Source organism: Glycine soja, chromosome 2, assembly GCF_004193775.1.
Source record: "Glycine soja cultivar W05 chromosome 2, ASM419377v2, whole genome shotgun sequence".
In the NCBI taxonomy this organism is placed as follows: domain Eukaryota; kingdom Viridiplantae; phylum Streptophyta; class Magnoliopsida; order Fabales; family Fabaceae; genus Glycine; species Glycine soja.
In genome coordinates, this window is record NC_041003.1 from 13,505,543 (window position 1) to 13,577,631 (window position 72,089).

The window sequence follows — 72,089 nt, forward strand, 5'->3', positions numbered from 1 at the left end:
TATGTGATAGTACTTGAGTAGTACTGTTTCCTTGGTCCGGTATATGTTGGCAACCTGTCCTTGGACAAGTTATGAGTCTATGTAGCTTCGTAGCCACTTGGCTTCAACTTTTCTTGCTAACTTTAGACCTGCAATGAGTGCTTCGTGGTTTGCCTGGTTGTTTGAGGCTCTGAAGTTGAGCTTGAGGGCTTGCTCTAGAGTGATATTGTCAAGGCCTTCGAGGATAGTCCCTACCCCGCTTCCTTTTACGTTGGACACACCGTCAACAAAAAGGATCCACCAGTCTAGGGTGGTTTGTCGTTTCCGACGAATTCTACCAAAAATTCAGTCATGAATTGCGTCTTCATGGGGTCGCGTGGTTCGTACTGGATGTCAAACTCTGAAAGTTCGATGGAGCAAGCCACCATCTTTCTTACGAGTTCAGGATTTCTCAAAAACCTGCTTGATGGGGTAGTTCGTCTTGACTACCACTTGATGACTCGGGAAGTAAGGCTTGAGTCGTTGGGCCAAGGGAATGAGTGTTAGCGCAACCTTTTCAATCATTTTGTAGCGTTTCTCGATGTCATGGAGCATATGACTGGTGAAGTAGATAGGGAGTTAGTTCTTCCCTTCCTCTTGTACAGGGGCTGAGCTGATAACTTCGTCAATTACTGAGAGATACAAGAGCAAGGGTGCTCTTGGCCTTGATCGACTCAAAGATGGTAGTGTGGTTATGGTCTTCTTGAAAGCTAGAAAGGCTTGTTCACAAGTCTCGTTCCATTAAAAAGGCTTAATTTTCTTGAGCAGTTTGTAAAATGGTTTCGCCTTTTCGGTGAGCTTTGGGAAGAACCTAGACAGGGATGCTAGCCTACGTTGAGCTTCTGAACTTCTTGTATGTTGGTTGGGCTATGCATCACTCGTATGACAGTGCATTTGTCGGGGTTAGCTTCAATCCCCTGGTGGGTGATCATAAAACCAAGGAACTTGTCGCCGCCTACTCCGAAAGTACATATTTTAGGGTTAAGGCGCATTCATATTTTCGTAGTTCCCCGAAGACTTCTTCCTTGTCCGCCACATGTTGGGATATGCTTTGAGACTTGAAAACTATGTCGTCCACATATACCTCGACATTTCATATGATTTGTTGTTTGAAGACTCAGTCCATCAGTCGTTGGTATGTCGCGCCTATGTTTTTTAGGCCGAAAGGCATGACCCTTTAGTAAAATTTGGCATCTTCAATGATGAATATTGTTTTCTCCTCGCCTGGAAGATGCATTCTAATCTAGTTGTATCCGGAGTAGGCTTCTAGAAAGCTTAGCACCTAGAACCCGAATGATCTATCGACTAGCCTGTCGATGCTGGATATAGGGTATGCATCTTTGGGGCATGCCCTGTTCAGTTCAATGTAGTCGATGCACATGCGCCATTTGCCGTTGGCCTTTTTTATCATGACGACATTGGCGAGCTAGGTACATAACCTAACCTCTCTGATGAAGTTTGCGTGGAGTAGCTTGTCAACTTTTTCTTTGACAGCTTTATGCCACTTTTCTCTCGTCTTCCTTTTCTTCTATGATACTTGTTTGGCCTGGGGCCAGATAGCAAGTTGGTGGAAGATTATGTCAAGGTGGATTCTCGATATTTCAGATGGTTGCGAGGCAAAGAGATCAATGTTTTTGCGTAGCATGTCCGCAAGGCACCGGTATTCATGAGCGGAGAGGTCTCTATTAAGCCATGTGCACTACCCCAATTTAGGTCTAAGTTGCAACTGCGCAAGATCTTCAATGGGTTTCAGGCCTCTGTTGAAGGTGTCATATCGCGGATCTATGTCAAATTCACCGCCCAAGCTAGCTTGGTAGACAGTTAAGGCTCGAACATGAGACCCTTCATCCACTGTCATGACTTGTGTGCATTCAGCCACTATAGGGTGAGGCATGGCAGGCTCCTGAATGGGAGGATATGGTGCTACCTTCAGGCTCTCTGCATAGCACTGGCGTGCTTACTTTTGGTCAGCCTTAACTATTACAATCTCCCATGTCAGTGTAGGGAATTTCGTTGTCAAATGGGGCATGGAGGATATGGCTCCCAACTCCTTGAGTGTCTTTCTTCCTATTAAGGCAAAGTATGATGTGGTCGCGTCAACCAGTAGATATCTGATGGTGAAGCTCCTAGAGAGCTTGCCCTGACCGAAGGTGGTCATGAAGTCCACATAGCCTCGGGTTTCGACTCTCTCGCCTATAAAGCCGAGGAGTGGACTTGCGTAAGGGTGGACAATGTCGGGTGAAACCTCGAGTCTCTGGAATGTTTTTCAATACAGGATGTTAGGGAAATTGTCCTGGTCGATGAGGACCCTAGACACCATGAAATTCACTATGATGATGGAGACAACCACCGGGATTGTCTTGGTTGACGAGATTGATGCCCCTGAAGTCCTTGTGCCGTAAAGGTGATAGGAGGGACACTTCGCTATAGGAGGTGTCGACAAAATTAATGTTGATGTCCCAGATAGTGTGTAGGTGCTGCTTTCGGGACTGGTTGGACTGTCCTTCATAGGAAAATCCGCTAGCGATGGTGTTGATTACACCTCTGATGTGCTGGCGGATTCCTATTCTGGTTAAGGTGGTCGCTCGTGCCGCTGTGGTTGTTGTCTCTGTCTACCTCGGTCTTCCAGTCTTCTCTTGTCTACTTCTTGGTTCTTGTGTTGCTCCTCCTGATGTCCTTTAGGCCTTGCTCCTTCCTGGTAGTGGTCTGGTCTCTTAACAAACTGGGCTAAGTATCTAGCCTGTATAAGTTCTTCGATCTTGTCGTCCAAGGCCCAACAATCTTTGGTGTTGTGTTCAATACCGCGGTGAAACCTGCAGTACTTGGTTGCGTCTGACCCTGGCCTCAGAGATTTCATTTGGGGTAGCCGGACAGGTACCTCCAGGTCGAAGGCTTCCTCAAGAATCGTGGTACGATTGGCCGTCAATGGTATGTAACGCTCATACCGGGCCTTTTGGAGAGAGGTTGGCGCTTGTCTAGCTTGTGCCTCTTGTCCGACTTGTGCAAGTCGGTCTTGGTGTTTGCTTTGCACCTTTCACACTTTTGTTTGACTTGGTAGACTTCATTCCAGAATTTGGACATTTTTTCTATCTGGATGTAACCCTTGGCTCGTTCGTGCGGCTCATCCATGCTACCAGGTAGTTTTTTGCACAAACTATCTACGAACTTGCTAGGGTGTAGTGCGAGAAGCATGGAATGCAACTTTATCTCAGGGTTGAGATTTCGGATCTGGACGACTGTGCGCCCAAATTTGCCAATGAACTTTCTGAGGGATTCATCGTCTGCTTGTCGTAGACTGGCCAAGGCAGCCAAGGTCATGCAATGAGACCTACTGGTGGCGTACTGAACACTGAATCGTTCGATGAGGGTGTCGAAGCTATCTATGGATCTTGGTGGGAGTCCACCATACCATGTCAATGTTGCTCCCTCGAGGGATATAGGGAAGACACGACATAGAATTGCCTCGTCATTGGTGTAAAGGTTTGTCTATGTTAGGAAGGCATCCAAATGCTCGTCTGGATCTGTTGTCTCATCATACCGCTCGAGGTTAAGTGATTTCCACCCCAAGGGTATGTCTACCTCCATAATGTGGTCGATAAAAGGATGCCAATGGACAGTCTGTGTTGTTGGACGATGCATGAGAGAGAGACTCAGATCGTCTGCAGTGTTGCTTGAGCGTCGGGGGTGTGATTCCCCTATAAGACTTTTTATGTTATGTTCACTTAACCAAGTCGTGTGTGCCTCGTTTAAACGAGTTTATTAGAAATTCCTAATGCTATGAGCCCACTTGTAGTATAAAAAGGTGGCCTAAAACACAAAGCAACGGTTCCAAAGTATATGAATTCCAAGGCACAAAGGTAAGAGAGAGTTGTGTGCTGGTTTCCATGCTTAGAGATTCATCCCTAATTGTCTGTTTATCAATTTTTCTTTTCCCATGGTTATGAGTAGCTAAATCCTTTGTTTGTTGGGATTTAATGTAATTGGATACTGCTCACATGTAATTATTGTATTTTCCTTATTCAATAAAGTACTATTATTGTTTCTCTTCTATATTTATTATTTTTTCTTGGTCTGATCATCTTATTGCATGATTCTCTCTATTCAATTGCTTTGCAAAATTAAATTGGATTGAGAACAAAAGAGATCAACCAATGAACTTTATGCCTAGGGATAGGGTAACGATTATTGGTTATCATTTAAAACCCTAGTTCATATTGTTGGTCAATTGATTATATTACTCAAGGGATTGATAGTGCAATCAAAACACTTTGGTTTTCTCACTTAAAAGATTAAGGTTAGCAAAAATTGCAGGTTAATGATAATATATGCTTAATTGAATAGGAATAATTTGTAATGCATGTTACGTTAACCCAATGAAGTTATTCTTCAATGATTTCATCCATTGATACAAACCATATTTTCTGGGCACACCAAGTGTTTGAAAAAAATCAACAATCAACTTTATTCCTTTTTAACTCTTTACTCTTATGCAATTGTCTTTACTTTTTGTTATTGTTAAGTCAAAAGATATTTTAAGATGAATCAAGACCCTTAATTATTTTTATTAGATACAAATAAATACAACGGTTAAAAGTTTTTTCTTATGTGATATCAGATTATGCTTCATGATCTTCTGTTTGATATTTGAGACAGAAGTATGAATAAGTCATGATCTGATACAATATTAAAGATGACATTTAAGACTTCATTTAGTACTTTGTGTCTGAGGTTCATTTGGCAGAAATTGTCTCACAAGACATTCTTTCAGGATTTGTCGAATCCTATGAAGAATAAATGAAGTTTAAGTTCTAAAAGTTTCCAAACAACATCAAAAGATGTGTTTTACTGTGATAGATCTACTTTGACTAAAAGGAACTGATTTTTTGTTATAGTGATCAACACGAAAGTCAATCATAGTGGTTTTCCTGCATGAAGCAGGATATGCGTTTAATGCAAGCATTAAATGATCTAATAACCACAAGCTTCAGATGCAAGCTCAAAGGAAAATTATAATCGTTTAGAAACAACAAACACTTGAAAATGAAAACCTATAAATACTAGATGCTTTGAAGAAATGAGTAACGAACCTACACGCTATCATTCAAATTCTTTATGTAGAAAACTCTTTGTATATTCTTATAAAGTTTGAAAAGCTCTCAAAACATCTTGAATACTCTAAGACAAAAAACTAAATGCTTAGATTTCACATTTGTTTGTAAGATGATTAAGATTTAATCAGTTAGCAAATCAAACAACATATCTTCTGATTTGTATAGAACCAACAGTGGCTTGGAAGGACAAAGAATATTCGGTTGTTAAAGCTTGGCGATAAACTTTGTTGTGATAGCTAAAAGTAACAGTGACAAATACTTGTAACTTTTGTGAAATTAGTGAAACTTGATTGCTAACCAAAAACTGAACTTAGTCTGAATGGTAGAGACAAACCAATATAAATATGTGTCTTACTTTCTTTTTAGTTATCTTTTGTCTTAAACTGACATAGTGTTTGAATTTGATCTTGTTTGAAAAACATATTCTATTTTTTAAAATATGTTTCCATCGTCTAAACTTGTTTTTGCGCAAATTTGTTATCTCGTTTTATTAAGTTATACTTCAAATGATAACTTTAATTTTCACGAAAAAAGACTTAAGAAAATTCTAAAATTACAATTTAACCCCTTATGATATTTCTAATTGTAGTTACTTTTTTTAAGACTTTACTTTTGATCACTTAATAACATTGAAATTCATAGTCTATTAAATTTATTATTAAATAACCTAATTATTGCACAAGTTTTTGTTGAGATGACTCTATTTATCGCTATTGCTACCTGAAGGATTTAATACTCTTGCCAAAATTCCAATAACAAATTGGAAAAAAAATACATAAAGCCTTCGTTAAGTTTGGGCGAGAAACATTGGCTGAAGACTCAACTTGATTTGTATAAATATATATTAAGATTTCCTTTCAATTTTACTCTCATTCCTCAAGCTCTCAATCCATGGTTCCCTCCCATTTTAAATTCGAAACAAGCTCCTAGATTGGAATGGCAGCAGAAAAAAATGATTTAATCATGCTTTTTTTTTAACTATGACCATGATCTTAAATGTACCAAACAAATGTCCACAATGTCTTCTAATGAATTGACTTTAGAAGAAAACAATACTAGATTTTGTCCATCCATTTAGACGAAATGATTAGACACATGATATTTTGAAGATAAAAGATTTGGTGTTCATGAATATAGTGTGAGATATTTTTTAGAGTAAAATTTATGATCTAAAACTTTATATATATATAACCAAAATCCTGCTGTTTATATGTATAATAAAAACAACTTAACTACAATTATAAAAAATTAAAAATATTCATCAAATAATATAGTTATGTATAATGAAATGAATTTCTCCTCTTAATTTAATTTTTTTTAATGTTTTTTAACTTTACTAAAATATTCTTTCTTTGTCAAAAGTTAGACTTCAATGTTATTTAAATTTTTATATTTAAAATATTGAATTATTAATTATTTTTTATTTTTACATTAATTTGTAACATAAAATAATTGATTGTTTTTATTATTTAACTAAGGATCAGTTTGTTTAAACTTTAAAAAAATTGTGAAATAAGTGTTTTTTTAAGAAACATATAAAGTTAACTTCTCAAAAAGAAGTAGAAAATTAATATTTTTTAAACCAAAAGCAGTTTCAAACATATCAAAACATAAAAAAATCTGTTTATTTTATCTAAAAAATATTTTTTAATAAATAGGTTTGAATAAATGGACCCTAATTCAAACACTATCAATGTTGCTTCTGAATTAGACGTTTTACAAATTTACGTGCATCCTGAATGCCATTCAAACCATAATTGTTTTCATCACAATATGTTAAACTAAACAAAAAATTTCATACAAAAGCATATTAAACCTAGCCCAAACGTACGATTATCCAAGAATCCTCACAAAACAAAATCATACCAATTACCAGAATCAAATTGGAAATGGATCGAAAGCTCCTTTGACCATTTTCTCAAGAGGCCCAAACAGAGGGTGTGACAAATGATCCCACTCGTACCAATCCCAACCATCACACTTGATAGGTTCAAGATTTTGTGGAACTTGTTCTTTAACTACATCCACGTCCACCATTGCCCTCATGAAAATGGTCACATAGTGACACTTTTTTGGCTGCTCTAACATAGTTTGTTACGGTCAAAATCTGAGTTTCCTATGTCCAACTATGTTTCCTCTTTCACTTCTCTTGCTGCGCATTCCTCAAAACTCTCCTGAAAAATTAAAATTCCCCCAAATTAGTTAGATAAAATAAATTTAATTAACAATTTGTTATATTTATACTATCATTTAAGAGTTTACTATCTATGTACTAATAGAATAAATCAAACTTATCATACCTGATGAATTGCAATTAGATGATTCTATAAAATATATTACACTATCTATGCATAATTCTTCTCATCATTTAATTATTAAACAAAGTACTATATTTTTTTAGTTATCTACAATAACAGTAATGGAGTTTAAACATAAAATATCATACAAACTTAATAACTTTCCTTTCACCCAGCTAACCTTGGTGGGTTTTAATTATAAATGATAATTTTTAATTTTATTTTATAAAAATTACTTTAAAAATAATGCTTAGAGTAACTTTAATTAAAAAGTATTAGGAACATAATCATCTAATTCTAACACATTTTTTATTTAAAATTTATTAAAAATTTAAAAAGTAAAACTCTTTTAAAAAAATAGTTCATAATAAAGATTATGTTTAAAAGAATATTTAAAAATATATATTACTAACATGTTTTATTTAATTAATAATACAATTTTGTTTTACTAATAATAAAGCATCAAAATTAAACTAAACACAAATAAAATTTGCACTTAAAAAATATAAGCTGCACTAACTAAGGTCAGTTTAATAATAATAAAAATTCATAATTTATATAAAATTCTAAGTTATTTTTAAGCCCATATTAAGTTCAAATAATAATAATAATAATAATAATAATAATAATAATAATAATAATAATATAAAAACAAAACTAAGCATTACTTGATTATTTCGTTTTCAAAATGTTTGACGAAAAAAAAAAAACATAATATGAGAGAGAGTAAGGGAGTGACCGAATTCGAGGTGGCCGCCTAGAAGGGTGAAGGTGGCATTGCCGACAGCGGAGCGGCAGCGACCGAGGAGGATCGATCTGCCCTTCAAGAGGAAGATGACAACCACCACCCACAGCTCCGACTCGCCACTGTTGTTGTTTTTGTTCTCCATTTCTTTTAGGCTCTTGTTTCACCTCATTGTTACTATGTTGCTAGTCAACACTCAACTTCTGCAGTGTTGAATTATCCAATAAGTGAATGACATGTGGTCTAGTGGTTGTTTTTCTACGAACATGTGTAAACAAATTAATTGTTAGATCAAAATTAATTGTTACAAAATTTATTATCTAAACTTTCATGTGCATTAAATATTAAAAATTTTAGTGTTACATATAGTGACATTAATTATTTTATAATATAATTGATTTATTAATTCAGTTGGTTAGAGTGTTGTGCTAATAACACAAAACTCGAAGGTTTGATTCTTGTTTGGGTCATTAATTTTAAATTAATTTGTAAAACGTTTTTAAAAAAAAATAGAAAAAAAATATTTGGACCACTTATGGATTGGACAATCCTTGAGCTTCAACACTCGTTTGATGGGTGCACCATCTATTATGCTGGGTGCGTGTAACAAAACCCCATTATGGAATGGACATCCATCAACTACCATAGAATGGACTTAATTTAGTTTATTGGGACGGATAATAATAGTCGATTACAACACTTGTCATAAACTTGTAAAAACAAATGTAATAAAGTTTGTAGGGAGATAATTACATTATTTTAAAAAATTAATATATAAGTATATTTTCCTTCAATTATACATTGTCGTATATGATAAAATTGTTGATTTTAATAATAATTATTTTAAAATCATATTGATAATATTTTTTATTAATCAATAATGTTAATAAAAATATATATTTACTTAACTTACATTTAAAAGATTTTTTAAATGACCTATAGTTTTACCTTATAACCAAATAAGTTTTTTTTATAAAATTTTATGCATAAGGTTAACTTTTTTTATAAAAAAAAAAAAAGTTTGGCTTAACCTAGGCTCTATATAGGATAGGCCATAGGCTTGTATGGAGCGGTTTGATGTATTCTTTTTGCTACAAACTAGATCTTGATAAAAAAAAAATGTATATATTTAAAATTCAATAGTACCATCCATAAAAAAATTCAGTGGTACCTTAAACAATATTATTTTCTATAAAAGAATTGTCATTCTTGTGAAACCAGAAACAAAACACTCAGAATTCTTGTGAAACCAAAAAACAAAAAACTTAGATGAGTAGATACCCTTTTTTTAGTCTTGATGGAACTGGATATAATAATTGATTTGAAGGATTTCATTTAACCCCATTTTAAATAATATAAGAAAAAATAAAAAATCTTAGTCAATTCAATTGAAAAATTGAAAAACTGATTAAAACTATACTTTTGTTTTTTGGAAAACAGATGAATTGTCCATGTCATTGGTCAAGAAAACCCAAGAAGAAAAAATAGAAAAAGAAATTGATGATGAACAAGTCAAGTCGATTCAAAACAAATCAAATTGCCGGAAAAATGGTTACAAAAAATCGTTTTAAATAATTTTTCATTTTGTTTACTATTTTATTTTATTAAACAATAATTGACTAATATTTTTTAATTTGAAAAACCATCTTTAAAAGAAGGTGTTCAAGATGATTTTTATAGAATCTCCTTTGATTTGAAGTTTAACACAACGGTTTTTGCAAAACAATCTTTGATTTGAAGCTAAGCACGATGGTTTTATCAAAACAATCGTTCAGTTTACAACAATATCAATAAAATTTCCACTCTCGCGTCGTCACTCTCTATGAATCCTCACTTCTTAATATATATATATATATATATATATATATATATATATATATATATATATATATAATGAGAGGAAACATCTTATATGACCATTCATGTTTGATTAGACAGTCCAAATTTAATCTTCTCACACTCATGTAAGATACATTCCTCATATATGATATGCTAATTGGATAGAAGACTCCAAGTAGATTGGGCCAAAGATGCAAGAGAAGGCCCTAGAGTCTTATGAGTCTTAGGACAGATTTCGGACTCATGGGCTAAGTACGAGCCCACTTATCTTTGAACATATTAGAATAAAATTTCATTAATTTTGGGTCTTGTATTTAGGGCTCCATAATGTAGACAGGGTACCCTTAAAATATAGGAATTTTCAGTCCTTATATTTTAGGGCACCTAGACTAGTTTTTATATTAGGGGTAGTTTTGTAATTTCACATGCACTAAGTGAATATATGATGTATGTGGTTGGAAATAAATTTAATTAAATTGGTAGAAGCCCAATCCAATTAAATTTTAGAGGGGGAGGTGAGCATTTGCTTATTACACCCCATTGCCACATCATATAGTCACACTTCACGCTTTGTGCATGTCCTTCATGCTTTACATGTCTCATGACACCTAAGCACACTTAGTGGAGAATCTTGGAATTGATCTTGGATTAGTGGGCTGAACCATAACTAAAATTCACTAATCATAATTAGTGAAATTTTGGCTCCACAAATTCAATTTCAAATTCAAGTAAAATTTGAATTGAAATTCAAATTTTCCTCCAATTTTGTGTGACACTTAGGCTATAAATAGAGGTCATGTGTGTGCATTTTTTAGAACTTTGATCATTTGAATATGAACTTCATATTTCAGAGCTCTTTTAGAGCACAAAATTTTGTGCTCTTCTCTCCCTCTCCCTTCATTCATCTCCTTCTTCCTCCAAGCTCTTATCCATGGCCTCCTATGATGGTGAGCTTCTTCTAGACTCATCTTCTCCTTGAAGTGGCGTCTCCTCTCTCTCTTCCTTCTCCATTCCGCTACCATTCATCTTCCAAGAAGCAAATGAATCCATTGATGAAGAAGATCCTAGGCCTACAAGCTCCAATGGAGTTTACATCACTATCTATCTACCTATATATAGGGATGTTAACATAGACCCACCTAAAAATTAGAAGGTCTATATTAGCATCTAGCATCCTTTTGAACAAAAAAATCACTCTTAATTTAGATTAACATAAACTAAAGGACAATTATATATGTAAACTACTATATTCTTTAATGAGAAATGTTAGGGTCATACAATCTTTTAAACACACATTCTCTCATTTGTTAAAATTTATTGAAAATCACAAAATTCAGTGAGTCCCACATAGTATTCAATGACTTTCTCTCTCTTGATTTTGTAGTTTTCAATACATTTTAACACATAAGAGAAAGGTGTATGAATGAGTGTGTTAAAGAGTATGTTAGTAGCATTCCTCATTTTTAACAATAAAAATAAGACTAAAATATATTTTTCGTTCTTATAAATATAAAAATGTTTGGAATTTATCCCTGCAAAATTTTTGGTATGTTTTTCGTTCTCACAAAATAGAAATGTGTGGTAATTTATTTAATACCTGCTAAAATATATTTGATTTTTTTTGTAATTTATGATTATTTTTAATCCCCACCGAAGGTGGTCATCAAGTCCACATAGCCTCGGGTCTCGACTCTCTCGCCTACAAAGCCGAGGAGCGGACTTGCGTAAGGGTGGACAATGTCGGGTGAGACCTTGAGTCTCTGGAATGTTTTCCAATACAGGATGTCAGGGGAACTGTCCTGGTCGATAAGGACCCTAGACACCATGAAATTCACTATGATGATGGAGACAACCACCGAGGTTGTCTTGGTTGACAAGATTGATGGCCCTGAAGTCCTTGTCCTTAAAGGTGATAGGAGGGAGACTTCACTATAGGGGGGTGTCGACAAAATTAATGTCGATGTCCCAGATGGCCTGTAGGTGCCGCTTTGAGGACTGGTTGGACTGTCCTTCATAGGAAAAGCCGTCAGCGATGGTGTTGATTACACCTCTGATGTGCTGGCGAATTCCTATTCTGGTGGAGGTGGTCGCTCACGCCGCTGTGGTTGTTGTCTCTGTCTGCCTCGTTCTTCCACTCTTCTCCTATCACGGTTGTACCCACCACCACGACCACCAAAACCATAGAAAACCTTGACTTGCCACTTGATAGCATCAACAACATCCATAGCGGTAATCGTCTTCCTCCTAGCGTGCTCGGTGTAGGTAACAACATCGTGAATAACGTTCTAGATAAAGTTCATAAGGACTCTGTGGGTTTTTTCTTAGAAGAGGTCACTGATTCTCTTGAAGCTGCCTCTGCGAGCCAAATGGCGAATCTTTGGTTTCGTGATGCCCTGCATGTTGTCGTGTAACACCGTCCTGTGCCCCTTGGCTCCTCCCTTTCCCAAACCTTTGCCTCCCTTCCACGACCTTCGTATCCGTTGCCATCACCTCCACCACCACCACGGCCGGTGCGAGTCTACGCTTCGTTGACAGTGGTGTTCAGCTATCAAGGTCCTAGCCATGCATTCCGTCGTTCACAACTCTCACTCCTTGCTCTGCGGCACAGGTCACCACCCAGTCCTCTCGCCTTTCATGTTGTTGATAACCCTCGAGGGTTATCATTGTCAAGGCCCAAGCCAGCCCATAAACAACACAACTTCACTCATGTTTTTTCTAATCCCACCCCTGTTTCAGTTTTTTTTTATTGGCCAACCTTGAGGACAAGGTTGGTTTTCCAGCGGTGGGCAATCATAGCAATACCAGCAGCACCTACCAGGCCCAAAAATATATCAAGACCCACCTACCTAAATGACTATAGCACTTATAACAAAATTTGTTAGAGATAATTTTGTAAAGAGCAATTCTTTATGATTTCCCTTTTCCCACTACCAGAAAACTATTACAATTGTATCAATTAGTAATGAACTGAAATGAAAATGCAAGAAAGAACCTTATTAGAATTCAGTAGGGTATGGAGGTCACCTTGTCCTCGAAATCAAGGCTCCCTGCCCTCTATTCCTAACAATGTATTATGTCAAAAACTTTAGAAACTCCCATGAAATCAAAGCCTCAATTGATTGGATTGGACACTTAGTTACTACCAGACCTATATAGTTAATTTTTAACTGGTTGTAACTGGTCATAATATTATCAAGGAGGAATGTTTTTTTTTTAACGGCCAAAAATATTTTATATATTAGATAGAAATAGTACCAGAGGTACTACAAAGATACAAAGGAGATGCCATCTCCTGAGACATGAAAACATAAGCAACAAAATAGCAACCCAACAAAGAAAACTACAAAACCCAACCATACACCCCACACTAGGTAAAGGCCAAAGACATAGATGAGGACCATTGCTGAAAAGGAACAACAAAATCCTTTTCCCACCCCCTCAACCAAGACCAGGTGAGAAAGATTGCATTATCCACCAGCTTAGGGATGACAAACGGTTGATTTTTAAAAATCATGTCATTTCTAAGGTTCCAAATAGATATTGTAGCTGCTATCCACCAAATCTTCCACTTTCTATTAGAATCCCTCAAACCAGCCAAGGAGAAGTGCTGAGAGAAGTTGTCCCCAGGCCTACAGTGCATAACTCTGTCTTCCTTGACCCAAGAGTTAAACTCCCACCACATTGGCATAACTTTTTTGTAAGTGAAAAAGAGATGGGAGGCACATTCAACTTGGCTTTGGCAAAAGGTGCAAAGATCATTTTCAATTACAACTTGCCTTCTAATTAAGTTTTCCTTAGTCGGTAACCTATCCCAAAGTAGTCTCCAAGCAAAGGATAGGGCTCTAGGAGGTACTTTGATTTCCCACAGCTGACTGAAGCCACGATTTAGGTAGCCAATTGGCTGATCACCTTTAATACAAAGATAGGCAGTTCTAGTAGTAAAGATTCCCTTTGGGTCAGCTCCCCACACCCAATAATCCTTCAAAGCTGCATTAGGGCTTAGTGTTGTAGCCTGTTCAATAAAGGCTGAAGCTCTTCCCAACTCATTGTCGAAAAGATTTCTTCTCCATGAGAATTCCCACTCCCAACCAGCTTCTCCAAAGGACCCCATGCTTTCCACTGTCTGAAATTTTTGAGAGGATATTTGATACAATTTTGGGTATTTATCTCTAAGAGTTATTCCATCACCCACCTAAGAGTCTTCCCAAAATAGTATTTGATCACCACTGCCCAATTTCCAAAGAAACTGCTTTAAGACATCACCCATGCTACTGTGATGAATTATAGACCTCAAATCAGACCACCAAAAGGAATGGGTTTGCTTAGGAAGGCCCTCTTCCAATCCTCTCCACCCCTTGTACTTTGAAGTGAGAATTCTACTCCATAATTGGTCGGGTTGTTGGAACATTAGCCACTTCCACTTGATAAGGAGGGCTCTATTAAAAGCCTTGATGTTTTTGATTCCCAAGCCTCCTTTATCTCTAGGAGCACACACTTGATCCCAAGCCACCCAAGTTATCTTTTTACCTTCTGCACCTCCACCCCAAAGAAAGTGTCTTTGGATAGTAGTAAGCCTATTTATCACTACTGAAGGGGCCCTGAAAAAAGACATGTAAAACAGAGGCAAAGCTGTCAAGACAGAACTTATTAGAGTAATTCTGCCTGCCATTGAGACATTTCTCTGGTTCCATTTATTCAACTTAGCCTCGAATTTTCTAATTATGGGCTCCCACACCACCTTCCTTCTAGGATTGACACCTATAGGCATCCCTAGGTAACTGAATGGAAACTGCAGGGGGCCACAATTCAGGTAATCAGCTGCAAATCTGCACCAGTCCTCGGTTTGGCCGATTGCACCAAATTGGCTATTAGCAAAGTTAATTCTGAGACCAGATACCATTTCAAAGCTTTTGAGAATAGCCTTAATAACTGTGACATTATCCATAGATGGTTCCCCAAAGAAGATAGTATCATCAACAAATTGTAGTATGTTGACTGGGATCTTTTTCTTTCCCACCATAAAATTGTGGTAGTAGTTTTTGGAAACAACTGCCCTCATCATGCCTGTCAAGCCTTCAACAACTAGGTCAAACAAAAAGGGAGCCAATGGATCCCCTTGTCTCAAGCCTATTTGAGGTTTAAATTCAGAAGTAGGACTTCCATTCACTAGTATAGATATTGATGCTAATGAAAGACACCCCTTAATCCAGCCAATCCACTTTTCATTAAACCCCATTCTTCTCATCATGTAAAAGAGGAAATGCCAAGACACAGAGTCATATGCTTTTTCAAAATCAACTTTGAACACCAAACAAGGTCTCTTAGATCTCCAAACCTCCTCAACAACCTCATTAGCAATTAAAACTCCATGAAGCAACTGTCTGCCTTTAACAAAAACTGATTGCCTTTCATCTATGAGATGATTCATAACCTTGCTAAGCCTATTTGATATTACTTTGGCAATAATTTTGTAGACACAGCCTATTAGAGATATTGGTTTGAAATCACTAATAAGTTGAAGGTCCTTGATCTTGGGGATAAGAGCAATGAATGATGAGTTGAGACCCTTGGGGAAGACTGCATTCACATAAAATTCTGAGAAGAACCTAAGGAACTCAGGTTTCAGCTCCTTCCAGAAGTGCTTAATAAAGCTAAAATTAAGCCCATCAGGCCCTGGGCTTTTTTCACTGCCACAAGCCCACACTGCACTAGATATCTCCTCCTCTTTGAAGGGTTCCACCAACATCTCACTTTGGATTGAAGGCCAGACATTAAAAGAGACCCCATCTAAGTTGGGTCTGTGCAGGTAAGGTTCAACAAATCTGCCTTAAAAATGCTGAAGAACTGCATCCTTAATGGCAGAAGGGTTTTCTACCCAACTACCATTAATTTGCATCCCCCTCAAGGCATTCCTCCTTCTGCTGGAATTAATGATTTTATGGAAGTAGGAAGTGTTGCTATCTCCCTCTTTGATCCACTTACATCTAGACTTCTGTCGCAATATTGATTCATGAAGAATAGATTGCTCCCAAAGGTCAGATTGGGCTTTCTTGAGCTCTTAAACTTGTTGATCAGTAGGTTGAGCTGTGAGGGAATTCTCCAAGTCATTCAGCTTATGCTGGATTAGCTTCACCTTGTTGCCCAAGTCTCCACAATTTTCTTTGCTCCAGGTTTTTAACCTTTGCTTAATTTTCTGAAGTTTGCATTTCAAGGCATATCCCCCCCATCCCATAGGTTGATTAGCAGACCAGTAGTCTCTCACCACCTTATTGAAGTCCTTATTGTGCAACCAAGCATCAAAAACCCTAAAAGGCTTAAGGCCCCAATCAATATTTTTAGAATTCAAAATGATAGGGCAATGATCTGAGTAGTTCCTTTCAAGGTTGTGTAGGGAACTATCAGGCCACTTGGATACCCAATCATCAAAGACCAGCACTCTGTCTAACTTGCTCTTACAAGAACCATTAGGCCTAACCCAAGTAAAGGGCTTGCCCAAGCAAGGAATATCATCTACCTCCATTTCAGCGAGCCACTCATTAAATTCAGCTATAAGATTAGTGTCTGCATTACAAAGAGTGCTTCCCATTCTTTCAGCTGGGTGTTTAATGCAGTTGAAGTCCCCTACAAGGCACCAGCACTGAACCTGGGACTGATTCTTCATTAAATATAGCCTCTGCCATAACTGTCTTTTGCTTTCTAGCTCACAAGAAGCATAGATATTAGCCACCACTACCCTCTGACTTTCTACCAGCCATACCCCCTCCAACATGATGAAACCCCTTTCAGCTATTTTAATATCAACCTGGAAGTTATTGTTATTCCTGACACAGAGAAGCCCCCCAGCTGTATTGACCGCAGGAAACCATTTCCAATCAAAGTCTGAGTGACCCCACAGAGCCTGACAAAGTGCCTTGTCAACGGAATCCCTCTTTGTTTCTTGCAAACAAAGAAGATCTATCTTATGCTTCCCAACCAAATTCCTGATAGAGGCCCACTTAATACCTTTACCCAACCCTCTAATGTTATAGGATAGGATATTCATTTAAGAGGTTTCCTATTCCCCATCTCCTTAGCTTCTTTTCTGTCTCTACACTCCATAGAAGCATAACTGTGAAGGAAATGTAGGTTATCTGTAACTGTCTCCATGCCTAAGTTTTCTCCGAGATGCCATAATTGTTGAGCCTCTTGCAACACCTTATCACTGCACTCAATTATGCTTTTTAACCTCCTTTCTGAGTCCACGTAACTCTGATTTTTGACCTTATCCTGATTGGCAAGTTGATCTGCTAGAGCCTGGATGCCATCTTGAAGTTGAGGATGCTTTTCCTCAATCTGTGAGAGTCGGGCCTTAAAGAGAGAGTTTTGTTGTCGAAAGTAAACTTTAGAATACTTGTCTGGAGTCTCTTTTATGGATTGGATTACAGGTAGGGATTCCTTCTTATGGCACCCGTCAGTTTTCAAAATTGGGCCTAAATCATTACTTAGCCCACCCTCTTTTTGATTCTGCACAGCTTGCACCCCCAAAAGCTCAACTGGGTGGATGTCTTCTTTATTACACCCTCCTTGAGTCGAAATTGGGCCCTTAATGCAACCTGGCCCAATTCCTTGTTGAATCTGCCCCGATAAAGAAGGAGAGAGAGACTGCGTGACATGTCCCTCTTCTTCCCCGATAAAGGTCTGGTCAGCAGCTACTTTCGCTCCACCATTCAAATACTTTCCCTCTATGTGATTCCTGTGCCTTCGATCATCCTGTAGGGTATTATAGCAGGTTACCTCTTTGGTGTTAGCAGCTTCTTCTTCTGTTCCTGCGAAGCTGTCCCCTAGGTTGAGCTTACCAAAGCTAGAGCCCAGCATACCTTCTACAGTGCCTTTTGACTTTTCTTTGGGTGTAACGTCTGCCTGGATATTACCCAGGGGTCTAAGATCACAACAGCGCACATCGGTCCCTCCTTCTGCCCGTTGGCTACGAGACGAAGACAATTTCTGGTTGGGCAGCTCCGGCGAGAAGGAGAAATTGGTATTAGTGTCGTCAAGAACATCGCCAACCTCCCCTTCGTCGTCCGATGTTATCATCTCCGACCACCCATCGGAAGGCGAGCTTCCTTTCCGGTTCGACCCACCTTCGAACCCTGTCTCTTCCACAATCCATACCCGATACTCAAGCTCCCCCACACGGACGATGACCTCCGACCTTATCAACGGCGGAAGCGGTGTCCGCACCAATACTCGAGCCCGGTCCAATCGTCGGCGGTCCTCTGTGTCATCGTCTGACTCGATGACATCCCCAATAGCAGCTACAGCCCTCCTGAGATTTTTCATTTCCCACACCTGTATCAGAAATCCCCACAGCTGGAGCCAAACAACCCTGTTATTGGGTCTACATTTCGGCGTCCACTTCTCCAGTGAGTAAAAGAGAGAATCATCGCTTTCCGTCTCTGATTGAATGAGGAGTTGAGCTTTGTCATCGGACATCCTAGGGAGAAGAACCATGTCGTCTCCGAGGAACTTAGTGCGGACGTTATATCCTAACTCCCAAGTGATACGATCCTCTAAGGTTTCCCCCTCCATCACCTTCTTTAGCATGCCCACCCAGGTTTCGTTACACCAATATTCCCCACCTTCATCTGGGTTGATCAGAATAGTTGGTGTTTGTGCCTCGTCTGCCCTTTTGTCTCCTTGGCACCCCCCCCCTTAGTCATCACGTCCACATATGATCTCCGAAGAGCACCAGTAGTTACCCCGCAGGGCTTACTTGCTTCGTCGGTGTACTTCCTCCTAATGGGGTTCTTTTTCTGCAACTCTGTATTCCGAACTGGTCTGTCGAACCTAGGAAGGTTGACAAATAGTTTACAATCGTTGATGAAGATGTTGTCCAGTCTCACCTCCAATCCTTTTGCATCCGAGACTCCCTTGAACCGCATGAACCCGTATCTCCGGCCATCCTTGTTGAGCCTTTTAGCGATGTATACTTCACGTACGTCACCCCAGTTTTTGAAGTGCCTCCATAGCAACTCTTCATTAGCTTCGTCGGGGAAATGGGTGAAATAAAAGGAGGTAATGTCGGCATTGTTCCTCCAGTTAAGGCGATAGTGTTTGTTGTTGTCCCCTATCTCCAGATTTTGTGATTGTCTTCCCGCTAAAGAGGATTTCTGCATAACCTTCATTGATCTTCTGCTTACCACCTTAGTCCAGTTTTCTTCCTCAGCGTAGTCATTGTCCCTTCCGAAAATGTTGACTCGTCGCCCTCCATATGGTTCTTCCCTTCAATCCATACTCCTCCATCTCCTTGAAGGGGAACCGTTTGGAGTTCTTCTGTTTGTGCTAGTCCTCGCCGTGTTTTGATACTGCTTCACACTCGTCCTCGCCGTGTCTGTTTCGCTCCATCTCTCATTTCTTCTGTCTCTGTCTGTCACTCTCCTTCTCTCGCGCCCTCTCTCTGTCTCTCTCCCTCTCTCTCTCTCTTTCTCTCTCATCTTTTTTTGTAAAGTGATCGTGTAGGTGTGTAGTATGATAGATGCATTCTGGTTGAACAACTCTTGAGCAAGAAAATCAAACACTCCTTGGAAGCTCTGTTTACGTATCAAGGAGGAATGTTGAAGTGCTAATACACAGTTTCAGTCGCATGTTCTGTTCTAGATATTTTGATAAGGGGTGTGAGCTTAACTGAAATTAGGAAAAAGATATGTATGATTAATTGAACCAGTTGATGTTTGTAATATTTGCTGATATAGGCAGTTACAGAAGGAGTTTCAGTCCTTATTTTGGGTAAATTTGTATCAAAGTTTGAATTGACTTTTAGCTGGCTTTGAACTTCCTCAAAGTGTAGTGTACTAGCCTTGGTTTACACCATAAACTAAGTTCATAGATCTAGAGTTTAACTTTAAACCTAAAAAGAAAAAAAGCAAGTTATAGGTAATGTAACCAGTCAAAGTTGTAGACTAAAGTTATGCAAAATAAACTCTCAAACTTCAATCAATAATATTGAAAAATGAAAAGAAGCTCAAAATAATTTAAATATCAACTTCTTTCCTTTTCTTAAAATGAAAAGTTTTACCATCCTACTGGATATAGAGCTTGTAAAGCTTTGCTATGTATAACAATCTCACCTCTATACTGGGAGGAACCAGTGGTCTCTTCCCTTTCAACTCTCTAGTTAAGAAGTCCAGTTTCTTTTCTTCATCCCATTCACTGTACGTACCCATATCCAAATACCTTGTAATTGCATCAATGGTTTCAGCATGTCTGCTTGATTCCTGTCACACTGCTAGTTTCAGGCCACAACTGATTATCCAAACAATAATGAACAAAAAACTTTGAAACATACCTGACGCAAGTCAAGCTTCATTAACACCATGCCAAAAGTAGCAACTCTTCGAATCAGATCAGCTAGTCGACCATCAGCTAGCACCCCAGATCCACATAATTGCTGGAGAAATGTAGAGCTAAATGATAATTCTGCACAATATTAGAGGGTAAAAGGGTAGAAAAGAAAGAATACCAAAGATTCATAACAAAGGAGAAGAGGTTCCAAAAGCTGATATTTTGTTTCATAATAATCCATAGGATCATGTTTAGATGGACCATGTCGATAAGAATCTCCAACCGTCTACGAGTTCTCAGAAGCTAAACACATGGAACGAAAGATAATATTACCGGTTATTAAGACAATATATAAAATCTGCATATTGAATAAAAATGTAGATGTGATTTAGTTTTAATGGCACCCCAGGATACAAATCCTCCACAGACAATATTCAAATCAAAACTAGGAAAATATATTTTCATACTATGCATATCCTAACGTATATATGGTTCTATCTATATAATCATCTTCACTGTGAAAGCCGTGGAACAAAGCAAATAGGATTGATCTCAAGATTAGTACATTTAACAGTCTTTGACCAAAAAGCAATATGATTTCATCATATCCAGGAACGTTCCTAATAAGCATATAAATTAATGATCCATGTGTCTGCTATCTGTCATTCTACACAAAGACATTTTGCAATTGAATTTCAAATCCGTAGTGCCAAGACTCAAGTTCAAAAGTCCTTCACTCTTTATCTACAAATAATACAGAAAATATCAATATATGCTGAAATCAATCTCATAGAGCTTTATTTGCCACAACGTTTTCTACAATAATATCAATCCTTAGTGGTTCTGCTGACTTAATTTCATAACCACGTCTTTCTCCCTAAAGGAAAAATCAAGCCAACAACATAAATAAAGATAAGATAAAAAAAAAAATATGGTTTTAGATTGTCCATTTACGGGAAAATATTTTGGACTCCCAATATTTCCAAATTATTTGCCGTGGAACTTCACTTCTAAACCAAAATGTAGTTTCTACCAACCCAAACAAACAAACAAAAAGTTATGCAATATCATTTATTTCATTTGCAAACTACAGTCTACACGGGCACATTTAGTACATGCCTGCCAGGTTATAAAGCTAAAAACTCCTAAGACATAAGCAGCATAGTTTTGTACAAAATAAAACAGCAGAAACTGAATACATGTGTCCATGCAACCAATTTTGAAGCATTGTTGAAGTAAACCAGAAGTAATACCTTATCTTTTATATATTCAAGGACAACTCTATAAGGAGCAATTCCAGGAACCTGAGTTTGGCTCCAAAAGCCTCTGAAAACTGGTCCTTCCTATTTGGGATTCTGCAAACAGTTTCCTCTGAGCAACAAGTTGACTAGAGTTGAAAGAAGGAGAGTATGTCATTGAAACTAATGAAGAACTGGAATTTGGTAAAATTGGTATTGACGAACGGACATTTTGACTGCCACCATTGCTCTCAGTTGAACTTGAAGTCTCACCACCCTATCAGTGAATATATGTACACATGTATTATCTAGGATTCAATGGCAAATTAGGAAATCTCTTGAATTGATCTACCTTGTGATTGGGTTGCTTGTGATCAGCTCCTGGCATGTGTCTGGGATACTCAGATCCACCCTCTTCTACATGAAATGTAACATTCAAACCAGAACTTCATACTAATAGATAATAAGTTAATAACATATTTGATTGGGTCAAGAATTTATATATGTCGGCATATGAATAAAATTGCACTATATTCCTCATGCATGATAGCATGAGAAGTTATTCAAAGGATTGGAAGGATTCCAATTCATTTGTTCATGCAATCAGCAATGGGCATCATTCCTTAATTAAAAATTGTTAAAGATTATTAAAGTTAGAAGCCACTCAACAAGTAAATATTTTTTTGCAGTTATAGAAGAAAAGAACATGCCAGTTAAAAACAGGATATGCAAACAAAAAACCAGACAGCAATTTTTTGAAAAATTATACGTACCAGGCCAAGCACAAGAGGGTATATGAGCTCCAGCTGGAAGTTTAGTCGGAAGTGGTGAAGCTTGTTGATTAGGATGTTTTGACTGACTTCTACTCATAGATCCATTCCAGTGCTCATGGTGATCCTCCTCATCATTACCTTCTGAAGAGAAAGAAGTGATCATCAAGTCTTAAAAGTGGATTGAAAGAGTATCAAAGATATCTTTGAGGATATAACAGTGACAAGGCGTAGTCTAGAAGAACAAATCATATAGAAAAATCTTCAGCTAATCATGTAAAGACATTGTGAGTGCATTAATAGAACAATAAATGGATGACCATTTCACTTGCAGTGTATCATCAAATACTATAGTGTATTTATATTAGTCTAACTCACACCAAGGTTTAAAATACTTTGTAGTATCTACAAACTATTTTCATGCCGGAAGAAAACTTTCCATTTGAAAAAGCAGATTTTGTTGCCTCATCATATGAAACCTTTTGCAAAAACATTCCGAGGAAACATATAAAAAAGACCTCAAAGCTTTTACCACACGTATGCAACTATTGTCAATCTCATATCATTCAATTGGAAAAGATTTGACAAAGTGGATTGGAGGTAAAAGTTGACAGGTTGATGTCTACGGAAACAAGAGAAAAGTAAAAGAGCAAAACACAGGCGTATTTTGATAAGTTTGAGTTATTAGTAAGGCCACAAAAGAGATATGTCAGGATAATTTTTAAAGGAATTTCCAAGCCAAGAGGACAATGCCTTGATGCACCAAAGAAGTAATGCATAAAAGAAGACCAAAGAGGGATTAAATGAATGACCAAAGCCTCAAGGATAAATAGATAGAGCATAATATCATCATTCAAAATATTACACGGTAATATTAAGGGTTTCAAAAGGACCATCAAATTCACATGATAATCTAACACAATAAAGAAAAAAAATAAAAAACTATATTATCTTTAAGTGGTTCAATTTGCCTGTGCACATGAACTAGTGTTACTTCTTGACAAACAGTATCCAGAGGTCACATGATATAAAACAAAGATGACTGCTATGCCCATTAGCATTTGGAAGATATCAACAAACACAAAACTAAACAGACAAACCTTTTAGAATTTCATGTGCCAGTTCTGACAACTTATCACTGCACTGGTTCATGGATAGCTCAAATCTTAGGCCATCCACTTCCCGAATGTAGAGGTCAATCGCCATCCATCTTGACAGAAGTGAAACATCTTTTGTGACCTGAAGAACAAAACGAAAACCAAATACACAATCAGATTTGAATAACAGGGTCAAATCAAACTGGCAAATATTCTTCAAGAAAATCCCACTCCTAGGTAAGAAAAAAAATTTCTTGTAGTTTATTCGTAATGTTTGAATTACACGCTACAAACTTTAGTAATTGAAACAGCAAAGCACATCCTTCAACTGTAGTAACATCAACACCGACCACAATCAAGCTTTATCCCACACCTGATGGAGTCAAACACGGATCAGTTAATATCAGAAACCAATTTTTCTTTAAAAGCCATTTTTCTGTCCATATCTAAAGAACAATAACAACAATAGTGATGTTAGCTACATGGATCACACAATGTTACTGGGTTCAGTTAAAAACCAAATTCTCAGGCTATTCATGTCTAAAATACATTCAATGTAATTTTACATTGGCTATCAACTGCCCAAAATTACCCACCTCTTTTATCCTAGCCTGAGACAATATAAAATTTGACTAAAAAGTACAATATTGGAAAAGTTCCAAGAAGATTATTCAAACAAATATTTTGCATGTTAAAAGCTCATTTATTTTTGTCTGCAGTTTTCCCAGTTCAATCATCATTAAACTTGCACTTTCCAAAATGACAGGCAGTAATACTGGACATCTTCAGGTTGTCAATAATATAATGATATTACAGATTCAACTATGCTTCCACTACTAGAAAACTTCTCACGTGTTGAAAAAGAATCATGTAGTTATTTGAGAAAATGAAATCACATAGTAAAAGTACAGGCAGCATGAATGGATATTTGAAGATGCTACCTTTGCTGTCACATTTGGGTTTCCGTCTCTATCACCTCCCATCCAAGATCCAAATTTTATTGGAGTGCAAGTCAATGGAAGTGGTTTTCCTGTGTGCTGCAAGGAAAGATAAATTGCACTGAAAATCTTAAAGAGAAAGAATGTACAAGTTAATTGACATAAATTAAAGATGACAAACCTTCTTTAAAGCGCTGCTAACTCGACGTAAATAATGAGGAACAGCTTTTCAGAGTGACTCCTCCACAATATTCAATACTGGGAGAATTGAAAAATAAATAAACCAAGGGATTCTTCCACTTCTTTTTTTTTTAACAGTGAATCAAATCATGCAAGAGATGACATATTGTTAGATCTCAATATAGACCAGTTATCTGGAGGGTCTATTCCAGAAGGAAGAAAGCCCCTACACGGGAGATAGGATCGAATTAGTTATTAGTTTAATCTTTAGGGCCATCTATCTTTATTATTCTATCTTTATCTTTATTATTCTATCATCTAATCTTTATTATTCTATCTTTATCTTTATTATTCTATCATCTAATCTTTATTATTCTATCTTTATCTTTATTATTCTATCTTTATCAATTAGTTGGATTAGGATATTATAAATAAGAGTATTCTCATTAGAGGAGGGGGTAGAAAAGAATTAGAAATTGTAAAGGGTTTTCCCTTGGAAGAAGGTTTCCTTCTTGAATAAATTCAGTTTGCTTCTAGTATTTTCCGTATATTCTTCTATTTTCTGTTTCTCTTGTTTTCTCTGCTGTTAGGGATATTCAATACCCTAACACATATAAATTGTCAAGGATTCTCTCTTAAAAGATTGATTTATTATGTGTTCATGTAGGTGCCTTTGGGGATAACAAGGACAAAACTCTTGAACACTTGGTCAAAATGGCCATAGACCATTCTTAGGAACAACTAAAAAGCCTAAAGCTAAGAGGTAAAGTATATCTAACATATAATACTCAACCAGCTTACCCGCCCTAGCTTCATCAACTGGAGTGGGTTTTGAACGCCTAAGTTCATCTGTCTGCCATATTGAAGTTTTCCCTCCCACCTAAAAAAGCCAATATGATTGATGAGAATAGAAATAAAGTGTGTTAGAAAAAGGAAATCCACTATCCATTCACATTTAAAGATAATCTACCACACTGAAAAACTAGTGGATTTTTTACTTTTGGGGTACAAACACCGGTGGTTAAGTAGAATGGAAATAGTTCAAGAATGGTACCAGATCTTCAATCCACATATCTCGATCTTCAGGGCTAAGATCAGGTCAATCATTATAATCCAAAAGATGCTGCTTGAAGGTGAAAAAGTAGTTAGAGACAACACACTTCCATAATATTTGAGAGATGATATCATAAAGTTAAAGGCTCAAGCCTCCAGTAATTTAATATATTCAGAAAAGAGAACAACTCACAGCAATTTTAAGGTGTTTGTATTGCAAGGTACGATGGTTAATTTGAGTGGGATGAGCAGTGAGAACAATTTCAACCTCCTGTGGCAACATAAATGAAATTAGATTTTGAATGACAATAGCAATTGGAACCAGATTCTGTTAAAATCCCTGGCAATACACACATAATGTTTCACTAAATTAATAACAAGATAATTGTCAAGAAAGAAAATAATTACATGCTTTAATCTCAGCTTGCAGAGTGCATAGACAACGAAAGATCATATACTTATTTTCATCTATACGTCTCAGACTATGCAGATTAACCAGAAATGAGGAACAAAACCACAGACCTGCTTGAACACTGTCTTATAAAGCTCATCTGGAGAAACCCCATCTTGCAACAGGTTGTTAAAGATATCATCACAAGATTTTGCAGCAAGAACCATATTTCCTCCTTTACGAACCCTGCAAAAACATAACTTGTTCAAGACTATCATACTGGGGTAATCTTAGATTAAAGAAGTATAGTATTCCCTCAATGTTGTTATTAGTCTAAGGTTCGGCTTATTTTGGAGAGATTGCGGCTTACTTTTGCACAGAGCTCAGACAAATAAAGACAAGACAAATTATCAACTAATGGAATAAAAATACAACAATAGTTGGAGACAAGAATGTATACCTATGGTGGGTTTAAGCTATAACCATCAAAGTAAGATGATGGCTAAAGGCAGAGCAAGGGGCAAAGCTTCTTCCAGTGTCATCTTGGATAACTCTGAAGCCAATTGCTTCTCTAGCATCTCAGCCATGTCCTCCATTCCCGCTTGCCTCATATTACAAGCACTCTAAAGACCAAAACAAACTCTTAAGGAATTTTCAACTCCTAGCGAAGGTAAAGATCGTTACACTGTTAACCAATTACCAACGAAATCACACATGAATAAAGGTCAATTTTTCAATTATATGACAATTCATGATTGGATGACAACATTGCTACATTTCTTGCTAGCACTGTTGCTTGTTAGGCAAAAAAAGGGTAAACCACCATTTGAGTCTGTTATATTAGTTCTTACATATAGTCCCTAGCTAAAAGCTATAACTAAGGAAATTTTAAATAAGTTCCTGAAAATACAATCTGTCTATCACATTAGTCCAAAATATAAGAAAATTATGAATTAATGATAATATTAACAAATGTTTAGGGACCAAAATGACAATAAGTAGTTATGTTTAAGGACTTAATGAATTCTAGAGACTTATTAGGAATTTCTTTAATTTCAAGGATGAATTTATGTGACAATGCATTACATTTTCACGAACCAAAATGATGATTCACTAAAGGCAAAAACTGTAACTGATACAAAGCAATTGAATTTCCAAACTGAACATGGAATATTGAAGATTTCATTCGTAACTTGAGGAACCCAAAAACTAACTAAAAAAGCAATTAAATTTCCAGCATAAGAGGTTTAGCTCAGTCATTATTTGAGTCTTTGTATAAAACAAGAACCCCACGTGCATGCATCATGAAAGTCTAAATGCATTACGCATGTCATGTTTCAACCTTCGCCCATTTTCTCCACAACCGAACAAAACCGAATTCTAATTGATAAAATAGTGATGAAAACACAACGACAAGAACAAAAGATAACCAAAAAAAAAAAAAGAAATTAGAACCCCATCACCGAAAATTTACAAAATCAATGTTAAAATCATTAACAGCATACTCAGATCATTCTAAGAAAAGGTAAAGCAAGCAAAAGACATTAAAAAAAAAAAAAAGCACACACAAAAAATTGGGGTATTGATTAAAAAAACAAAAATAATAACAATATTAAGAAGTGGAAGAAAAATGAAAACCTGTGTAAGGACTCGAATTTTTAAACCCCATCACTTAAAAAAACACAAAATCAACGTTAAAACCATCAACAGCATACTCAGAACATTCTAGGAAAAGGTAAAGCAAGCAAAACCCATTAAAGAAAACACCAAAAAAAAGTAGGGTATTGATTAAAAACCCAAAAAAACAACAATTTTAAGTGAAAAGAAAAATGAGAACCTGTGAAAGGACTCGAATTTTTTCGAGCTTGTCAACGAAGGTGGAGCCAGCCTCCCTTTGGAGAATGTCGTTGAGAAGGTTCCCTAGCAATTTACAGTCACCTTCGAAGCCCTGGAAGAAGAAGAAAAAGAAGAAGAAGAGAGTGCGAGAGAGAGGGTTAATGTGTGTGTGGTTGGAGGAGTGAGTAGAGAAGAAAGGGGTGGCATATAATAAGGTGACAAACAATAACTAACTGGCGCGGAGACTGGCGCGGAGACTGGCGCGGAGGAAGGGACCGTTGTGAAATTGTGACTTTTCCTTTCCATGTCCCGCACTGATTTTTATTTTTTTTAGAAACGTTTTACTTGGTCGATTCTATCTCGTTTTGTGAAGTTTTACTTCATCATCCACTTTACAGATTAATACATAAATAAACAATTTTTTTCTCCAATGTTTTAGTATGATATTATTATTATTATTATTATATTAATCTAAACTAAGGATTAAGTCTACAAATATTTGCAAATCTACACATATTTGCTTTTTATTATAAGTGTTTAATAAATTATTTTATTGGTGTATTTTAAGATAATATCTAGGTATAACTTGTTAACTACTCATATTTAAAAAACAAATATATATACATTAGCAAAACTCGTATATATATATTAAAAAATTTAAATGTGTTATTAAAATGTGTTACTTCATCATCCATCCTCGCAAAGCCTCCACCCTACACCCTCGCAGATCTGGTTGTCGATGTGGAGGCATCCATCAATGGAAGAGGCGATGGTGCGCGGTGTCATGGTTGAGCCAACGGAGGAGGTGGAAGGCAGGCTTGATGAGGAGGAAGTCATCATCGTAGTCCTAGATTTGGAGGGAGAGAGAAAGAAGGGAAGGCAAACCACTCGTCACCGAGGTTGTCATGGAGGTGAGAGGAGGAGGGGCTGGGACAAGAAGGCTTCGGAGTAGAAACATAGAGGACAAAGGATAGAGAAGGAGAAGGAAGAGAGGTTGGGATCGTTGGATTAGAGAGAGAGAAAGAGAAAGGGAAAGAAAAAGTAGGATAATGTCCAATTTTTTAGTGGACACACATCAAACACTTAGGTTTGGATTCGTCTAAACCTAATTTCGGACAAAAAAACACACATTTCTATTTTGTGAGGATGAAAAACATATCAAAAATTTTGTAGGGACAAATTCTCAACATTTTGATATTTATAAGAACGAAAAATATATTTAGCCTTATTTTTATTGTTAAAAAATGAGGAATGCTAGTAACATACTCTTTAACACACTCTTTCATTCACACTTTCTCATATGTGTTAAAATGTATTGAAAACTACAAAATCAAGAGAGAGAAAGTCATTGAATACTATGTGGAACCCACTAAATTTTATGATTTCCAATAAATTTCAACGAATGAGAGAATGTGTGTTCAAAAGAGTCTGTTAGATTGTGAGACCCTAACATTTCTCCTTAAAAAAATATAGTAGTTTACATATATAATTGTCCTTTAGTTTATGTTTATCTAAAGTAAGAGTGATTTTTTAGTTGAAATGAGAGGATGCTAGATGCTAATATAGACCTTCTAATTTTTAAGTGGGTCTATGTTAACATTCCACATATATAGATAGATAGATAACATAGCATAGCATATATGAGGAATGTATCTTATATGAGGGTAAGAAAATTAAATCTATACCGTTCAATCAAACATGAACGGTCAAAATTTAATGTTATGTGACCAACTGACCACTTAAAAAGTCATGCCAATTTTTTAATAAATCATGTAAATTTTTTACATCAAATCTTAATACTCCATGTATAATTATACGATCTAGATTTAATCTTCTCACTCTTATATAAGATGTTTCCTCTCATAATATATATATATATATATCAAGTTAGATATAAATATATTAAGAAGTGAGGGTTTGTATAGAGTGACGACGCGAGAGTGGAAATTTTTTTGGTATTGTTGTAAACTCAACTATGGTTTTGACAAAACCGCCATGCTTAGCTTCAAATCAAAGATTGTTTTGCAAAAACCATTGTGTTAAGCTTCAAATCAAAGAAGGTTTTATAAAATCCATCTTGAACACCTTCTTTCAAAGACGATTTTTCAAATTAAAAAATATTAGTCAATTATTGTTTAATAAAATAAAATAATAAACAAAATGAAAAAATTATTTAAAACGAATTTTTGTAACCATTTTTTGAGCAATTTGATTTGTTTTGAACCGACTTGACTTGTTCATCATCAATTTCTTTTTCGATTTTTTTCTTGGGTTTTCTTGACCAATGACATGGACAATTCATCTGTTTTCCAAAAAAACAAAATTATAGTTTTCATCAGTTTTTCAATTGAATTGACTAATATTTTTTATTTTTTCTTATATTATTTAAAATAGGATTAAATGAAATCCTTGAAATCAATTATTATATCTAGTTCCATCAAGACTAAAAAAAGGCATCTACTCATCTAAGTTTTTTGTTTTTGGTTTCACAAGAATTGTGAGTGTTGTGTTTCTGGTTTCACAAGAACAAAAATTCTTTTATAGAAAATAATATTGTTTTAAGGTACTAATTTTTTTTTTATGGATGGTACTATTAAATTTTAAATATATATACATTTTTTTTATCAAGATGTAGTTTGTAGCAATAAGAATAGCTCCATACAAGCCTATGGCCTAACCTATATAGAGCCTAGGTTAAGCAATACTTTTATTTTATAAAAAAAATTAACCTTATGCTTAAACTTTTATAAAAAAAAACTTATTTGGTTAAAAGGTAAAACCATAGGTCGTCTAAAAATATTTTAAATGTCGTTTAAGTAAATATAAATTATATTTTTATTAATATTATTACATTAAAATTGTTATAATATATCAAAATCATACCTTTATTTATTTTTTAAAAAAAATATTAAGCTTGTTTAGATAAAGAGTCAAATATATAAGTTTAATGAGCAATAAATTTATGTTTTATTTAGACATTTTATTATAAAATAGGCTTTTTAATTAAGTTATGATGAAAAAAATTATATAATGTTAGACTCAATTTTTATAAAATTTAATTCTCATGTTTCCATTTTTTTACTTATATATTGTTTTACATTATTGATTAATAAAAAATATTATTAATATGATTTAAAAATAATTATTATTAAAATCAATAATTTTATTATACACGACAATGTATAATTAAACGAAAATAAACTTATATATTACTTAATTTTTTAAATAATGTAATTATCTTCCTACAAAATTTATTACATTTGTTTTTAAAAATTTATGACAATTGTCATAATCAACTATTTTTATTGGTCCCAATCAACTCAATTAAGTCCGTTCGTATGGTAGTTGATGGAAGTCTATTCCATAATTAATCAAGTTCAAATGCTGGTATAAAAAAAGAAAAGAATTAACTAAATTAAATAATAAGAACTCTTTTTTTGCATTAAAATAAAATGCTTAGAGTCCAAGGAGACTCAGCTTCACAGAAAAATAACCACCAAACCACGTGTCATCCACTTATTGGATAACTCAACACCGTAAAAGTTGAGTGTTGACTATACAAATGAGCCATTAACAATGGGGTGAAAAAAGAGCCTCATAGAAATGGAGAACAAAAACAACAAGAGCAATGACTTGAAGTCAGAGCCATGGGTGGTGGTTATCATTTTCCTCTTGAAGATAGATCGGTCCTCCTCAGTCGTTGCCGCTATGCCGTCGGCAATGCCACCTTCGCCCTTCAAGGCGGCGGTCACCTTGAATTCGGTCACTCCCTTTCTCTCACATATTTTTTTTTTTCATCAAACATTTTTAAAATGAAATAATCGAGTAATGCTTAGTTTTATTATTATTATTATTATTTGAACTTAATATCGGCATAAAAATAACTTAGAATTTTATATAAATTATCGATTTTTATTATTATTAAACTGACCTTAGTTAGTGTGACTTAATTTTTTTAAGTGCAAATTTTATTTTTATTTAGTTTAATTTTGATGCTTTATTATTAGTAAAACAAAATTATATTATTAGTTAAATAAAAAATGTTAGTAATATATTTTTTAACAGGTTCTTACAAATATATTCTTTTAAACATAGTCTTTATTATGAATAATTTTTTTAAAAGAGTTTTACTTTTTAAATTTTAAATAAAAAATGTGTTAGAATTAGATGATTATGTTGCTAATACTTTTTAATTAAAGTTACTCTAAGTATTTTTTAAAAGTAATTTTTATAAAAAAATTAAAAATTATCATTTATAATTAAAACCCACCAAGGTTAGCTGGGTGATAGGAAAGTTAGTAAGTTTGTATGACGTTTTATGTTTAAATTCCACTACTGCTATTGTAGATAATTAAAAAAATATAGTACTTTGTTTAATAATAAAATGATGAGAAAAGGATTATGCATTGATAGCGTTATATGTTTTATGCAATCACTCGATTACAATTCATCACGTATGGTAAGTTATATCATTACATAGATAATAAACTCTTAAATGATAGTATAAATATAACAAATTTTTAATTAAATTTCTTTTATCTAACTAATTTGGGGGCATTTTAATTTTCCAGGGGAGAGTTTTGAGGAATGTGCAGCAAGAGAAGTGAAAGAGGAAACAGGGTTGGACATAGGAAACTCAGTTTTTGAGAGTAACAAACAATGTGATGTTGGAGCAGCCAAAAAAAGTGTCACTATGTGACCATTTTCATGAGGGAAATGGTGGGTGTGGATGTAGTTGAAAGAGCAAGTGCCACAAAATCTTGAACCTACCAAGTGTGATGATTGGGATTGGTATGAGTGGGATCATTTGTCACACCCTCTGTTTGGGCCTCTTGAGAAAATGGTTAAAGGAGCTTTCGACCCATTTCTAATTTGATTCTCTTAATTGGTATGGTTTTGAGAAAATGGTTAAAGGAACTTTCGACCCATTTCTAATTTGATTCTCTTAATTGGTATGGTTTTTTTGTGAGGGTTCTTGGATAATCGTATGTTTGGGCTAGGTTTTGTATGTTTTTGTATGAAATTTTTGTTTAGTTTGACATATTGTGATGAAAATAATTATGATTTGAATGGGCATTTAGGATGCATGTAAACTGACAAAACATCTAATTCAGAAGCAATATTGATAGTGTTTGAATTAGGGTCCATTTATTCAAACTTATTTATTAAAAAAATATTTTTTAGATAAAATAAACAGATTTTTTATATTTTGATATGTTTGAAACTGTTTTTGGTTTAAAAATAATAATTTTCTACTTATTTTTTAGAAGTTAACTTTTATATGTTTCTTAAAAAAAATTATTTCATAATTTTTTTTTAAGTTTAAACAAACTGATCCTTAGTTAAATAATAAAAACAATCAATTATTTTTATGTTAAAAATTAATGTAAAAATAAAAAATAATTAATAATTCAATATTTTAAATATAAAAATTTAAATAACATTGAAGTCTAACTTTTGACAAAGAAAGAATATAATATAAAAAATTAAATTAAGAGGAGAAATTCATTTCATTATACATAACTATATTATTTGATGAATATTTTTTAATTTTTTATAATTGTAGTTAAGTTGTTTTTATTATACATATAAACTGCAGGATTTTGGTGTTATATATTTATATATATATATATCAAGTGTTAGATCATAAATTTACTCTAGAAAACTTTCAACACTATATTCATGAACACCAAATCCTTTATCTTCAAAATATCATGTGTCCAATCATCTCGTCTAAATGGATGGGCAAAATCTGGCATTGTTTTCTTATAAAGTCAGTTCATTAGAAGATATTGTGGATATTTTTTTGGTACATTTAAGATCATGGTCATAGTTAAAAAAAACATGATTAAATCATTTTTTTCTGCTGGCATTCCAATCTAGGGGCTTGTTTCGGATTTAAAATGGGAGGGAACCATGGCTTGAGAGCTTGAGGAATGAGAGTAAAATAGAAAGGAAATCTTAATATATATTTATACAAATCAAGTTAAGTCTTCAACCATTTTTTCTCATCCAAACTTAATGAAGGCCTTCTGTATTTTTTTTCCAATTTGTTATTGGAATTTTGGCAAGAGTATTAAATTCCTCAAGTAGCAATAGCGATAAGTAGAGTCATCTCCACAAGAACTTGTGCAATAATTAGGTTATTTAATAATAAATTTAATAGACTATAAAGTTCAATGTGATTAAGTGATAAAAAATAAAGTCTTAAAAAAGTAACTATAAATACAAATATCATAAGAAGGGGGTTAAATTGTAGTTTTAGAATTTTTTAAAGTCTTTTTTCGTGTGAAAACTAAAGTTATCGTTTGGAGTATAACTTTATAAAAAGAGATAACAAATTTTTGCAAAAACAAGATTCAATGATGGAAACATATTTTGAAAAATAGAATATGTTTTTCAAACAAGATCAAATTCAAACACTATGTCAGTTTAAGACAGAAGATAACCAAAAAGAAAGTAAGACACATATTTATACTTGTTTCTCTCTACCATTTTGACTACGTTCAGTTCTTGGTTAACAATCAAGTTTCACTAACTTCACAAAAGTTACAAGTTTCACTATACTCGTTTGTCTCACAACAAAGTTTATCGCCAAGCTTTAACAACCAAAAATTCTTTGTCCTACCAAGCCACTGTTAGCTCTACACAAATCAAAAGATATGTTGTTTGATTTGCTAACTGATTAAATCTTAATCGTCTTACAAACAAATGTGAAATCTAAGCATTTAGTTTTTTGTCTCACAGTGTTCAAGATGTTTTGAGAGCTTTTCAAACTTTATAAGAATATACAAAGAGTTTTTTACAAGAAGAATTTGAATGATAGCGCGTAGGTTCGTTACTCATTTCTTCAAAGCATATGATATTTATAGGTTTTCATTTTCAAGTGTTTATTGTCTCTAAACGGATATAATTTTCCTTTGAGCTTGCGTCTGAAGGTTGTGGTCATTGGATCATTTAATGCTTGCATTAAATGCACATCCTGCTTCATGCAAGAAAACCACTTTGATTGGCTTTCGTCTTGATCACTACAGCAAAAAATCACTTCCTTTTAGTTAGACTAGGTCTATCACAGTAGAATGCATCTTTTGATGTTGTTTGGAAACTTTTAGAATTTGAACTTCATTTATTCTTCATAAGATTCAATAAATCCTAAGAGAATGTCTTGTGAGATGGTTTATGCGAAACAAATCTGAGACACAAAGTACTAAATGAAGTCTTAAATGTCATCTTTAATGTTGTATCATATCATGACTTACTGATGCTTCTGTCTAAAATATCAAACACAAGATCATGAAGCATAATCTGATATCACATAAGACAAAACTTTTAACCTTTGTATTTATTTGCATCTAATCAAAATAATTAAGAGTCTTGATTCGTCTTAAGATATCTTTTGACTTAACAATAACAAAAAGTAAAGACAATTGCATAATAGTAAAGAGTTAAAAAGGAAGAAAGTTTATTGTTGATTTTTTTTCAACCACTTGGTGTGCCCAAAAAACTTGGTTTGTATCAATGGATGAAATCGTTGGAGATTAACTTCATTGGGTTAACCTAACATGCATTACAAATTATTCCTATTCAATTAAGCATATATTATCATTAACCTGCAATTTTTGCTAACCTTAATCTCTTAAGCGAGAAAACCAAAGTGTATTGATTACACTATCAATCCTTTAAGTAATATAATCAAGTAACTAGAAATATAAAGGAGGGTTTTAAATGATAACCAATAATCGTTACCCTATCCCTAGGCATAAAGTTCATTGGTTGATCTCTTTAGTTCACAATTCAATTTAATTTTACAAAGAAGTTGAATAGAGAGAATCATGCAATAAGATGATCAAACCAAGAACAAACAATAAATATATAAGAGAAACAATAATAGTACTTTATTGAATAAGAAAAATATAATAATTACATGAGAGTGGTATCCAATTACATTAAATCCCAACAAACAAAGGATTTAGCTACTCATAACTAGGGGAAAAAGTAAAATTGATAAATAGACAATTAGGGATGAATCCCTAAGCATGGAAGCCACCACACAACTATCTCTTACCTTTCTGCCTTGGAATTCACAAACTTCGGAACCATTGCTTTGTGTTTCAGGCCATCTTTTATACTACAAGTGAGCTCGTAGCATTGGGCCTTTCTGATAAACTCATTTAAACGAGTCGCACACGACTTGGTTGGGAGTTGCTAGGTGCACCCAGCAACATTGCTGGTGCACCCAGCAATTATGTGAATGGGCAAAATTGCCCTTGTTTAAAAAACGTGAATACCTTTATACGAAAGAAGGTTCTTCCGTTGTTGTTATTTTCAACTGCGGAAGAACCCTCTTCCGTGCCATCTCGCGGAAGAAGGTTCTTCCGCTGTTGTTATTTTCAACTGCGGAAGAACCTTCTTCCGTAAGTTAATTTGTTTTTTTGTTTTTAAATTTTTGGATTATTTTTTATTTGCCTATGTTATTTTGTATTTTGTATTTTACTATTACAAAATTTAATGCATATTTAATTCAGGTTATTATTACAAAATAAAAAAATATTTATTTAATATATATTAAATTTTGTAATAGTAAAAAAAATTTGTGATAGTAAATATTTTTTATTTTTAAAAAAATATACAAATTAAATATTTTTTATTTAATTTGGGTTACTATTACAAAATTTAATGTATATTTAATTTGGATTATTATTACAAAATTTAATGCATTAAATATTTTTGTAATAGTAACCCGAATTAAATATGTATTAAATATTTTTTATTTAATTTGGGTTATTATTAAAAAATTTAATACATATTTAATTCGGGTTACTATTATAAAATAAAAAATATTTATTTAATATATATTAAATTTTGTAATAGTAAAAAATTTGTGATAGTAAATATTTTTTATTTTTTAAAAATATACAGATTAAATAATTCGTATGATTTATATCAAAATTAATTCTCACAAAATTTATTATTTAAATTTACATGCGCATTAAATATGCATTAGAAATTGTAGTGATATGTATGATAACATTATTTATTTTATAACCTAATTGACTCATTATCCCAATTGGTTAGAGTGTTGTGCTAATAACCTATATATTTTTTAATCTGTATATTTTTTAAAATAAAAAATATTTACTGTCACAAATTTTTTTACTATTACAAAATTTAATATATATTAAATAAATATTTTTTATTTTGTAATAATAACCTAAATTAAACATGCATTTAATTTTGTAATAGTAAAATACAAGATAACATAGATAAATACAAAATAATCCAAAAATTTAAAAACCAAAAAAATAAATTAATTCACGGAAGAAGGTTCTTCAGTGACTTCCTACGGAAGAAGTTCTTCCGCAGTGTGGCGACATGGATGGGGTGAAAAAAGTAGACACGGAAGAAGGTTCTTCTGCACTTAATGTTACAACTATGGAAGAACCTTCTTCCGTGCGATCTCGCGGAAGAAGTTCTTCTGCAAGAATTCACGGAAAAAAGTTGTTCCGCTGCTGTAATTTACAACTACAGAAAAACCTTCTTCAGCAAGAAGAACCTTCTTTCATGGCTTTTGGTGAAGACGTTCTTCCGTGGATGCTTAAACAAGCTTAATGACTTCAAAATTCTTCAAGATCCTCTTGCTGCAGTGGTGATTCTTCAAAATCTTCCCAACTGTCATCCAAACATTAATTCCTAAGAAAAAAATTAACGAAGATCAAATGGGATAAGCATGAAATTAAAATTTCATAAGGAAGGAATTTACACAAACATTAACCACATTAGGCACGGACAATTTCAAAATTAACCATAACAAAATGGCAATAATTGCACCACAAATACTGCAAAATGCAAGTATAGGTAAAGATTATCAATATACAATTCTTCGATCTTGTTGCAATTACATATTCACGATATTCATTTGATACAGATAACATAGCAAGCATAAAGAACAATTCAATCTCCTGTTGGTGCTTGTTCACTTTCTTTTCTTTCGAAACACTTTATATGTATCTTATTCACAAAGAACACATACTAATTACCTGAATATTAATATCAGGATATTCAAACATACAGATGATAGAATTGTCTTATCATATCTTAGGACTCATTTAACAATGAAGTAAGATTAAATATGCACGAGAACTTATCTTTTTCTATCTCTCTAGTGAATATATATTTACCAAACAAGTTCTTAAAAGATTTGGTCCCAAATATACTTCTACACGTCTTTGACTTGATAAACTATTTTGATACAATTTATTTTTTACATTACTCTCAAATCTCATTTCTTAAGGTTAAAAAAAAACAGATAAAGAAGCCAAACTATTTTTTATCATAGAAATAAGATATATAAATAGTATAATACTCCCTTCATTCCTCTATATATATAATATGCAATTACCTAATTCATTAAAACTAAAAAAATGATTAATTTAGTTGATAGTAATAAATTTATCTTAAATTTATAATTTTTTCTAAAATTATATTTTTTATTAATATTTTTTTCTCTTCTAATGATTTGTCAATAATTTTCTTTCTTCTTTTAATAAGAGATATTTCTAGTATAAAAATAATTAATATAAAAAATATTATAAATTGAATCTTATAAAAAATTATTATTTTTAACTTGAATCTTATAAATACGATCAAAATAATATTAAATTAAAAATGTGAGAGAAATATTATTCTTTGATGGAAGACTATCTTCCAATTTGTTTTCAAGTACACTTCATTTCTTACTCGACAAAACATCCAAGATCAAGTAGGTTCGTTAATTTTGAATAATTACAAATAAATTAGAAATAGGTAAACGGTTTGTACTAAGCAACATATCAAGCAACTTAATTACCAGGGGTTTTTTCTTCTTCTATAGTCCAAGGGTTGGTTTTTGCATCAAGGTTAGGTGATCCCTGAGAATGGTGGATCCCTCACACCTAATAAAGCAACCACACATAATCCCCAATCCTATTTTGATTAATGGACCCATCCTGTTGCCACCCTTCAACACTGTCAACTTTGTTTTGACTTTTTACCCTACTCTTGATCATGAACGTGAGCAAGTAGCCCGAGACCGTTTTTAATAGTAATAGTTTTTTTTACTCGTTAATAAATGTCTTTATGATATTAATTAATTTTTAAAAAAAATATTTATTATATAAATTATGAAACGTATCATAAATAATATAGTTTTTCATCTTTTAATAAAAACATTTTATTTTAAATTTTTTAATCAATATCCTTATAACACTGATTATTTTTTTTTCTTTTGGAAAAATGTTGAATTTTGTATACTTACAAGTGTCTTGGGATTCGATGAACTTAAATAATTCACACTCACAAGATAATAATCGCCGAATGGCCAAAACCCTATTCATCTTTATATGTTTCCCATTTTTTCTATAGGGTGGTGTAGTTTATTGGCTCAATGCTTCTATAGATATGATGATGGTATAAACTTTCCGACATTGTCGCTTTTGGGTTGAGCTGTTTAACATCCACCAAAAATCTATTACTAGTATTATTTTTATTTCTTTATTATTATTATTATTATCATTATTATTATTATTAAAAATATTAACGTTAGTCCATATCATGGTTATAAAATTGGAAGGTTTTTATAGGAAAATATGTGTTTAATTATATTTTCTATATAATAAATGTTTTTTTCCTAATAGTACTATTTTTAAATGCATAAATGTTAACAAAACTGTTTATTACTATTTTTTTTCTCTAAATAATTGACTAAGATTACTAATTTATTGCCATTTTAAAGTTAATTCGAAATTTTAATTCATACTTATCATAACCAATTTTAACTATAAAAAGTATACCCTGGCATTTTTCTTATGTTATAAAGTAAAATTAAAAATTGCCGTATTAGCTAATTAAAAATTTCGAATCGATGTAAGAACTTTATACGAATGTCAATTACTATAACACACAAATATTCAAAACTAATCGACAACTAAATTATACTTTTATTAAAGACTGATTCTAACCTTTAAACTAGCAAAATTAAAAATAAAATAAAATTACACATACAAAATAAATTACACCACGCACTCACCCTACTAAACCAATCAAACTAGATTCCTTAATATTCTCATTCGTTTTCATTACTATATGTTGTTTGACAAAAAAAAATTGCTTATAAAATATTTTATACATCATTGCATATAAATATTTTTTTTCATGAAAGTAATTTCGGTATGAAAAATGCTAGTAAGACAGGTTTTTAAACAAGTTTTTTATGATTAACTGAAATTTATTAAAAATTATAATTTTTTATAGCTCTCACTTGTTATTAAATGATTATTTTTTCTGATTTTATATATAATTTTTAATAAATTATATTCAATAGTAAATATTTTAAAACAATTGTTAGAAAGCATTTTTCTAGTATTTCTCTATAAGTGTATGATCATGGAGTATTAAAGGCAATAATACTCTTTCAATACGGTAACCCCATTAATTGATTCCTGAATTTTCAACTGTTCAAGCATGGTGAGTGGGGGATTTCCTAGAAATTGAGACTTATAGATAGTACTACTACTTTATACATAGCACGGGCATGAAAAATGTGCATACCTGACCAGAAGGAATTGTTTATTCGTGAATGCAGTTGTGACATATATCAGGCTGCAGATCCTAAAATTTAGCCCGTTTTTCATTGTGAAAGGGATGCAAACACAGAACACAATGGTGGCTGCAGAGTGAGCTTGGTGGGAACATGAATGAATGTTGAAATGACTGAAGGTGATTATGGTCCACGGTGGGTATGGTAGGTGTGGCTTCACCTGCTCTTAACTGTTTCCAATGCATGAGTAATCAGTCAAGCCCACTCCTATTATTCGTATATGCTTGCTTGGCTCTCTTTTATGCCTATGCCCCCACTGGAAATATTTTGATTAACGGGTCATGAATGATTATGAAAGTGAATCTTATATCATAATTTAATTTAAAATATTAAGATTTAGGTTTATGAATCATTCTTTTATTTATTTATTTATATGATATACTTTTTTTTTTATTGTTATACGATTTAAAATTTTATTTTATGTCTCTAACAATTTTTTTTTCAAGTGTAAGTCACATTTATATGATAGTTTTTTTTTTTTGAGCAGAAGTCATTTTTATCCCGAGTATTTTAATGGTAGTCATTAAATCTCACATGCTCTTTAGATACTTACATCCTTACTTCACTAATAGGACATGCTATTTAGACCAATCACTAGAAAGACTTTCGATACTAGAAATTTTTATGTCAATGATCCACTATCATCATTTTACTTGTCTCGGTCTATTACTAAATTAATCCATTAAATATGATTCCAATTATTACGCAACATTTAAAATTGAGAAAACTTAATCAACCCCTTTTTGGAAAATTTCTATTTTATGCACGATATATCAAGAGAATAGTTTATAGCATTTGATATTTATTTTTTAGATAAATAAAAACATTTAAGATAAACTAATGAGTGTTTAGAAGAATTTCTTTTATAGAAGTGTGTTTAGAAGAACTATAGAATACTGTTTAAAATTTATATACTAGGTAACTTACATCTCACTTTTTTTTAAATGTGTTTTAATAGAATTTCATATGGGAGTACTATAATTTATCAACAAAAACTTCGTTTCTGATTAAATTTATGTTATAACTAAGTCTTCGTGTACGTAATTGCAGTAAGAAAAAGTCTTCATGTAATAAAAACTTATCAATAAAAGCATAATTAATATTTATCTAAAAACATAATTATAGTCTCTTAATGTACTACAGAGGATAAAAACATATTTTTTTTGTATTTTTATTCTTAAATATTAAAATCAAATAATAAATTTATCTTAAATTTATAATTTTTTTAAATTATCATTATCATTCATATTTATCTTTTTTAATTGTTTGTTAATACATTCTTTTTTCTTTAAATGAAAAATATTTTTAGTCTAAAAATAATTAATACCAAAAATATTATAAATTGAATCTTTTAAATAAGAATAAAATAAAATAAAATTAAATAGTAACTTCTATTTAAAATATAAGTTGCAGAATTGAAAATATATTTACATATTATTTTAATTTTTAATAAGAATAATATGAGTAAAGTGACATGACATTGAGATTTCCTAATTAATTTTGCTGTCGATTTCATCTCTCAATTATCCCTCAAAATCTCCAATAATTCCTTGTTCCCAACAGGTAGGTTGGGGCTGCTTACCTTCCTTTTGTCAGATTCCCTGCCTGTCCTTTGGTATCACAAACCCTGACACAATCGTAGAATAAATCCACCCATATAACACACTACCCACAACACAACCCCCAAAATAAAAACACAAAACACACTGGCTCACCCATCACATATCAACATTATTATTCAACCCCTTTGCCAAATCTCGCTTCACTCTTCAGCAACCCTCCTCCTTTGTTGATGCTCATGTGACTCTTTTTGTGTCCCAATTGGAGACCATAATGGCCGCCAAATCCCCCCATGACTCTTCATTCTCCTTCTCAAGAAGGTACTTCCATTGGAAGAAGAAAGCCTTGGATGAATCTGATAATGAGGAAGAAATCCTCAACTTCTCATCTTCATCCTCATATTTCCCTGAAGAAGTTAATGACAACCAAGATGATCACAATCATAATCACAATCACCACCTCACACTCCAAATGCCATCACAGTATAATGCCAAGAAAAAAACCCACTTCTCCAAGAAGTCCAAGTTTAAGTCCGTTCTAACCATCTTCACCGTCACGCGCGTGCCGAGACTGAGACTGAACAACATCAGCAACAGTTTCAATCTCGACATGCGCGTGATGGGGACACTCTTCGGCCACCGCCGAGACCATGTGTACTTCGCCTTTCAGGAGGATCCAAAACTGGGTCCTACGTTCCTCGTCAAGCTCGCCACCCGGACGAGTACACTAGTCCGGGAAATGGCCTCGGGGCTGGTGAGAATCGCGCTGGAATGCGAGAAAAAGAAAAACGCCACGGCCAAAGTGAGGCTGCTTGAGGAGCCACTCTGGAGAACGTACTGCAACGGAAGAAAGTGCGGGTACGCGAACAGGCGCGAGTGTGGGCCCCATGAGTGGAAGATACTGAAGGCGGTGGAGCCCATATCGATGGGGGCAGGGGTGTTGCCAGTGGTGTGCGGGAATGAAGCTGCGGGGTCCGAGGAAGAAGCTTCTGGGGAGGTTATGTACATGAGAGCCAAGTATGAGAGGGTTGTGGGGTCCAGAGACTCTGAGGCGTTTTACATGATGAACCCTGATGCGAGTGGAGGTCCTGAACTTAGCATTTACTTGATTAGAGTTTAATTAACATTAACATTGGCATATATGGCAATGTATCTGCTAGAGTTAATTTGTTTCAACTATGTTTGGGATTTGGGATTGTTGTGTAAATAAAAGATAAGGGGGAGTACATGATTTCCCAGCTTGCTTTAGTAGTTTATTATACTACTATTGTTATGTTTCAAATTTTGGTATTAAAATATACGTATTTTTTTTGTTAGAGATCATCTTGTTTGAACAAGATGATAAGGATTGTTGCATATGTTAAAAAAAATTATTTTGAAATATTTAGATGGGAATTTGCTTCCTTTATATGTATAAGTCTCTGATTTTATTTTGTGTTTGGTTTGGGAGAGGGGTTATTGGGATTTTGAAAGTGTATTGGATTATAATGTCGAGCTAGGAGTTGTTTTAATTTCTTTCATTTTGGAATGTAGAAGATAAATGAAAATGCAGTTCATTGTGCCATTTTTTATTTTTTATTTTTTAGTAGTGTTTGGATTTCCTTCCAATGAAATAAGTAGAAATTAAGCTGTGTGGTTCTTCGAAATTCCAGCAAAATGATAGGGCCGCATGCACTAGCAATGTTATCTTCTTTTAAAATGTGGACGTCACTTGGTAGCTAGCTTGGAACAACAGTTATTGATGAGCAAGAAAGTGATCAATGTCTCCGTTACTCAAGGTAAAAGCTATCAAGGTAACAATAAATCATTTTTCATATAAATAAATGGTAGCAATAAATCAATAATTCTTGACTGGATCTTAGTTTCTAATTTTTTATAAACGGCTGACTGTAAAAGAATATAGGGGGCCATAAAAACTTCGGAGTTGTTGATGCCCATTTGTCTCTATTTTTTGGAAATTGCATGGTTTTGGTTTGTTGAGAAGTGCTTGTATGAATTCTATACTTTTAGAAAACCAAATGGTAGTACTAAACTATATGCAGGTTGTATATAGTATATGCGAGGTTTGTGTGCCTACCTCATCTTACCTTTCCAGATAAAATGCGTATAAATATGACTTTATATGTAGTTTTATAAAAAAAAATTTTAGTTTGTCTTTGTAATTTTGAAAATTTTAAATCCATTGATGTGTAAAGAAGGGTGGTAAGGGGCAATTTTCTGCCTTTATTTGCCATTTGAAATTAGGTGGGCTACGGGGATTTTGAAAGTGCACCATTCAATTGTTGAGCTAGAAGTTGCATATTTTTTTAGTTTTTGGAATTGCAAGAAATAAATGAAGATGCAGAAATAGGTATAGTTTATTTATTATGCCCGTTTTTATTTCTTAATATTGCTTGGATTTCCTTCCAATAAAATATTGTACAATATTTTTTTCCTTTTCTTATTTGTTTACTTTTATATGAAAATTATATATTTGAAAGTTTAAGATAATAGTATTAGTTAGGTTTAATTATATAATTTATCTTTTAATTATAGTAAAAAGTTTAATTAGATTCCTTAATTATTTAAAAAATCAATCAAGTTCTTTAAATTATTTAGTACACTAAGATTGTACTCTTTCCATCATCTTCGTTAGTTTCATTAAGGGGAGTTTTATAAATAGATATTTTTACACCAGTTGTATTGGCAATCGATATAACATTTTGTTTACATCAATTATATTAACAAACAATGTCAACATGTTTATTTACATTAGCCATAAGTTTTAACAAGAATGTCTTGCATCGGTTGCATTGATAACTAATGTTTATTTCTTTCAATCAAACAAATGAAATTCATAGAAAAATCTGAATGTAGTATTTTTAATAATTAAAGACTTTGATTGAATTTTTTAATAATTAAGAAATCCAATTGAACTTTAATTATAATTAAGAGGCCAATTATATAATTAAATATATTAATTATTACTTTTAATTAGATTTTATATTTATCTACTTTTTTAGTATTTTATCTACTTTTTTATTTTATATTTATCATTTCTTTTATGTGTAAAAATTGAATACGATATTAGAAATTTTATAGCATTTACCATACTATATTCGGAATACAAGTTTTCCTTTTTAAAATGTTGAAGTAACTTGGTGAGACAAACTACTGCTAAGCAAGAAAGACATTAAAGTTGATCAATGTCTTCGTTGCTCAAGCTAAAAGCTATCAGGTAATTAATAATGATTCTTGGATTTTAATTATTTGTTTTTCTTCAATTTTTTATAAATCACTGCTTTGAAAGGAAAACAATGATACCATAAAATCTTCAAATTTGTTAGTCTCATTCAATTGTGCTATTAATTTATGTCCACATATGATCCTTATCTTTGAATCAGTCTTCGTACGGATGTCGAATGCTCTACCAAATTTAAACTAATCTAACTCATTATTTTAACTTACTAACCCTATGTTTTGGTACAAAGGAAAGGAAATAAAAGAGAGGAAGATAGAAGATGAAGGAAAATGAGAGATGAACGTGTTTGATAGGGTAAAATAGGAAATAAATATTTGAAATATATGTGATTTATATAATTAATAGGTCAATAAATAATTAAAGAGAAAAAGGAAATGAATGATTGTTTTAGTAATAAATTTTACCGTAGATTTAGAGTATAAAAAAATTATCAATTCTTCTAATAACATTATCAATTTTAGAGTATAAAAAATATCAATTCTTCTAAAAAATCAACAATTTAATATATTTGAAAATAGAGTCTATATTTCTTATAATTAATAAAAAAATACATTGATTTATTCCTTCTATAACACAAATTAGAAATTATTTCACCAAAGGAATCTAGTTTAATTAGTTGAGAAAAATGTGTTAATGTTGTAAATTTTTTAACATCGTGTTCAATTCCTAAGAATTTTTTCTTTAGAAAATCAAACAATAATTACACCGATCAATTTTTTTTAAAAAAAAAACAAAAAGGGGAAAAACGCCCAAATACCACAAAACCTCAAATCAGAAAACATGAAAACAACACCAAATGGATTGCTCTAGGTTTTTGGCAACCCATCCATGAAATTAAACACATAATGAGCATAAGATCACATAGCCTACACGTGACTCATTACCTTCCATGCAAGAGAAGAGAAAGAGAGAATCCACTCCCCCATACCTTGAGAAGAGAAACACAAGAAGAGATACTCCTCTAAATCACGATTCGTAATTCCAATGAGATCCTTTTCGACACTTCCTCTATTAGCTATGTGGTGACACAATCTGAGAGAGACAAGAAGAAAAAAAGAAGTTAGGGTTCTATTATGGGCAGAAAATGATACTTATTCTTCTCTTTGGATGAAGATATAAGTTTTGTTAATGGGTCATAAGAAAAAAATCACTAACACACATAAAACACAATCCTTAACTTGTTAAAACATGTTGACTAAACTCTTATATTTTTGTGGTCCATCTACATAAAACTCATTTTAATCCCTTTTAATTATAACCCAAAGTATCACTTATTTAATTACTTAATATAAATAATTTCACAACACTTATATTATTTTAAACAAGCTAAAAGAGAACATTTAATGAATAGAATATAAATAATAGGAAAATGATATTCGGGGTTGTTACACTTAACTTTTGCCTTTAAAGGACCCGGTTTGGCCTAAAGCCACCGGAATGAAGAAAACAATATTACTAATGAAGCTATTTAGATTTTTACTATATCCACTTCCTTTATTTTCATAGTACAGTTTTCCTATTATGATAAATATTCCCTATATCTAAAATACCTTTATATCATTATTCTGGAAAGTACATTCCAAAATGATGTTTAAATTTGTGTATTCTGGAAAATACTTTCCAGAAGTAAATTTTTTTCAAAAAGTACTTTCTGAAATTTAATAATAAAAAGTTTTGCATTTGTTCCAAAATCTAAATAGATGATCATTTCCGTAAAATGACATAAAGAAAGCATTTTAATATGTCTATACTCTACCTCATGAATCTCTAATCAAATCACACAACATGTGCAAATTGTGTATAGAGATCCGGAGCTTGTAAGAACTTTTCCTAGTTTGTGACAAGAGAATAAAACTATCAAATCGGTAAAATCAAGAAAGTAAGGAAGGAAAGAGGACCAAAGCAAGATATTAAATTGGAGTAACAATTGAAGTGAAAGAGAGGAATGATTCTAATGAAAGAGAAGGAGAATGTTTTGTTGTCATGAGAGGAGTGCATTGTTGGAGAGGGGGAGTGGGAGTGTGAGACCATGTAAAGAAAAGAAGATGATTTGAAATAAAATTTTTATTCAAGTTATTTGAGTTTAAAAAAAGAAGAAGGGGAACGTACTTAGAAATTAGAAAAGGGACGGAATGTAGCAAGTGCCCTTGTTTATATTTGTTGGTGTTGTTAGGTCGGTTTAGGCCTTCTTTGACTATTCCATTCATGACGAAGATTAGGGTGCGTATGCCAAACTTCTTTCACACCCTACGTAAGTTTAAGAAAAAAGATGGTAGCCATTTGGATCCATCCGATTTAATAATAAAAAAATTAAATGGATTAGATTTGATGATGGTAACCAAATTGAGGAGTAACAGAGGTCTTTCATTTGGAATAGTGTTAGGCATTTGGCAAGTGTACCAAATGTCCAAGTAATAAAATCTTGAAAGTGTCGAATTCTATAGAGATTTTGTGTTGTACTTATCTTAGATACTTTTCAATTTATAAGGGGAAAATAAAAGAGAGAGGTAGAAGAAAGAATAGGAGACAATAATAGTGAATTATAAGTAATAAACAACAAAAGAATTAAAAACAGAATAATTAAAGAGGAAATTCAATGGAATGCAAGTGTTAGGACCTAGCATGCCCTCTTTGCCTAGGATATATGATTTTATGATTTTTCTTTATCTATCTCCCAAATACCTTTGAAAAGACTCAACAAATAAAATGCATGAAGTCTGAATTCTAGATGTCTGCAAGAAATACATGGGCATAAAATTATCATTCTATGTCTAGCAATGACTTTCTTATGAAATCTTTTCTTTTTGATCTATTAGAAGTTACCATCTTCTGAGCATCTAACCCCCAAAACTAATGCATGCATATTTTCTTTAAATCTTATTTAGAGGTTACCCTTTTCTGAGCATCTAACCCTTAACAGAATGTAAAGATGAATAATGCATAAAAAAATAAGCAAAAAAGATAATAGGAAAGGAAACACCTGATATTGCATTGATAAATAGTAAGTACATCATACATCGCTTGACTTTTAGGTCTGTCAAGCCCTAACTAGGGGTTTAACCACTCATGACCATTGAAGGCTTTACAATGGATGGGGTATAAGAACTGATGGAATAAGAGGAGTGAAAGGAAGAAATTATGAAAGAAAGGAGACAATTCCCTAAGGAAGAGTTCTCAGGCTCTAGATAGTAGTGAGAAAGCTCTAAGACTTGGTGTGTCGTTTCCCCTGGGCCTAACTCTTTATTTATAGTTGCTGAAGTGGGCTTTAGGCCTTCGTAGGTTCGATTAGCGCAACCTCCCTCGCTCAGCGCATGTAGATCGTGCGCTTAGCGGGCTCTTCTCGCTTAGCGCACTCTATTCTGTTGGATCACGTGCTTAGCACGTGTTGCACGCTGAGCACAAGTACTAATTCTCATGTTTAACACCTTGCTTAGCGCCTGTATCTCTTGACTCGTTTAGCGCGAGCTGTGCGCTGAGTGAGACATCTGGACTGAGCCTTTTCTGATTTCTTTTTTTCTTTGTTATTTCTCACTTTTTTGCTTTTAGCACCTCCAGTTTTTATATCTGTAGTCAAAATTCAACGAAGCATCAATTCTTTAACATTTAAGCGCAAAAAACTGCTAAATAATTATTTTTAAATACAATTTTGCTTTATTTTCTATTATCAAAGTACAATTATTTAGAAGTTATCAAATAAGGTTCCCCTCCTCTAACAACCGAGTCATGGAGATGCATCTTCCTTGTCTTCAACTTGGTGGCAGACTCAATGAGCGTATCTCTAAGTTGCGCATGCTGCGTAAGATAAGCCTTTGTTCAAACTCCTTCAACGAAACCATTCCTTCGTTGTTCTCCAAATGTTCGCTCCTACGGTCAGTGTTATTGCGGGATGATTTGTTTTCTGGCAACCTTCCACCGAAGATCACGAACCTCACCAGTCTTCAAATTCTCAAAGTCGCGCAGAATCATATCTCAGACAACATCCCTAGCAAACTCCCTATCAACCTCAAAAGCCTCGGCCTTTCGTCGAACGCTTTCTCCAGTGAGATTCCAAGCTTTATTGTGAGCATCTCTCATGTTCAATTGATAAATCTTTCCTACAATCAGTTTTCCAGCGAGCCTCAGGGAGCTTCAGCAGCTACCGTACCTCTAGGTGGACCACAACCTCATCAAAGGAACGCTTCCTTTGGCGCTTGTCAACTGCTCTATGCTTTTGCATCTGAGCATGGAGGGAACGTTCTTACCGGCGTCGTTCCATTGGCGATTTCGGCACTTCCAAGGCTTTAGGTGATGTCACTCTCTAGAACAATCTCACTAGCTCCATTCTGGGTTCCGCTTTCTACAACAGTTTCATCCACGTGTCGTCGCTTGATGTTTCCAACAGTGCACTTTCTAACGACATATATTACTCCTCAATCCGATTGCTATCATCAAATCCAATCCATTTAATTTTTTTATTAAATTGGACGAACCCAAATGTAGTCCACCTTTTTTCGTAAACTTATGCAAGATGCAAAAGGAGTTTGGCATACGCACCCTACTCTTCATCTCCATTCATTAGTATGAATGAATCTATGTTGGATTTAGATTTGTAAAGTTTGCATGCCATCTGTTTGTAAATTCTAAAGTATAAACTTGGTTTACTTATTTGATATAAGTTTTTTTTTTCCTTCAATATATGACTAACTTTTTTAAAAGTTAATTTTGAAATTATTTAAAATCTATTTTCTTGATTTAAAACTATTACTTTATAGTAAAGTCAGTCTCTAAAGATACTTTGTAACGGTCCTAAACTTATATGTACACCAATAGGATTAAACTTTTAAATAGAATAATAAGTATGGAAGTTCAAAATATTATAATGAAAATTTATTGTAATTAAAACAAACTATTATTATTATTATTATTATTATTATTATTATTATTATAGACTTATCTATTATACTTTTAAATATTTTTAAATGACCTAATATTTGACATTTTAATTAAACAAACTTTGATTTATTTAGCAAATAAGTGTTACCTGATTTACGTCTAGTGTAAATTAAGTTATAAACTCTCATCAAGCATATATCTTGTATTAGATCAACTAACTGATAAATTAATAGCCTCTTGGTCTCTTGCCTTGTGTAGTCTATGTCATTTTCAAATTGGCATTTGAATCTTACATTTCTCAACTAGTATCCTACACTTCTCATTTTATTTTTTAGACAAAATTAATTCTTTCTCAAAAAATTCTATTCTAAAATGGTCATTCTAAAATAATTTCTTATTCTAGGATAACTATTTAGGAATATAATTTTTACCTTTAAAATAATTATTATAAAATAAGTTTATAGAGAACTTATTTCTATTCTAGAATAACTATTCAGATAGATAAAAATTAACTTTCAAAATAACTATTCCAAGAGTAGGATGATATCCGTGCTCCTATCCCATTTACCTTCATCACAACCTCACTCACCAAAATCAACAACAACCCCAATCCCCATCTTTTATGCCATGAATCCACATTCTCCGTTCCTTGTTCCCTTTACGCTTACATTATTAAATCAGATATATAAATGCGTTGGTGGAGGCACAGTGGTGTTGGATTGTTGGTGGGTGAGGCGCGGTGGTGGCGAAGGGAGTTGTTGTTGGTCGATGCAAGTCATCCATGGATGGGAAGGGAGATGCTAAGACATAAGTTATTTTGGAATATTTTTGTCCACTCAAATAAAATATGGAAAATACACCAATACAAGTTAGAAGGCACAAGATTCAAATGCCCCTCAAACTTTGTTGCTCTAATATATGAGTCCAACATTTGGCAATTTAACCCAAAGGAGGAAAAAATAATCTTCAGTCAGTTCCAGACTTTTTATATTACTTCTATAATTTCAAATGGTTGGACAAATTTTCCTTATCCTTATAATAGTGATTAGTGAACAAACCTACCATTGAGTGTTTTAATTTGACTCAATTATCGATTTGGTCCTTTTATTTATTTAGAATGTTTAATTAGATATTTTTATTTCTAAAAGTTTTAATTAAATTTTTTATTTTTTTTCTTAAAATAAAATATCTCAATGAAATCCTTTATTTTTCAAAAATATCTCAATGTCATCCTTTCTGTCTAAGCGAGACTAATGATGACATGACCTTAAGTTACAAATTTTGGAGAAAAGAATCTTATTGAGACATTTAAAAAAAAAAAAGACCTGATTGCAACTTTCACAAAATTAAAGATTTTGAATTAAGAAGTTGAGGAAAGATTTTGGCCTGCACAAGTAGAAGTGAAGAAGGAAGAAAAATTCATAAATACATTTTTAGAGGTTTTTAGTCATCAATATAACATCAAATTTTCATGGACAGAAGGATTATTTGAATCTATAACATCACATTTTTAGACTATTGAAACCCTAAATTCTAGGCCATCTCGACTCTCAAGACTCATCAGCGCCACTGCTCACTCCTCGTTGGCCTCAGTGTACTCCTTGCTCAAACATAATCAATGTCTTCATGCTTTCATATTGACGAATATGATTCTCAAACTTAATTGAATGTTTATTCTTCTCTTTAAGAATTCATTTTTTGTTTCTTAAGATTAAAAAAAGACTAAATTTGCATGTTTTTTAAAATTTTGAAGACTATGTTTTTTAAAATTTTGAAGACTAAATTTATCAATATAAAAATACAAGAAACTTAATTACATTTAATAAAAATTTAAAGACTAAACATATATTTTTCCTTAAAAAACTATATTTTTCAGGGAATGTTTTTAATTTTTTTTTTAAATTAACAAATGTTGCCATGTATTAATGACATTCATAAGTATGCTAAGATTCAATCATTCTTCTGACAAGATATTAAAGAAGTTGTAAACTTGTAAGAGCCACAAATGTATACTAAAGTTATTCAGGTATCCGTCAACTCTACCTGATTCTACAAAAAATATCTGTATAACATACTTTTCCCTTCTTTTCTTTCTTTCTTTTTTTCTTTTTTTATGATTGAACTGCAGAGCATACCCCACCAAAAGAAGGAATTTCATTATCAATTCCGAAATAAAAATAATGTCCCATTTATCTCAGCTATCAAGGAAAATAATTAATCAACGGCAACCAGTCCGATTAAGATTAATTGGGTCATTTTTTTTAAAATAAGATCTCAAATTAAATTTTATAAATAAAAATATAATTAAATTTTTTTTATATTAAAAATAGTCAATTCAACTAAGGTTACTCATAAATTTTATCAATAAATATATAATATTTATTTTTTTATTAAACTAAAAATCATATAATTTACTCTGATTTCTTTTAAAAGTTAAACAATTAAAAATAAAAATAGTGTCACAATTATTTAAAAAGTATAATATTTAACATTTTTTTGAATTATCATAAATTTTTGTAAAATATTTAATAATTTTATTCAATTCAGTATTACTCATACTAACCTTCAATATAATAATGTAACAATTAAATTCTCAATGTAATTTTTCTTCTTAAGAAGAGTTAACATATCAATAAAGACCAGGTGTTTTCCATCACGCCATTGAAATCAAAGTTCTTGAGATTTGCATTCCATGGAAACTGAAAACTGCACATCATTGAACAAAACAGACAAGAAAATAATAAGGATATTGGTTCTCGCCAACGCCATGATACTGACATTCCATCTGAACTCAATCTATTTGATAATAAGGATTTATCATACTTTGTGTTTCTTTTACTGGATTCAAAGTTCATGCATCATGATTTGTTCTAATTAAATTATGTTATTTTCTCCCCAATATCCAAGCAAATAATTGTTATTTTGAGTGAGACAATATTTAGTTTTATGGGTAACTTGAGCCCGATACGACCAAAATATTACATAAATTAGTGTTTTAGTATGTATGTGTATTTTATATAATTAAAATTTATAATAAATAAATATTTAAAAAAATATAATTATATTATAGTTAAAAAATTAATAAATATTTTAAATATAGGAAATATCTTTCATATTTATGTAAAATAATTTATATTATGATACAAGATTATTTTTATCTATTGATATTTAAAAAAAAGTTGTCAAATTTAATTTAAAAATAAAGATGAAATTAACTATATTACTGATAGAAGGTTTTTCTTTTCTATTAATTATGTACACTTACCAGGATAAAGAAGTTAAAAAACTAATAAATTATGGATAAATTATTCATCTTATAAAAATATTCAACACTTTAATTTTAAATAATATAAAGCATTCCGTAAAGTTTTTTAATACTATTCGCTAAGAAAAGCGAAGGCGTTAAGTTCCTTAGTGATAATTAATTAAGGAAATATAAAAAAATTATTGGAAATGAAACTATTTTTTTATGAATAAATTTATTGTATAATTAATTAAGTCATTCATTACTTAACCTTTAAGGTAATTATAAACATTTAATAAAACATATTAAATGTTTTTTAACCAGTACTTTAAAGACATCCATTAACAAGGGCTTTAATAAAAATAGTTTCATTATAACACTGATTTACTTTAAAGTTAATTAAACTATTTTCTTTTGATGTTACTCTTTCAATATTTAATATGTTAAAATGACTAAGCAATAGTGTAGAATTGTATATAAACATGTATAAACAATATAGTTTTGACATGATTTTTTATTTAAATTTCCATGAAAATAAATCTAATTTTATATACTAAAAACAATCTAGGATTGAATGATAATTTGTAATTGAATGTTAATATAATCTTTTGTATAGTATTCATACATACATTATTTTCATTTTTATCATACATAACAATCTATACTTACATGATGATGTAAAATATTTTATATTTTTAGTGTATTTAAATTAAATTAATTTATTATACTATTATTTTAGGCATATTAAATGAGAAAACTGGTATTTTAATAATATGTATATTTGATCTAATGATGTCTAACTCATTTGATAGAGTAAAAGATGTGAATTATTATAAATTTTTTGATATATATTATCAACTTTTATAGATAAAAAACTATATATGTTTAAAAATTTCTTATATATAACACTATCTAAATAAAATCTATTACATCAAATTTATTCTTTAAACATTTTTTTGTCTATACTATATATCAATTAATTCATATATTCTAATTACAATAATTAATTCAACAAAACCAGTAAAAAAAAACAATTCAATAAAACCAGATTTAGCTGAAATTTATCAAATTTATCCATTTGCACATGTGAACTGAGATTATGTCAATTTTCAAGAAATCGCTCAAAAACACGAAGAAATCGTTAGAAATTTACGAAAAACCACTTGGAACCTTCAAAAGAACAAGTTAAACACCTAAGAATTACTCAAAAAACATGAAAAAAATGCTAGAATTTTGTGAAAACCCCACGGAATTTTGATTAATTTAGTTGAGACTATTTTAAATACTTTTTATAAATAAAACTAATAAACATTAATGAATTAATTTTTTTACTGCCACGGCATTCTATGATTGACTTTAATAAAAAAATATTTTTACCCGTCAAGAATACATATACCTACCATAAAAAGAATAAGAAAAATTGATTATCCATTTTTTTTTCATATTCAATACATTTTCTGTCATTTTCATTTAGATTAGGATAACTAAAAAAATGGAAGAATCTCCCAAGGCACGACATATCACTAAAAAATTGCCTTATATAATTATATTGGTAGCAGAACATGCTAGGCGTTAAGAATATTTTTCTAGTATAATTTTATTTAATAACAATAAATTATTATAGATATTTTTCAATCATTAAAAAATATATGATATTAATTTAACTGATTATGTCAAATTTTATTAAAATTAAACAATTATAAGTATATAATCAAAGAGTTTTTAATATATATTAAAACATGTATTATGTAAATTTATTGCATGCTAAGGGTGTATTAAATAATTTTATATTAATATAAGAATTTGTAGATACCATTTATTTGATAAGAACTTTTAATTCAATGGTATAAATTTTGAGATAAAATTATTCAATAATTACATAATATAATAATAGCTGATATAATTTATAGCAATATAATTTGGCCCTTTTCTTTCTGTCTATCTATAAGTAGTTGGGGCTAGGACACATACAAGTCACATGTAACTCGTCGGCCATTTCAAATTATTTTTTTACCCATTTAGCAAAAATCTTACATATATCTATGCCCAAGTTTGGTTCTTCTATAGTAAAATTAAATTGTGTAATATTTGATATGATAAATTATTTATTGATTGATATAAATAAATAACCATATATGCTTATCAGACTATAAATTTGATTAACTGTAATATATTTGATATAATAAATTAACTTTTAAAGTAAGGTTAGAATCAATATATAAAGTGTATATTTTTTTTATGGTTTTAAACATATCAATAACTTATGATTTCTACACTCATGATAAAAACTAAAAAGAGAATAATATTGCACGAAAATTCGTCTTTCTTTTAAGAAATTTAATATTTATCCATGTGTACAATAGTAGTTAATTTGAAGAGATAAACAAACTAGGGGAAAAATAGATATTATCAGAATACTAAGAACTAGCAGATCTTGGCAAATCAACAAAGATTCCCAATAGCCATTTTGATAAGATCTTGGCACTGCACTATATCAAAGTCAAACATGGGTGAGATTTAAATAAAAAATTTGAGAAAAAGAAGATTAATTAAGTTGACTGCTGTATCAACAGTCTTTTACTCTCTTTTTTTTTTCCTTTTTCCTTCTCTTTTCTGGTGTGAAGCATGAATCCTTTATTTTATGACTTATCTAGACATGTTTCATATTTAAATGTGTAATCTGTAGCGTATAAGCGTGGGATGTCTTTTCGTCAAAATAATTGCCCAATTTTCAACTTTTTGCACGTAGTAATTTCAGTTTTCGTAAATCCCAATTTCAGAATTTTCTGCTTCTTTTATAATCTATATATCTGTTTGATCACGTCAAGTTAGCAAGTTATAATATAAAAGTGCATCATTGATATCAATAAATATTTGTTATAAGAGATTAAAGTAATAATTATTGCAAAAAAATATTATAAATAATGAAAACAATAACAATGGAACGTTTGTTTCACAAAATATTTTCTGGGATAAAATTTTAATCCTTGAAATAAACACATTCTAACCATTTATTCTGATTAAAATAATAATAAAGTTTTTTGGACACAAAATGATAATAAAGTTTGGAACAGTTAAACTTTAGCCATTTTGGCTTTATTTTTTAAGCTTTTAACCAAATTTCATCATGTTTAAGACATCAACTGAAATTTGTTGGATAAAAGTTATTTTTAAGCATCCAAAAGAGTAGAAGCTTATGATTTTATTTTTTTTCTCATCATGGCATCGAAATCTCTATTCAAAACAAAATCATCTTATGGAGTGTTTGATAGAAAAGAAATAAGATGGATGACGAGAAAATTAGAAGAAAAAATATATTATGTGACTCATATCTTTTACCTTCTACTTTAATTTAAAATCTATTTTTTTATTTATTTTCATCTTCTTTACCATATAGACTTTTAGGGTTCAAACTTTCACATAACATATGATCGAGGGGACCAATATCGCTTACCTTAGACACTTGAACATTGAATGAATTTTAGAAAATCCCCTGAACGCGTTAATTTGTTTGCATCATGCTACGGTTTTATCTTATTCTAATAATTCCCTTGCCTCGGGTGGATTTGGATTCATTAAAATTCATAACATTTCCAGCCATACGCTGCCTATGATTAATGGCTGTAGCAGTGTAAGGTACAACCAATAAGAAATTGGATTTTAACTCAAAGTGAGCCAACATTAATATCACAACTATTGTTATAGTTTGTCTCCATTGTATTAATTCAATCCCAGTCCATAGGTATACAATAAATGACATATTCTTGGTGAGTACAAATCTAACACCTCACATTTATACACAATCAAGAAATATTTTATAAATGATAAAATAAAAAATATTTATCATTTATTAGAATTAATATGATTCTTTTTAATAAGACAAATGATATAATTTGTTTCCTTAAATAATAATTTGATCCTATATTAAATATTGAGATGATAAAATTTTGTTATATTATGTTTATAACTAACTAAATGAATTTTTTTGTTAATATATTTTATATGTATTATTATTATTATTATTATTGATATATATTATATGTATTTTTGAATATATTTAATTTTTTAAAAGTAAAACTGAAGGAGTATGACCTATTCATTTCTCTTCTGAACTTGTTTTATTAACTAAAACTCTTCGATTTTTTAGGTGGCAATGTGACCCACCCATTTCTCTTATGCAACTTTTTTTATTCTTTATTTCTTAAATATATCATGTAAATATTATATAATATATCAAATATATTATTATGTATATATTTTAAAATATATTTATATAAAAATTTTAAAATACATATAAATATTTTAGAAAAACATATAAAATGATTATTCTAGGTTTTTTCACTGCATTCTATGCTCATTTTTAACAAGTTAGATTATAAATTTTTTAAATTTTGTTTAATTAAACAATCAATTTTAAAATAACATATTTTTTAAAAGTTTAACAAGCGTATGATAATGGTAATAAAATACATATAAAATATATTTATAAGATTTTTCATTTAGTTGGTTACTTACGTAGTTTATTTCACATAAATAAAAGATAACAAGAGAAATTGAATTTTTTTATTATATAAATATTTAATATAACTTGATATGATCAAATTGTTATTTGAGAAACAAATTATATCATTTTTTATTAAAAGTAATTAGATTAATTCTAATAAATAATATTTTTTTTATATTTTATTACTTATTAATTTTTTATTGGTTGTGTAAGGATGATGTGTTAGGTTTGTATTTGTACCCATCCTAGAATATCTCACAATAAATTTCTTCAACAAAACAACATATGAAATTCACATAGTGCTTTTTTTTTTTTAACGTAAAAAAGAAAACATAATTTTGAATTCACTATTTTTTTTAATAAATTTATCAGGGAATCCATACAATGTTTTGAAGGAAACAGAGTATTTTTTTTAATTAACTTTCAAGTGGAATTTTCACAAAAGAGTGGGCCAAGCCACACCGTCAAAGTCTAAGGCAGCTATGAGCTCAATTTGAAGACTTGAATCCATTTTTGCCTTATATGCTGCAGTCCTAAAAAGTCTAAATTCTGGCTTTTTCACATTTCTGAATTTTCACCTGATGTCAATGTTAGACGTACGCAGAGAAAAGTCACGAGTGAGAAAATGAGAAAGAAAAGGGTAGCCTTAATTTCAATGAAAATCTGCTTGTCGCATATTTTTAAACCGTAAAAGTCACATACATAACCACTTTGTTTAATCAACAGAATTAAACCCGTAATATCTTATGACGGCACATGAGATTACCATTGCATAATCAATAATCATCATCACTAACCATAAACCAATTGGACAACAAATTGAACATAGAAGAAAAGTCTCATATACTGAAAAATATATACATATTCCTATATATGTCAACAATGTTTTCTATACAGTAGTGTGATCTAGAATAAGGGCCAAAAAATTTCAGACCCTTTTAAGGATCTGATTTCTTGGGGCTTGAAATTTGATCTGATTAGAATCCTTGCAACCCTCCCATCAATATTACAAAACCAAAAAATTCTACATAAGAAAAAGGAAGAAAAAAATGGAAAAAATTGAACAAAATGGACTTCCCATGTACTTCAATTATTAGGTGTTGAATCCACCACTGCGTTATGCCTCTTTGAAGGACCCGAAGGTGGCACCGACCCTTTGGGAAAGAAGTTGAAAACCATGCTTTTGTATGGAAAACCATGTTGGTTATTGTGCTTTCCCTTGAGAATCTCTCTTCTTTCATTCAGCTTCATAGTTTGGCCCATTCTTATTGCATCACAAGAACCAATAAGTAGCAAGTAAACAAAAAGCAGAACAACTAGAGATAAGGTTTTGCATGGAAGATGCAAGGATTTAGAAGAATGGTAATTTGCCATAGAAGAGAAGGATATAGCTAGGGATGTTTAATTGATGGAATTTGATTGTGGAGAAGGAGAAGGTTTGGCTTCGTTTGTTGCTATGAAGGGGGTAGGTTTAAGTTGGGTTATTGAGTATTTTGTGAGGGAATTTCAATTTTTTACTTACAAGGAAGGGGTTTTATTTATATATGTGTTTGCATGGGGAACATGGAAAAAGTTAGGCAATTGGGATTGTGAAGAGTGGGAAATTTGAACAAGAGAAGTGAGGTACACGCTAAAGAGGAAGAGAGACTATTGCATTTTTGAATGTCAACGTATGGTTGAGGAAAGATAATGGTTTATACAAGTGTATTTGGCGCCGGCTACGCTTGATCTTGGACTTACAACACCAATTTCTCACTTGGGTACACGGAAATTTCTTATATTTTGGTCCACGAAAATGATTTTCCGGGAAAAAGAAAACACAACGAGGCGTGCCATTGTGAAAAATTGAAAACTTGGCACGTGGTAGATCCTCAAGAGTTCAACGAGGATGGTCACTATTACGTGAAGGGTGTTTTTTTTTTTTTCATCTCAATTTATGCAAATTAATTGTGTTTATGAAAATTAATTGTATTTATGAAAAATAATTAGAACTCAAACGTGACTTGTTCAATTTGTTCTTATCCGACATTTCTAATTTTATGCTATGGAATGGGTCTAGCTTAGTTTCTTCTTTCGTTTTGGCCTCATGAAGGAATCTTAAATAATCTAGTTTCACACGGAGGAAATTTTGGATTCATGTACGGCAAGCATGGCTTTATGAAAGGGTAGGGTATGATCAATTTTTTAAGAGTCCAATGAGATGGACTCTATAATTTGATCCCATTAGTATGAGAAACAAAGAAAAAAAAAAAGAAGTTAAAATGGTGTCAAATTTGGGAGAAAGCCAAAACTGTTGAAGCCTATCTACATTTGCAGCACAGTAGCCGGCAAAATCTCCACTTCTGGTAAGATAAAAAGGGCTTTTCATAAGTGAATGGCATTAATTATTGGCATTTTTGTTGTGGGCGAAAACGAAAGAAAGAAGTGAGAAGCTACTTTACAATCCTCAAGTGTTGGCTGTTCATGATTTGTCAATTTGTGACAATATACTTATGGCTTCATTATTGGGGTATTTATTTGGTAGACAAATTAAATAAATAGGCCTGAGGGTTTATTTGTTCTACAGTACACCAATTATTTTTGTTGGTACTTTGCGTGAGACGCTCTAATAAGGAAACACGCAATTTTCGGGGTCCACTTTTCTTGTGCACTCGTCTTATTGATACCAATAGATATTCTGATTGGTCGATATATAACAATATTAGGATCTAACTGTGTTTATTTTACATGTTCTATGGTCATCCCAAAATCTTCTTTTGGGGAATGGAGATCAATTATTTCTTCACCCAACATTTGTTTAATCTATTCAACTGCATTTTTTTAATAGCTTATTTTTAGACAATAATCGTTTTCCGTATTTTTTTTATAGAACATTTTCTAAAAAATAACTATTTATTTGAAATCTACTCCAATATTATAAATTAGAATATAAAATAACCCAAAAAATTATGCAGTGGTTACGTTAGTGAAAACGAGTAAATATAAAACTAGAACAGTACTAGTGAATCTCAATTCAATCTCCTAATTAAACATTCAAAATATTTTTTTGGGTGTGTTTTTCATGCATCACTCTCTCAATTAATGAATTTTTTTTATCTCAATTATCCCAAACTGTCATCATTTTATCTTTATTTATATTTACTTTGTATTTTTAATTGTGTGCCCCTTTAATTTACTTTTTTTTTTATCTTTATATCTAAATTGAAATGAATTTGAGTAAATTTTTTAAATAATCAATAATTGAAAAGAACTTTATATCAAAATTTAAATTATACTTTGAAAGCCAAAATAAAATTTATATATTTACAATATTTATTTATTCTAAATTTTAATTATAATAAAAATTATATATTAGCAACATTTATTTATTATAAATTTCAATTATATAAAAAATAAACATTTATTTTATACTATACATATCGTTTAAGTTAAATAAAATATTCACTGGCTAAAGTTATTTGCACTTAAAGACATTTAAAACACACAAGCTAACTCTCTCTCTTTTTTATCTAAAAAAGTTAATTTATTTAATCTTGTGTTTAATAATCCTGTAGAGACCAAATCAAATGAGGTCTAACTTAGTTGGTACAACATATGCATAAGTGTTACAATCAATTCTTTGGTATTAATCTAAGACTCTGATGGATAAAAAAAAAAAAATAGAATCACATGAGTATGACCAAAATCATCTATGGTTCTTAAATCTTAACACGCCAGCAATCCTAATTGAGCAAATTCAAAACTGGATTTTTTTTTGCATATTATTTTCTTGAAATAGCTGTAATTCCAACATTAAAATACACAGTATTATTTGTATTCATAACTGCTTAGAGTTAGGTAAGTGTCTACATTTGCGGGACCAGAATTTTGTCTTGGATTGCGAAGATTGTTTTTTCTTCCTTTAAAATTGGGTCAAATAAAATATATTTATTAAAAAAAACATCTTCAAAATTTGAAATGAGATGATTTTTCAAGGATATGATGTTGTGATCGATCTCACCAGCAAATGAACTATTTTTTCTCTTCCCTACTTTATTTAAGTACAAGTAGCCTAACATGAATTTTTATTCCAAACTGAAGTACGGACATCCCTACAAGTTTGACAATAAGAATCAGTGTTGTGCAATTAATTAAGATAATTAAAATTTAAAAGTGTGTGACGAATTAACTCAGTGTAAATTCACATAGCATATTATAGTACAACTAAGTATAAAGGAAACCAATGAAGAGGGTCAACGTCATAGATGACACATACACTTTGAAGTTGAACCAAACGGATGCATGTGGCGACAGTTTAGTGGGTTGATAATCTTTATTCTCTGTGTCAAATGTCAACGTGGTATGCATGATATGAACCGTGAGATTAGTTTGATCTATAGGGGGAAGAAATGTTTGTAGAAATTAATTAACAAATGAGAAATATTACATCACTTAATGGTAAACATCAAGAGTTGGTTTCAGGGGAGGTAGACGTAAACGTTGGCCGAAACTGCGGATTGTAGAAATTGTTTGTTGAATAATCTCAATTCAGTGCTCATTTTTTTTTTATATAAGTTTAGATGAGTTATGTTTCTCAAATTTATTAGGACCAGAACATATCTTAAGATTTAATGTTCATTTATAAAAAATACTTATAAATTGTTCATCAATAAAATCATTACATTGACCACAAAATTCAAACACACACAATTTTTATGAGAAATGAGTCTAATTCTTATCCAATGTTTTTTTATTGTACAATATTCACTCTTTAGAACATACCAATTTGGTGACTTTTACAAGGCTTAATAAATGGTGATAGGGGTCCAAATTTCTGTTTGCTGATGGTGTGCATTGATGGGTCAATTGGAAAGTGAAGATTATGGAGCAAACATAGATACACAACAAGATTTTTAAAATCAGATCGAACCAGCATGTTTTCACCTATTGAATGATCGTTCCAATTTTAAAAGCAATAATATAAACACACCCTACGTGGACTGTCATGTATATATAGGCAAGCCTTTAATTTGTTCAAAGAAAGGAATTGAGACCAATTCTTGTTATGGGACTTTCTTTTGCGGGCCATGAGGAGGATGAATGTTCATACCATAAATGTTCGTCCATTTTACTATGCAATTGCTGCAAGGCATGTACATAACACGAGGAGATTAATATTTTTTGGGAGGATACTAGGGTTACGTGTGACGAAACTATGCAAAACAAGAATCGAATGAATAACAAAATTAAAAAATTAACTTATTAAATTATTAGTCTTTCTTACAACTAACTATAGAACTAATTAAAAATATAAAATAACAAAAAATAATGAAATTATGATTTATTTAAAATAACAAGAAAAATGAATAAATATAATAATAAAACAAATAAAAAAATTAGAAAATAAATTTTAAAAAATATTACTTCAAATAATATTTCAAAAAATATTAAAAATTAATATAAAATTATTCATCAAACAGTTAAATAAATTTTTTTATTAATAAAAAAATTAAAAATTAATTAAAATATCTTGTAAACATAGTTTAGATTTGAGATTTTGGGAATACATATGATTGTGCTCAAGAAGTGAAACTATCAATCGTTAGCTATTATTATTCTGTAACGTGGGATAGATGATCAGCATTTGCCGTGCAATTTCCTCTCTGCCAGATTTTTCTGAATGCTTCTTGGGGTTGGGTGGGAAATAGTCACATTAGAGTGAGTTCAACTAAGGGGTTTTCAAACCGTTACATGTGCAAGTTCTGATAGGTACTTCTTGTGGTTCAAATCTAATCTAGTAAATTGGCACACAAGGATTTCATATGTTTTGCTTCTATGGTGTGTAGTTTTCTTAAAATGAGAAGTATTTATTTTCCTTCTTTTTTTCATCTCCCCCCAATATTTTGATTTATATATGCACAATTGAAAGTTTATGTTATAAACTTTGGTCATAATTAACTATTTGATAATTTTTTTAAAATGTTAAATTCATCTATCTAATCATTGAGTTTTTTGCTATACATGTTAATTTTCGTATATTTATTTGTTGCATTAAAATTTTCCAATAACTAAATCAAATTTATAAAACTTTATATGATTTAAAGTTAATTTACACTTCATTACACAATTTCATTTAACATATAATATTTTTAAAAAAAAATCTACTGTTTATTTATAGACATATAATAAAAAAATATAAAGCTCTTTAATCTATTTTAACTATATATGAAAAGTAACTACACATTGGACACATATCACATTCTTATTAAAATAATTTCTCTCACAAATTTCTTTCTCTTCCTTTTTATCTTTTATCTTTTTTCTTTCTCCTATTTCATTTTTTCTTTTATCTCTCTCACTTTCATTTTTATTTCTTTTTATATGTTTACTTGTTCACAACTTTTCTTTTAACGATACACACAACTATTTATATTATATTGTATTTTTACATATTTTATTTATGAAAAACTATATTTTCTCTCTTCTATTTCATTTCTTCTATTTTTTTACTATAATTATTATTTTATTAATAAGGTTGATTGAGGGTTAAGATGAAAGAAAATGAGAAAAATATCAAGGATTTGATTCCCTCTTCTAACAATCAAACAATTAATATTTATCAAAAAAACTCTTATATTAATATTATATTACTCTTTTTTATGTTAGTAATTTATGAAAATTTATGTTCTATAATTTATATTAATGTATATAATAATAATAATAATAATAATAATAATAATAATAAAAAAATATTATAGTTTTGGTGACACAATATTTATTTTTCTTGAAATATTAGATCTCATAATAATAATAATAATAATAATAATAAATAACATGCTCAATATTATATAAAAGTTTGTTATTATTATATTAATTGAATGAGAAATCTATATAATTACTTATTACTTATTAAAACTAATTAAATAATTAATTTATTTTAACTTAAAAATCCTATAAAATCATTTTTACTTAAAAATCATATAAAATGAATTTAAATAATTTCATAAAATAAATTTAATTAAATTTATCAATATGAAAACAAGAACATGAACAATAGTTTCAATGTTCAAATATCCTATTATCCTGTGATTTAACAAGCTTAAAAATAAGGATTTGGTTGAATTATTTTTGTGCTTGAATACTCTATTCATTTTTAAAAGAATATAAATAAGTAAATAACTAATTATGTTTGTTTTAATATAAAAATTTAATGTTATAAGTAGGTGTATTTTAAATATGTGTAAAGATGAGAGTGACCTGTGCGAATGCTCAAATATCTTGCTAGTTTCTTATAATTAGAAAAACAAAAAATTCATTAATCACTTCCTTCTTTTATTATTTTAGATAATTAATACTTTCATATTATGTGTTCTTGGACAAACATTAAGAAAATTGTATATTTTTATATAAGAAACGTTGAGTATAAAATTACATACCCGTGAGTATATAATTTACTGCCCAAGTTTAGGAAGCATAATTATCTATATAATGTTACATGACTCAAGAGTTATATTTATTAAAAATGAGATTTATCCTGAGACCTTCAAAATGAGGTTTATACCTAAGTGAGATTTCATGTGGAAGTCATGAGCCATGTTTAAAGGTTTTGATGACATAAATATGTTCATATTGTTAAGATGACTACATTATTGGAATGGTTAATTGTGGTAGTTGGAATCAAAGTTTTATCTTAATGTAGGGTGATCTAATAAGATTTTGTAAAGCTGGTTCAAGTTATGGTGGAAAATCCACCGCTAGGATTTTCATTTGGTTTAGTAGACTGCTGGATGGGTCTCTAAACTTGGTGATCATGAGAATGGTAAACTCGTTTGTTGAAGTTTTTGGTAAATGTGTATATCAATTATGTTGTATTGATGTGTGAGGTGAAAATTGTATATACATTCATACATAATGTCTAGTTGGAGTTGTATATGGGTAGACACGAAAGTTGAAGTGCTAAGTGAGCTTCCAACCTAATGCTACTATTTTCATAGTGACTAATGAGAATGGGCCAATAGAAAAGACAAGAGGATAAATTCCTAAATATGTAAGGTCTTAACCGGTCCCAAGCCCGGATAAAAGGAGAGGGTTGTGTTAGGCTTTCGACAGCCAACGTTAAACTTTGTCGAATCTCTATGACATGGATCAATTACGTAATAATGTGAATGCTAGGTCGTTGCCCGGAAGCAACGCGCTGTATGGCTCGAGTACAGTGTCAAAAGAGCAAGAGCCGCTGCATCGCCGCCCGGATGTAGTGAAAAGTAAGCAAGGGTTCCCACATTTTCGTGAACGGGTGTGGGTAAAGAAGCTAGTTCATGACAGGAGGATTCGCTTTGGTACATGGAATATAGGCACACTTACTGGAAAATCTATGGAAATAGTGGATGTTATGGTGAGGAGGAAAATCAATTTTATGTGCCTACAAGAAACTAAGTGGACAGGTGAAAAAGCGAAAGAATTAGACAACTCGGGATTTAAGCTGTGGTATACGGGAAAAATCAGATCAAGAAATGGGGTAGGGATTATTGTGGACAAGGAGTGGAAGAAGGATGTCGTGGATGTAAGAAGAGTAGGAGATCGTATCATAGTCTTAAAATTGGTAGTGGGACAGGACACCTTTAATGTTATTAGTGGGTACGCACCTCAGGTTGGGTTAGTAGAACACTTTAAGGTAAAATTTCGGGAGGATCTAGAAGGGGTACTTCAGGATATACCCCAAGGAGAGAAAGTTTTCCTAGGAGGGGATCTCAATGGACATGTAGGTAGCGTGGCTAGAGGTTTTGAGGGGGTGCATGGGGGTTTTGGCCTAGGGGAGATGAATGGGGAGGGTAAATCCATCTTGGAGTTTTCGGAGGCTTTGGATCTTTCTATAGCCAATACATGGTTTAAGAAAAGAGAGGAACATCTTATCACTTACAAAAGTGGAGGGACATGTTCTCAGATAGATTTCTTCCTTATCAGGAAGTCTGATAGGAAGTATTGCTTGAACTGTAAAGTTATCCCGGGAGAGAGCTTGACTACCCAACATAGAGTTTTGGTTATGGATGTAAGAATTAGAGATAGGGCAAAGAGAAGAAGTCCTCTGGTAGCACCAAGGATCAAATGGTGGCACTTGAAGGGTGAGAAACAAGGAATCTTCCAACAAAAGATATGGGAGGGTTGGTGTGGACAATCACAAGGAAGTGCAAATGATATGTGGAACAAGATGTCCCAAGAGATTATTAAAGTGGCTAAAGAGACGTTGGGTGAATCTAGAGGTTTTGGACCTAGGGGTAAAGAATCGTGGTGGTGGAATGAAAATGTTCAGAGCAAAGTTAGAGTAAAAAAGGAGTGTTTCAAGGAGTGGTCTAGGTGTAGAAATTCTGAAACTTGGGATAAGTATAAGATAGCTAGAAATGAAACCAAGAAGGCGGTGAGTGAGGCAAGAGCCCAAGCTTTTGACGGACTATACCAAGCTCTAGGAACCAGGGACGGAGAAAGATCTATATATAGGCTTGCTAAGGGTAGAGAGAGGAAGACTAGAGATTTGGATCAAGTAAAGTGTGTTAAGGATGAAGAAGGCAAAGTCTTAGTGCATGAAAAAGATATCAAGGAAAGGTGGAAGGCGTATTTCCACAACTTATTTAATGATGGATATGGATATGACTCTACCAGTCTAGACACTAGAGAAGAGGACCGGAACTATAAGTACTATCGTCGGATTCAGAAACAGGAAGTAAAGGAAGCGTTGAAAAGAATGAGTAATGGTAAGGCGGTGGGGCCAGATAACATACCTATTGAAGTGTGGAAAACTCTTGGAGATAGAGGTCTTGAGTGGCTCACCGAACTCTTTAACGAAATTATGAGGTCAAAACGCATGCCGGAGGAATGGAGGAGAAGCACGTTAGTGCCAATCTATAAGAACAAGGGGGATATACAAAATTGTGCAAATTATAGGGGAATCAAGCTCATGAGTCATACCATGAAATTATGGGAAAGAGTGATCGAACGGAGATTAAGAAAGGAGACTCAAGTTACTGAGAATCAATTTGGTTTCATGCCGGGAAGGTCGACCATGGAAGCGATTTATTTATTACGGCGGGTGATGGAGCAATATCGCATGGCCCAACAAGACTTGCACTTGATTTTTATTGACTTGGAGAAAGCGTATGATAGAGTGCCTAGAGAGATTTTGTGGAAAGCTCTAGAGAAGAAAGGGGTTAGGGTTGCATATATTCGAGCTATCCAAGATATGTATGATAGGGTATCGACTAGTGTTAGGACACAGGGTGGAGAGTCAGACGATTTTCCCATCACAATTGGTTTACATCAAGGGTCAACCCTTAGCCCCTACCTTTTTACCTTAATTCTGGATGTCCTCACGGAACAAATCCAAGAGATAGCGCCGAGATGCATGCTTTTTGCAGATGACATAGTCCTTCTTGGAGAGTCGAGGGAGGAATTGAATGAGAGGTTGGAAACTTGGAGACGAGCTCTAGAAACACATGGCTTTCGCCTAAGCAGAAGCAAATCGGAGTATATGGAATGTAAGTTCAACAAAAGAAGGAGGGTTTCTAACTCAGAGGTGAAAATAGGAGACCATATTATCCCTCAAGTCACACGGTTTAAATATCTTGGGTCTGTAATACAGGATGATGGGGAAATTGAAGGGGATGTGAATCATCGCATTCAAGCAGGATGGATGAAATGGAGAAAAGCATCGGGGGTGTTATGTGATGCAAAGGTACCGATCAAGCTAAAGGGAAAGTTTTATCGGACTGCGGTAAGACCGGCGATTTTGTACGGAACAAAATGTTGGGCGGTCAAGAGCCAACATGAGAATAAAGTCGGTGTAGCAGAGATGAGGATGTTGCGGTGGATGTGTGGTAAGACTCGACAGGATAAAATTAGAAACGAAGCTATTAGAGAGAGGGTTGGAGTAGCGCCTATTGTAGAGAAGATGGTGGAAAATAGACTTAGGTGGTTTGGGCATGTAGAGAGAAGACCGGTAGACTCTGTAGTGAGGAGAGTAGACCAGATGGAGAGAAGACAAACAATTCGAGGCAGAGGAAGACCCAAAAAGACTATAAGAGAGGTTATAAAAAAGGATCTCGAAATTAATGGTTTGGATAGAAGTATGGTACTTGATAGAACATTATGGCGGAAGTTGATCCATGTAGCCGACCCCACCTAGTGGGATAAGGCGTTGTTGTTGTTGTTGTTGTTGTATGTAAGGTCTTAAAACCTTATAGAAGTAAACTAATACTCATATTTGTCTATATTCGATAAAATCATACTTTGTCCACAGGGTCAGCTCAAGGAATACCTTGAGTGGTAAAAAAGTGAAACCATGATAGGGGATGAGGCCTATAGGGACTACCCAAAAGTTGTAGAAATCTCCATGGAGTTGAGTCAGCATAACATTACATGATTCAATTGCATGAGATTGAAGTATGAATTGAGATTGTATTGTTGTATTTGATTTATGATTTATTTAAGTTCACTTTTAAGCTAAATCTATCTTGTTTTATATCTTTTATTGTTATATTTCTTCTATTTATATAAGCTTACCCTTGCATTTTGTGTATGTGTTTGTGTTATATGACTAGAATGATCGTGTGCTTGGCGTAGGAGCAGATAGTGATGATGTTGCAGGTTCATAAGTTGCTCATGATTGAAGCGGGCAAGGATGATGAAGATAGGATGAGGTCCCTCTTTTTGGATTTGTTCTTATATATGTATATAGTAGTTAACACCACCATTTTTCAATTGTATCAAAATTTGGTCTTTGGATATTTTGACTATCAAAAGATAAAAATCAGACATCAGTGGTGAAGATTAAAGACCAAAGTCATCAACGATGAAGATTAAAAATAAAGTTATCAATGATAGAGATCTAAGACTAAATCCATCAACAATGAAAACTTAGGAAAATTCTGTAACAGTTACAAGTAGTTAGGATTTGTAGTCTATCAATATTGAACTTGTATTCTATAATAAGGGTTGGAACTTGTAACTAAACACCAACATATCCTAAATCCCCGTGACGCTTAGAGATCGACATGTTAGTGCAAGTTCTGAACCACTTCTCTTTTCTTCAATCAAATATCTTTTGATTACTCTTTCTTCTTTTGATTATTCATTCTCCTTTTAATGACATCCTCTTCTTCCCATAATACTTGTGTCTCTTTATTCTTTCTGTAACATCTTCTTTTATTTAATGCATATTATTTGTTTGTTCGATTATACTTGCATTCATATATTTTAGATCAAACTAAACATTAAAAATTTAACATATTGACCCATGGTAAAAGACCTATTGAGAGGATACATGGCCTCCAAAGGAAAAATTGTCTCCTTCCTCGAATTTCTATAGGATTATGTTTGTTGACTAAAACAAGTGCAAAATTTATTGTTAACAAAATGGCACGCCAGGTAGAGGGTCTGTTGAAAGTGGGGAGCGTGTGTTAAATATTTAAATTGTGTCTAATTATTGGTCAACCTTGTTACTATTCATGATCTCTTACATTGATACTATTTCCAAAATTCAAAGAGATCTCGAAAAGCATATATAAAAAATGAAAGTGGAACGATTATCTTTAGAATTTAACCATGGAAGTTTTCTTTCTGAAAACCACATAACCATGGAAGTTATAAATTACTTTTGAATGATGACCTTTTGAGAAAAAAAAAAAGGCAAAAGCTTTGCAAGAACTTAAAATCCAATTCATATGTTCCTCCACATTACTTTGCTTTTATGAGTAATGAAGGTATAAGGCTACTCTTTTGTATCTTTGATATTGTCAAATCTTCAATTATAGTTATTCCAAAGTTGAAGTTAGAAAAGAAAGAGTTCTAAGGCCAAGTCGAAAAGTAAAGTGCAAGAGAGAAAAAATGATTTTGGAAAAAAAAATACAAAGAACGTGACTTTTTTCAAATAAGTTAATTCATTTAGGACCCCGCAGATCCACTCTAAAAATAAAAATGGGGAAGTTAGTAAAAGTTATTTGTCATAAATAAAAATTGAAGAAGTTATAAAGGTTATATTTGTGACACCCTCTACCCCTCACATATATATTAATAAAGGAATAAAAATTCAAATATTAATTAAAAGTATTTTTAAATACAAGCTTTTCAAATGGGTAAAAGGCTCACATTCACTTTCTTCTACATCATATTCAAACTTGTCCAAATAAATAATAAAGTCATCTCGACTCAAAGAAAGTCATATAAGTCTCATACAATTAATATAGAACCTATATCCTAATGTCACATCCTATCAGAGCGTGGTGTTCCCGTGTCCTCTAGCATGAGGTTCTTCATAGTCATCCACCTATTCATCTGCTCCCCCGAACACAAGTTCAAGATCATCACAGGATCCAAACACAACAACACACAGGGAGTGAGTTATCACATTCCTAGCTAATAGAGAAACAAGACAATTAAATATATGTATTATATAAATGAGATACCACTTGCTTAAACATAGCTCACGTAACTTCACCACTTCGTCATTCAAAATTCACTTTTCAATTATCAATCACATTACACAAGAATCCCACACTTCGATCAAGATATAATAACACATCAATTAGCAAGCATATGCAATAGTTATGCTAAGACTCAATTCTATATGCAATGTGGTACCATGTCAGTGAAAAACCACCCTGGGGCGCTTAGGAGTACATAACAAGACACACCACACAATGGGTTTGTCAGGTCACTCTCACTAAGTAAGATCATAGGGAGACCAGTCAGGGTCACGATGTTTTGCGAGAATGCTCCAACCATATGAGATCAGCATAGGCTTAAAGGAGCACTCAAACCCGATGACCCCCAAGGCCTACACTCCGAAGAGTCCGTCAGGGCCTCTCCCTCCTGATTCAGGTCCAACCCCTAAAATAATTTTTTTTACATGCAGACATTGCTCATGAATTATACAATACCCACGACCTTACACTCGTGTTTTAAACACGTTCAACACAATTGCGCTACGATTTAACACTGGTTCCTAAATAGGAAACCTACATTTTCTCTTTAACACTGCGCATCAACGCTTTTCTCAAGATAACGCTGGTCGGGTATTGTACAATTCATAGCTTACAATACAAGTAATTTCACATCAAGTGTTAACTACACACTTATCCACAACTAGAACTCATTCACAATTTCACATCTCATAGTGTCACAATCCACCATCACATGTTTACACGTATCTCATAAATTAACACATGTTCAACTTTA

At 32.3% G+C, this 72,089-nt stretch overlaps 1 protein-coding gene and 3 pseudogenes across 1 annotated transcript; 2 read left to right on the top strand and 2 right to left on the bottom strand.

Moving 5' to 3' along the window:
- Nucleotides 1-6,825: 6,825 nt before the first annotated feature.
- On the bottom strand, nt 6,826-28,166 carry LOC114388480 (annotated as a pseudogene).
- Nucleotides 12,080-12,481, bottom strand: LOC114404187 (annotated as a pseudogene).
- A 3,270-nt stretch (nt 28,167-31,436) lies between the features above and the next one.
- On the top strand, nt 31,437-32,709 carry LOC114372969 (annotated as a pseudogene).
- A 9,321-nt stretch (nt 32,710-42,030) lies between these two features.
- LOC114388497 (protein MIZU-KUSSEI 1-like) lies at nt 42,031-43,342 on the top strand. Its single transcript, XM_028349013.1, has one exon. The coding sequence runs from the start codon at nt 42,301-42,303 to the stop codon at nt 43,144-43,146; it is 846 nt and encodes a 281-aa protein (XP_028204814.1). The 5' UTR covers nt 42,031-42,300; the 3' UTR covers nt 43,147-43,342.
- The last annotated feature ends 28,747 nt before the right edge of the window (nt 43,343-72,089 follow it).

Bases quoted from the DNA above. Each gene is read 5' to 3' on its own strand.
- LOC114388497 (XM_028349013.1), top strand. From the start codon at position 42,301: ATGGCCGCCAAATCCCCCCATGACTCTTCATTCTCCTTCTCAAGAAGG.